This window comes from Coffea arabica, chromosome 6e (assembly GCF_036785885.1).
Source record: "Coffea arabica cultivar ET-39 chromosome 6e, Coffea Arabica ET-39 HiFi, whole genome shotgun sequence".
NCBI lineage: Eukaryota > Viridiplantae > Streptophyta > Magnoliopsida > Gentianales > Rubiaceae > Coffea > Coffea arabica.
The window spans coordinates 33,362,135-33,434,223 of NC_092321.1; the positions used below are offsets into that span (position 1 = coordinate 33,362,135).

The window sequence follows — 72,089 nt, forward strand, 5'->3', positions numbered from 1 at the left end:
ATCCCTTTAGTATATGATAGTATATATGTTTCAATTAATTTGAGGAAAAAAAATCATATTTTACATCCTTTAAGTTTTTATTCAAATAATGTCATAAAAAATCCCGATATTCCGGTGACAGATTTAATTCAGAACCTAGCTGAGGCTATTAACTTTAACCAAAATAACCAATCTACCCATATTGCATCATGCATACATGCATTCTTCACGTGCAAGAGACATAGAATAACTAAATTTATCATTTCAGTTCTCCTTTTGTTAATTCTTTAGCAATATAGAATATACACTGTTTATGTGTGAACGACGACTTTAACAATTGTGATAAGCACATTCATACTTTCACATCCTACTAGTTTTGTGAGATTACGTATGGTTGCCCAGATTTTGATCTAAAACTACTGCTATATAATGGGCAATGTGTTACTGCGGCAAGTAGGCCACCAAAGCCAAACGCTCCACCACCAGCCAAGGGTGATCCTGCACACTAGTCTGTTGCTTAAGCAGCTTAACGAGGAATGGCCCTGGCCCTATCTATCCTTGTCAACTTGTAGGTATTTGTAGACAATGGAATTTTAATTCATTTTTAAAAAATTACCATTGGTCTATAAATTATTTCAATGATTTATTTATATTCAATTGGATTTTCCACATGTCATGCACACTTGGAAGTTTTGCTATTCGACAGCCAATCATGTTTCTTCACATGTCAAATTGAGGTATCCCGATCAATTAAAATTGTTGAGATGTCTCTACCAATCAAATTACGCTATGTCACACGTCTCTATAACTTGGCAAAATTATGGATAAATATCTAAATAATTATTTTTTTATTAAAGAGATAATATTTAGACTTATTTAATCCATGTATATGTCTTATATACTGTAATGGTTCGTCCAATTAAATTATGCCACGTCATATGTCCCTACAAGGCTGGCCAATCAAAGAAATATTTATTAATATTATCTCATTATTAATAAATATAAAATGAAGAGATAATATTTAAAGTGGTACAGTTTTGACATGATTGCATGTCTTGCAAGAAAAGCAAAATGGCATACATGGTTTCAGATTTCACCCTATTCTACAACTATAAATAGGAGGTCTCCCCACCAAAGTTCACACATCACATATTTCATACTCTCATATTTTATTGAAATTCCAAGGCTGTGAAAGCTCTACATTTTCAAGTTCATCAAGTCTTCCTCATATCAAGACTTGAATCTTCAAGTGTTCAAATTCATCAAGTTCTTCAAGTCTTCTATATCAAGATTTGAAGGAATCGACGATCGATCCAAGAACAATTTACAAAGCCCTTGAATTAACATTTAAGGAGAAAATTTTGGAAATTATAACTCAAATATTTTCTTAAAATTCTTAAAATTCATATTTCTCGCATATTTTTTTTGTCTTGTAATTTTCTTGCAGAATTAATTTTATTGCATATAAATTTTTTGCTCCCCCAGTGAGACCATCTCTGCTTTCCATCTTTTCTCTTTGTATATTCAATCGTTCATATCAATCAATGGCTCTATAGAGCAACAAATTCATGACTACTCGTTCTAAGGTTGCTGTTACCAAATCTGCTAAGGAGCCTACATATGATGTTACAAATACTCGTATTGTTAGACCTGCAACAAGAAGCATGACAAAAGTTTCCACCCAAAATAGTATGGAGGTTCCATCTGTATCAACCCCCATCTTTGGATCAATATCACCAATGATCTCTTCTCCCACATTGGGACCCATGGATGTTCCTGTCTCAATCGAGAAGACCCTTGTTATGCTTGAATTTGGATTTGGATCCAAACTTTCTAAACATTAAGATGACCTATTGAGTACTAGATTGGCATCTTCTCATGAAATTGCTCAATCAAAATTCCTTGTTAAAGATTCTGCAACATCTTCTGCTTTCTCCACAACGCCTGCAATGATGACAAATACTACAAGTTTGGAAAAGCAAGTTATGATCATGTCGAAGATGATGGAAACGATGACGAAGCACATTGAAGACCAAGATGCACTTATCGCTCAACTTCTCAACCAAAAAGATTGCACTCCTAAAGGAAGTCACATGAATTCCAAGAAACAACAAGAATGTGAGACTTCCTCATCCAAAGACAAAGATAAAATGAAGGAAGTATACGTCACCACTGAAGGAACAATTCTAAAGGAGTTTGATGAAGATGTAATCAAAGTCAAAAAAGAGAATGGCTCGAGGTCAAGTTTCACTTACTCCAAACCTTATACTGTAAGGATTGACAACCTTGTGATGCCTACTGGATATCAACCTTTCACTTACTCCAAATTTTTTTTATTTTATTTTATTGAATATTAGTAGTTTGTTTAAATATTTATTTACTCATTTTTCTCCAAATTATTTATTTCGATCATTTAAAATCCATTTATATGGAACGACGCCTCTTTTATATTTTTAAAAGCGTTTTGTTGGAAAAATTCACTTTTCGAAAACTCGTTTAGTTCGGAACAACGAGTGCACGTTTTTCGAGACTATATTTGAATCGAGAGTGTATTAATATTGGAGAATTAAGAACGATCAATAATAGATTAAGAAAGGTTAATTGAGGAATTAATACTCAATTCACGTGAGGACTCGTAAAATGATTATTTTTAAACCCCGAATTTTGGCTCAATTAATTATCTATTTGGATTTTTGCCCCGAATATTATTTTCTATCCTTATTAGACCTAAATATATGGTTTTATAGCTTCGTTATATTTTTAAAGTGTCTCGTTTTAAAAATTATTTTCTTAGAAGCTTGTTTAGTGAAAAAGTGAAAACGTGTCTGAAAACTTTAGCCAATTAGGAGTACAATAAGCTCGGAAATTTGGAGACATGTACAATGGTTCTAAAATAGGTAAATTTAGATTTAAGTACTCAAGTGATAGTTGGTGGTACGATCGTTATAAGAATTTCTCGAAAGTTTCATTTTATTGCTCCTAAATTGGGAATACGTGTTTTCACGTTTGGACCATTATTTTGGGACAATTAAGAATGAATAATATTTATATGAATGTAAGTGCCCTAGAGGTTTAGTGCACTAGTGTAACAAACGTAAGAGAAATCGAACACAAAACGTGCGCGTAGGGCACTAGTTGTAATTGATTTGACGTATTTAAAATATTAGACGTCAAGCGTCTTTTGTACGCAAAGGAAACCAGAACCGCATCTCATTTCTTCTAGCTGCAATGGACGGATAGCTTCAGCCGTAACAGCTTCACCATTCCTTCTACAAATTCACCAAATCACTACCAAAGCCTCCATAGATTCAATCAAAACTTCACATACACTTAACTCTACACTTGGACAACACCTTAAGCTGAAAAAGGGAGGAGCTTCACGGTTTTCTTCAGGCTTCAAAGGGACCGAAATTTTCTGATTTGAACAACCATCAAAGTAGGTACTGATCAACTACCTTAAACTTGTCTTATGGAGGTTGATTTATGCATTTGAGCTGAAATCTTCACTTTAGTAGCTTGTATTGTCGGAAAAAAAGTGGGCTCTATGAATTCCCACTCTTGGGTTGTTGCTGATTCTGTGCTTGCTGAAGTTTATGATGTCGGATTAGTGTTTAAGTTAGTGATTTGCTGAAGAAAAACTGCTGGAAACTCACGTTGAGTGCAAAGGCCAAGTTGGACCATTTTACCCCTGCTCTGTTCGGTCACTTTAATGCAGAAATTTGAGGATTTAATGGCTTGATTATGTTGTTTACATGTTGTAGCAGTTGTGTACAAATTTTCGTTGAAAAATACTGAGTTTTGGTGGGTCAAACGAATTTATTTCCAAAGCTAGTAATCTGGGAAAACGGTTGCCGTCGTAACCAGACCAGTGTTCGTGTTTCGTCCATAACTCCGTACTCCGACGTCGAAATCAAGTGCCGTTAGCGGCATTTGAAACTAGACGTTCCCATGTTTCCAACGGTGTATAATGTACATTCTGGTTCCATGTGTGTGAACCGTACCATTCATCTGAATTCAGCTGTCCTGTTTCTCCGTTCTGCCGAAATGATTTGATGATGCTGCGACTTTAGGCTTAATTTCGAACCAGTTGCATGCTGAAACTTGGAACGATTTCTTCTGTGAAATTTTATCCCTGTGAATGTATTTTCTAACACTATCAACCATTCCCAATTCCGAGTTAAATTGAGGGAGTTATGATGAAAATACTGCGACTGCCTCGTTTTTGAAAATCTTAGATTTGGACAGATTGCCTTAAGGATTTTTCCAAACTTTGGTCGATTGATTAACCACCTTCGCGAAGGTTTTTTTCCACGAAATTTGATAGGGAGATACCCTTCATATAGGAGTATTATACTGAAAAATTTGGTATCAATCCAAGTCCGTTTCGACACTTAACTAAAGGTCCAAAGTCGGAACCAAATCTGGAAATTTGTTAACAGTCTTGAAATTTACCCAACTTTGAGCTACCATATCTTGGTGCTAGAAACTCCGATTCTCAATCCGCTTATTCTGTCGCAAACCTTACTTGCACCTCTAATTGAGCTACAAATTTCAAGGGCTGGTTTGCAACGAGTGAATTCTGCTGAATTTTCAAAGTTAGCAAAAAACCAACCCCGGCTCAATCCTGGGTGATTTGGAACAGCAACTTTAAGCTCATTTTTGAACACCTTCCACTTAGATTCATGGAAAAGTGTCTTCTAAGAACTTTTAGTACTTTGGAAGAGGTTTCCAACGGTACAAAGTTTTCCAATTTTCGACATGTGGAATCTGAGATACGATTTTTTCAAAATATCGTATCAAAACTGAAATTTTCTAAATTTCAAGGAAATGGAGTTTTTCAAGTATTCCTTATTCCTTCGATAATACTTGAACGTTTATGCTTGATTTCCAAGATAACAAAACTCGATTGCTCTTGTACATTAAGAAACTCCACTTGAACCTCGATTTACTAGTAATTGAGGTTCATTTTCATGAAATTTCCTCAGATTGTACTAGTGCACAATCTTCCTTGATAATTGGGATGTGTCAATGATAATTCACTATTAAATGCTCAGGCGCTCAAGAGGACCTTCCAGAGGATCTCACGGGAGACGCCTAAACCATCATTTGAACTCGCTACTTGAATCACTGTGAGTGTCAAGTGCATGAACTTGTTGTTAAGTGGTTATCTGTTTCTTATCCGTTATGCAAATTTGAAATTTTGAGACGAGGGTGTACTTTATCGCAATCGTTCTCTTTCAAATGAAATTATATTCGAATTTTGCTATGTGAATTCGTATCCGACTTGTACATGGTAATGTGGATGTGATTTGTACTTGTGATTCGTATATGTGATCCGTATTTGTGATTCCTATTTGGAATTGTCGATTTGAGCGTTGCTCATCGACTTATATTCGTATTCGTATTCATATTCGGGGGACGCCCAAAACTCGTTGGCTAACTTTGCGAATCGAGCCAGCATGGGCTTGGTCGATAAGCTTAGCAAACCATGAGATATTCGTAGAGCATGATCTATTGGAGAGATCTTGCTCGGCATTACTCGTGCAGTATTGCCATGATATACTCGAATATTATCAAAAACTTTGATGAGCGGGCCCGGTAAGGGGGTGTAACGGTGACGGGATTCGAAGAAAAGTGGTGTATCTACGGATTTGATACTTATGTGGTTGACGGAGTGTCAACGTGAGATGTGATCAAGACTTCGACTCGACTACGTGGAATTCAGCTCCTGAGAGCTACAGTATCCTTGAATTATTTCTGTTTATTTTTCCTATTCGAAATGTGAATTATTCGAATTTGATAGCCTTACCTACAATGTAATTGTTGTTGCTACTTGGATTATGTGTTTGCTTCTGTGTTTTCTTGGCCTCACTGAGTATTGGCTCATCCTATTAGTTTGTTTTCCTTAACAGGTTGGATTGGAAGATTTTGGTAAAGCCGACTAGATTATACTTTTGATTGGAATCGGGGCTGTAAATGTGTAGTCGACTTTTAATGGTTGCATTTTGGAACTTGATGTATCTTTTGTGGACATGATGTAAGATTTAAATATTTAGTTAAGGAAGCGACTTTTCTTTATTTTGACTCGTAGTATTTGGTATGTATCGTTAAGTTCGATTTGATTTGTCTTGAGTCCTGGCGAGCGCTGGGCAGGCGTCCCGCGGATACCCTTGGGTTCGCCCTTGGGAGAAGTGGGGGGCGTCACAGTTGGTATCAGAGCCATATACCGACAGTTGGGACCTTAAGTCCTTCGTCTGGAAAAGCCCCGAGCCTCTCGTTCGTGTAGAGTCACGAAGCGAAACTCTCCGTAGGGGATGCCCGCGTGCGGGTGGCAAGCTGATAGGTACCCCGTGATGTGACCCTGAGAACTGTCACAGTTGGTATCAGAGCTTAGGCTTCAGATCTTTGTAGTGTATTCTAAGTTTGAAGTTTAGGATGCCGGACTGTGGGACTGGTTTGAAATTTAAGTGACCATTTGTAGGAAAAAAAAAAAAAAAAAATCAGAGCCGCTTCGCGTGGTATTTGCGCGGGGTGAGATTGGGCCAAATGGTATTATGGTCCTTATCATATGAATGAGTAAAGGCTTAAGTACTCTTTTAGAGTGTAAGCTGTGAATCATGAATGTGATAGGTATAAATATTTTATCGTAATACTTGGGGAAAGACTAGATATGTATGTTGGGTAGGAATCTTAAATATGGTGATTTACTCTTGGGACTGGCCAGCTCGAGATGTGAATTATCTTATTTCGAATTCTTGTACCCGAGTAATTAAGAGTTGAGGGCAATGCTAAAAACTTAAGATCTCCATTTGCGAAGAACAAGAACGGACTAATGTTTTGTGAGAACAAGTACAGGAGGTCAACGGATGTCCAGTTCATATAGTAAGAGAAATGAGACATCTGGCGCAGAATATTTTAACTGAGTGTGGGACAATATTCACTAGAGAGAAGTAGAATGTAGTTGAGCCTAAGAGAGAGAGAGATAGAGAAAGATTGATGGATGGTCCTATGTAACTCAATAGGATCCAATTGTTTGATATGAGTTGGAAATGAACGAGAAAAAAAAAAATTAGCCCCTTTTGACTGATGTAGTTAGATTTAGCTGGGGTGATGCTAGTGTTGAGGCCATTGCATTTTTTTTGTATGACTGTGTGACCTACTTTTGAGGCACTTGACTTTACTTTAGTCGTACGTGATTAAAAGTACTCTTGTGGCATCTGTGTGCTATATTTTTGTGACTACCCCATGACTTGCTAATTGTATGAACTTGATATGTTAATAAATTTAAATTATTGTTATTTCCGATGTTTTCTTGATTGGTTCCTGCTTTCTACTTTGCATTGCATAATTTATTTATTTATTTCTTGCACTAGGCACGCCTAGGTTATGGAAGGGCTAAGAAGGGGTCGAGGCCGTGGGCGAGGGACTAGACCGGCCCAACCTCAGGGAAACGATCAGGGATCGGCAACTGGACCGACCCAAGGACAAGAGAATATAGAGGTTAACCAAATGGCTACTGCCATTAATAGGATGACTGATATCCTAGAGCGTTTGGCTGATAGACAGGACCCTGGACCGTTCAACCAACCTGGGGGTCAGGAAAGAGGTGAGGATAGAGCCTTAGAGAGGTTCTTAAAATTTAACCCGCCTAAGTTTCTTGGCGAACCTGATCCTGAGGTAGCGGAGAATTGGTTAGAAAGGATGACCAACATATTCGCTGCTTTAGACTGCACTGAAGATAGGCGAGTGAATTTCGCTGCTTTCCAATTTGAGGGAGTAGCCCGTGCTTGGTGGGATCTGATAAGAGGAAAATGGGAGAGAACTCAAACCCCTTGGACTTGGGAGAATTTCACAAGGGAATTTAATGAGAAATTTCTTCCGCCCTTAATCCAAGAGAAAAGGGAGGATGAATTCATCAAGTTGAAACAAGGAACCCTTAGTGTAGCGGAGTACGAGGGAAAGTTCACTAAGCTTTCTAAGTACGCTCCTGAATTGGTGATTAATGAACGGAGGAGGATTAGACGGTTCGTGCAGGGACTTAATGAAGAAATCCAGGAGGGTTTGGCTGCAGCCCAAATCTCTACGTTCACTGAAGTCTTAGAAAAAGCACAGAGAGTCGAGAGTGCAAGGCTGCAAGTTAGAGACTTTCATGCTAAGAAGAGGGGCACTTCTAGTAACCCTTCGGGACAGGCAGATAAGAGTGCCCCACCTTTTAAAAAGGGAAAAGGAACGGGTGGAGTGGAGATATCTAACATGCCAAAAGGGACTCAATCAAGAGGAGATCGCAATGGACGAGGTCAATCGAGAGGGACACCTCCAAGTGGTCAATCTGTGGCTCCCCAAGTCGTTTGTGGTTATTGTGGCAAGCTCAATCATACGGAGAATGATTGTTTTAGGAAACAAGAGAAGTGCTTGTATTGTGGTAGTACCGTGCACCAGATATCGAAATGCCCGACCGTACCAAAAGAAGGCGGTAGTACCCAAAGGCCTGAAAAGTCAGCCGCTAAGCAGCCTAGTGTTGGAGGAAGTCGATCTAATGCACCAGCTAGGGTTTATGCATTAGGCTATCAACATGTTTCCGATTCTACTAAAGTCATGGGAGGTATGATTCTTTCTTTTATTTGTCTACCTAAGGTTCTCAGTGACCTAGTACCGTACACACTTTTTGCAAAACCCTAGATTCATAAGATAGAATCAAAGTTTGACTACTAATTGGGTAAATAGAAATTGTGATATATGGATCGGAGGGTGTAAGTTAGTGATTAATTTGAAAGGCATGACTCTTAAGGGGTATGACTATTATCCGAAGTGTGAATTTCGAGGACGAAATTCTTTTAAGGAGGGGAGGATGTGAGGACCCGATATTTTTTTTATTTTATTTTATCCAATATTAGTAGTTTGTTTAAATATTTATTTACTCATTTTTCTCCAAATTATTTATTTCGATCATTTAAAATCCATTTATATGGAACGACGCCTCTTTTATATTTTTAAAAGCGTTTTGTTGGAAAAATTCACTTTTCGAAAACTCGTTTAGTTCGGAACAACGAGTGCACGTTTTTCGAGACTATATTTGAATCGAGAGTGTATTAATATTGGAGAATTAAGAACGATCAATAATAGATTAAGAAAGGTTAATTGAGGAATTAATACTCAATTCACGTGAGGACTCGTAAAATTATTATTTTTAAACCCCGAATTTTGGCTCAATTAATTATCTATTTGGATTTTTGCCCCGAATATTATTTTCTATCCTTATTAGACCTAAATATATGGTTTTATAGCTTCGTTATATTTTTAAAGTGTTTCGTTTCAAAAATTATTTTCTTAGAAGCTTGTTTAGTGAAAAAGTGAAAACGTGTCTGAAAACTTTAGCCAATTAGGAGTACAATAAGCTCGGAAATTTGGAGACATGTACAATGGTTCTAAAATAGGTAAATTTAGATTTAAGTACTCAAGTGATAGTTGGTGGTACGATCGTTATGAGAATTTCTCGAAAGTTTCATTTTATTGCGTCTAAATTGGGAATACGTGTTTTCACGTTTGGACCATTATTTTGGGACAATTAAGAATGAATAATATTTATATGAATGTAAGTGCCCTAGAGGTTTAGTGCACTAGTGTAACAAACGTAAGAGAAATCGAACACAAAACGTGCGCGTAGGGCACTAGTTGTAATTGATTTGACGTATTTAAAATATTAGACGTCAAGCGTCTTTTGTACGCAAAGGAAACCAGAACCGCATCTCATTTCTTCTAGCTGCAATGGACGGATAGCTTCAGCCGTAACAGCTTCACCATTCCTTCTACAAATTCACCAAATCACTACCAAAGCCTCCATAGATTCAATCAAAACTTCACATACACTTAACTCTACACTTGGACAACACCTTAAGCTGAAAAAGGGAGGAGCTTCACGGTTTTCTTCAGGCTTCAAAGGGACCGAAATTTTCTGATTTGAACAACCATCAAAGTAGGTAATGATCAACTACCTTAAACTTGTCTTATGGAGGTTGATTTATGCATTTGAGCTGAAATCTTCACTTTAGTAGCTTGTATTGTCGGAAAAAAAGTGGGCTCTATGAATTCCCACTCTTGGGTTGTTGCTGATTCTGTGCTTACTGAAGTTTATGATGTCGGATTAGTGTTTAAGTTAGTGATTTGCTGAAGAAAAACTGCTGGAAACTCACGTTGAGTGCAAAGGCCAAGTTGGACCATTTTACCCCTGCTCTGTTCGGTCACTTTAATGCAGAAATTTGAGGATTTAATGGCTTGATTATGTTGTTTACATGTTGTAGCAGTTGTGTACAAATTTTCGTTGAAAAATACTGAGTTTTGGTGGGTCAAACGAATTTATTTCCAAAGCTAGTAATCTGGGAAAACGGTTGCCGTCGTAACCAGACCAGTGTTCGTGTTTCGTCCATAACTCCGTACTCCGACGTCGAAATCAAGTGCCGTTAGCGGCATTTGAAACTAGACGTTCCCATGTTTCCAACGGTGTATAATGTACATTCTGGTTCCATGTGTGTGAACCGCACCATTCATCTGAATTCAGCTGTCCTGTTTCTCCGTTCTGCCGAAATGATTTGATGATGCTGCGACTTTAGGCTTAATTTCGAACCAGTTGCATGCTGAAACTTGGAACGATTTCTTCTGTGAAATTTTATCCCTGTGAATGTATTTTCTAACATTATCAACCATTCCCAATTCCGAGTTAAATTGAGGGAGTTATGATCAAAATACGGCGACTGCCTCGTTTTTGAAAATCTTAGATTTGGACAGATTGCCTTAAGGATTTTTCCAAATTTTGGTCGATTGATTAACCACCTTCCCGAAGGTATTTTTCCACGAAATTTGATAGGGAGATACCCTTCATATAGGAGTATTATACTGAAAAATTTGGTATCAATCCAAGTCCGTTTCGACACTTAACTAAAGGTCCAAAGTCGGAACCAAATCTGGAAATTTGTTAACAGTCTTGAAATTTACCCAACTTTGAGCTACCATATCTTGGTGCTAGAAACTCCGATTCTCAATCCGCTTGTTCTGCCCTAAACCTTACTTGCACCTCTAATTGAGCTACAAATTTCAAGGGTTGGTTTGCAACGAGTGAATTCTGCTGAATTTTCAAAATTAGCAAAAAACCAACCCCGGCTCAATCCTGGGTGATTTGGAACAGCAACTTTAAGCTCATTTTTGAACACCTTCCACTTAGATTCATGGAAAAGTGTCTTCTAAGAACTTTTAGTACTTTGGAAGAGGTTTCCAACGGTACAAAGTTTTCCAATTTTCGACATGTGGAATCTGAGATACGATTTTTTCAAAATATCGTATCAAAACTGAAATTTTCTAAATTTCAAGGAAATGGAGTTTTTCAAGTATTCCTTATTCCTTCGATAATACTTGAACGTTTATGCTTGATTTCCAAGATAACAAAACTCGATTGCTCTTGTACATTAAGAAACTCCACTTGAACCTCGATTTACTAGTAATTGAGGTTCATTTTCATGAAATTTCCCCAGATTGTACTAGTGCACAATCTTCCTTGATAATTGGGATGTGTGAATGATAATTCACTATTAAATGCTCAGGCGCTCAAGAGGACCTTCCAGAGGATCTCACGGGAGACGCCTAAACCATCATTTGAACTCGCTACTTGAATCACTGTGAGTGTCAAGTGCATGAACTTGTTGTTAAGTGGTTATCTGTTTCTTATCCGTTATGTAAATTTGAAATTTTGAGACGAGGGTGTACTTTATCGCACTCGTTCTCTTTCAAATGAAATTATATTCGAATTTTGCTATGTGAATTCGTATTCGACTTGTACATGGTAATGTGGATGTGATTTGTACTTGTGATTCGTATATGTGATCCGTATTTGTGATTCCTATTTGGAATTGTCGATTTGAGCGTTGCTCATCGACTTATATTCGTATTCGTATTCATATTCGGGGGACGCCCAAAACTCGTTGGCTAACTTTGCGAATCGAGCTAGCATGGGCTTGGTCGATAAGCTTAGCAAACCATGAGATATTCGTAGAGCATGATCTATTGGAGAGATCTTGCTCGGCATTACTCGTGCAGTATTGCCATGATATACTCGAATATTATCAAAAACTTTGATGAGCGGGCCCGGTAAGGGGGTGTAACGGTGACGGGATTCGAAGAAAAGTGGTGTATCTACGGATTTGATACTTATGTGGTTGACGGAGTGTCAACGTGAGATGTGATCAAGACTTCGACTCGACTACGTGGAATTCAGCTCCTGAGAGCTACAGTATCCTTGAATTATTTCTGTTTATTTTTCCTATTCGAAATGTGAATTATTCGAATTTGATAGCCTTACCTACAATGTAATTGTTGTTGCTACTTGGATTATGTGTTTGCTTCTGTGTTTTCTTGGCCTCACTGAGTATTGGCTCATCCTATTAGTTTGTTTTCCTTAACAGGTTGGATTGGAAGATTTTGGTAAAGCCGACTAGATTATACTTTTGATTGGAATCGGGGCTGTAAATGTGTAGTCGACTTTTAATGGTTGCATTTTGGAACTTGATGTATCTTTTGTGGACATGATGTAAGATTTAAATATTTAGTTAAGGAAGCGACTTTTCTTTATTTTGACTCGTAGTATTTGGTATGTATCGTTAAGTTCGATTTGATTTGTCTTGAGTCCTGGCGAGCGCTGGGCAGGCGTCCCGCGGATACCCTTGGGTTCGCCCTTGGGAGAAGTGGGGGGCGTCACAGTTGGTATCAGAGCCATATACCGACAGTTGGGACCTTAAGTCCTTCGTCTGGAAAAGCCCCGAGCCTCTCGTTCGTGTAGAGTCACGAAGCGAAACTCTCCGTAGGGGATGCCCGCGTGCGGGTGGCAAGCTGATAGGTACCCCGTGATGTGACCCTGAGAACTGTCACAGTTGGTATCAGAGCTTAGGATTCAGATCTTTGTAGTGTATTCTAAGTTTGAAGTTTAGGATGCCGGACTGTGGGACTGGTTTGAAATTTAAGTGACCATTTGTAGGAAAAAAAAAAAAAAAAAATCAGAGCCGCTTCGCGTGGTATTTGCGCGGGGTGAGATTGGGCCAAATGGTATTATGGTCCTTATCATATGAATGAGTAAAGGCTTAAGTACTCTTTTAGAGTGTAAGCTGTGAATCATGAATGTGATAGGTATAAATATTTTATCGTAATACTTGGGGAAAGACTAGATATGTATGTTGGGTAGGAATCTTAAATATGGTGATTTACTCTTGGGACTGGCCAGCTCGAGATGTGAATTATCTTATTTCGAATTCTTGTACCCGAGTAATTAAGAGTTGAGGGCAATGCTAAAAACTTAAGATCTCCATTTGCGAAGAACAAGAACGGACTAATGTTTTGTGAGAACAAGTACAGGAGGTCAACGGATGTCCAGTTCATATAGTAAGAGAAATGAGACATCTGGCGCAGAATATTTTAACTGAGTGTGGGACAATATTCACTAGAGAGAAGTAGAATGTAGTTGAGCCTAAGAGAGAGAGAGATAGAGAAAGATTGATGGATGGTCCTATGTAACTCAATAGGATCCAATTGTTTGATATGAGTTGGAAATGAACGAGAAAAAAAAAAATTAGCCCCTTTTGACTGATGTAGTTAGATTTAGCTGGGGTGATGCTAGTGTTGAGGCCATTGCATTTTTTTTGTATGACTGTGTGACCTACTTTTGAGGCACTTGACTTTACTTTAGTCGTACGTGATTAAAAGTACTCTTGTGGCATCTGTGTGCTATATTTTTGTGACTACCCCATGACTTGCTAATTGTATGAACTTGATATGTTAATAAATTTAAATTATTGTTATTTCCGATGTTTTCTTGATTGGTTCCTGCTTTCTACTTTGCATTGCATAATTTATTTATTTATTTCTTGCACTAGGCACGCCTAGGTTATGGAAGGGCTAAGAAGGGGTCGAGGCCGTGGGCGAGGGACTAGACCGGCCCAACCTCAGGGAAACGATCAGGGATCGGCAACTGGACCTACCCAAGGACAAGAGAATATAGAGGTTAACCAAATGGCTACTGCCATTAATAGGATGACTGATATCCTAGAGCGTTTGGCTGATAGACAGGACCCTGGACCGTTCAACCAACCTGGGGGTCAGGAAAGAGGTGAGGATAGAGCCTTAGAGAGGTTCTTAAAATTTAACCCGCCTAAGTTTCTTGGCGAACCTGATCCTGAGGTAGCGGAGAATTGGTTAGAAAGGATGACCAACATATTCGCTGCTTTAGACTGCACTGAAGATAGGCGAGTGAATTTCGCTGCTTTCCAATTTGAGGGAGTAGCCCGTGCTTGGTGGGATCTGATAAGAGGAAAATGGGAGAGAACTCAAACCCCTTGGACTTGGGAGAATTTCACAAGGGAATTTAATGAGAAATTTCTTCCGCCCTTAATCCAAGAGAAAAGGGAGGATGAATTCATCAAGTTGAAACAAGGAACCCTTAGTGTAGCGGAGTACGAGGGAAAGTTCACTAAGCTTTCTAAGTACGCTCCTGAATTGGTGATTAATGAACGGAGGAGGATTAGACGGTTCGTGCAGGGACTTAATGAAGAAATCCAGGAGGGTTTGGCTGCAGCCCAAATCTCTACGTTCACTGAAGTCTTAGAAAAAGCACAGAGAGTCGAGAGTGCAAGGCTGCAAGTTAGAGACTTTCATGCTAAGAAGAGGGGCACTTCTAGTAACCCTTCGGGACAGGCAGATAAGAGTGCCCCACCTTTTAAAAAGGGAAAAGGAACGGGTGGAGTGGAGATATCTAACATGCCAAAAGGGACTCAATCAAGAGGAGATCGCAATGGACGAGGTCAATCGAGAGGGACACCTCCAAGTGGTCAATCTGTGGCTCCCCAAGTCGTTTGTGGTTATTGTGGCAAGCTCAATCATACGGAGAATGATTGTTTTAGGAAACAAGAGAAGTGCTTGTATTGTGGTAGTACCGTGCACCAGATATCGAAATGCCCGACCGTACCAAAAGAAGGCGGTAGTACCCAAAGGCCTGAAAAGTCAGCCGCTAAGCAGCCTAGTGTTGGAGGAAGTCGATCTAATGCACCAGCTAGGGTTTATGCATTAGGCTATCAACATGTTTCCGATTCTACTAAAGTCATGGGAGGTATGATTCTTTCTTTTATTTGTCTACCTAAGGTTCTCAGTGACCTAGTACCGTACACACTTTTTGCAAAACCCTAGATTCATAAGATAGAATCAAAGTTTGACTACTAATTGGGTAAATAGAAATTGTGATATATGGATCGGAGGGTGTAAGTTAGTGATTAATTTGAAAGGCATGACTCTTAAGGGGTATGACTATTATCCGAAGTGTGAATTTCGAGGACGAAATTCTTTTAAGGAGGGGAGGATGTGAGGACCCGATATTTTTTTTATTTTATTTTATCCAATATTAGTAGTTTGTTTAAATATTTATTTACTCATTTTTCTCCAAATTATTTATTTCGATCATTTAAAATCCATTTATATGGAACGACGCCTCTTTTATATTTTTAAAAGCGTTTTGTTGGAAAAATTCACTTTTCGAAAACTCGTTTAGTTCGGAACAACGAGTGCACGTTTTTCGAGACTATATTTGAATCGAGAGTGTATTAATATTGGAGAATTAAGAACGATCAATAATAGATTAAGAAAGGTTAATTGAGGAATTAATACTCAATTCACGTGAGGACTCGTAAAATTATTATTTTTAAACCCCGAATTTTGGCTCAATTAATTATCTATTTGGATTTTTGCCCCGAATATTATTTTCTATCCTTATTAGACCTAAATATATGGTTTTATAGCTTCGTTATATTTTTAAAGTGTTTCGTTTCAAAAATTATTTTCTTAGAAGCTTGTTTAGTGAAAAAGTGAAAACGTGTCTGAAAACTTTAGCCAATTAGGAGTACAATAAGCTCGGAAATTTGGAGACATGTACAATGGTTCTAAAATAGGTAAATTTAGATTTAAGTACTCAAGTGATAGTTGGTGGTACGATCGTTATGAGAATTTCTCGAAAGTTTCATTTTATTGCGTCTAAATTGGGAATACGTGTTTTCACGTTTGGACCATTATTTTGGGACAATTAAGAATGAATAATATTTATATGAATGTAAGTGCCCTAGAGGTTTAGTGCACTAGTGTAACAAACGTAAGAGAAATCGAACACAAAACGTGCGCGTAGGGCACTAGTTGTAATTGATTTGACGTATTTAAAATATTAGACGTCAAGCGTCTTTTGTACGCAAAGGAAACCAGAACCGCATCTCATTTCTTCTAGCTGCAATGGACGGATAGCTTCAGCCGTAACAGCTTCACCATTCCTTCTACAAATTCACCAAATCACTACCAAAGCCTCCATAGATTCAATCAAAACTTCACATACACTTAACTCTACACTTGGACAACACCTTAAGCTGAAAAAGGGAGGAGCTTCACGGTTTTCTTCAGGCTTCAAAGGGACCGAAATTTTCTGATTTGAACAACCATCAAAGTAGGTAATGATCAACTACCTTAAACTTGTCTTATGGAGGTTGATTTATGCATTTGAGCTGAAATCTTCACTTTAGTAGCTTGTATTGTCGGAAAAAAAGTGGGCTCTATGAATTCCCACTCTTGGGTTGTTGCTGATTCTGTGCTTACTGAAGTTTATGATGTCGGATTAGTGTTTAAGTTAGTGATTTGCTGAAGAAAAACTGCTGGAAACTCACGTTGAGTGCAAAGGCCAAGTTGGACCATTTTACCCCTGCTCTGTTCGGTCACTTTAATGCAGAAATTTGAGGATTTAATGGCTTGATTATGTTGTTTACATGTTGTAGCAGTTGTGTACAAATTTTCGTTGAAAAATACTGAGTTTTGGTGGGTCAAACGAATTTATTTCCAAAGCTAGTAATCTGGGAAAACGGTTGCCGTCGTAACCAGACCAGTGTTCGTGTTTCGTCCATAACTCCGTACTCCGACGTCGAAATCAAGTGCCGTTAGCGGCATTTGAAACTAGACGTTCCCATGTTTCCAACGGTGTATAATGTACATTCTGGTTCCATGTGTGTGAACCGCACCATTCATCTGAATTCAGCTGTCCTGTTTCTCCGTTCTGCCGAAATGATTTGATGATGCTGCGACTTTAGGCTTAATTTCGAACCAGTTGCATGCTGAAACTTGGAACGATTTCTTCTGTGAAATTTTATCCCTGTGAATGTATTTTCTAACATTATCAACCATTCCCAATTCCGAGTTAAATTGAGGGAGTTATGATCAAAATACGGCGACTGCCTCGTTTTTGAAAATCTTAGATTTGGACAGATTGCCTTAAGGATTTTTCCAAATTTTGGTCGATTGATTAACCACCTTCCCGAAGGTATTTTTCCACGAAATTTGATAGGGAGATACCCTTCATATAGGAGTATTATACTGAAAAATTTGGTATCAATCCAAGTCCGTTTCGACACTTAACTAAAGGTCCAAAGTCGGAACCAAATCTGGAAATTTGTTAACAGTCTTGAAATTTACCCAACTTTGAGCTACCATATCTTGGTGCTAGAAACTCCGATTCTCAATCCGCTTGTTCTGCCCTAAACCTTACTTGCACCTCTAATTGAGCTACAAATTTCAAGGGTTGGTTTGCAACGAGTGAATTCTGCTGAATTTTCAAAATTAGCAAAAAACCAACCCCGGCTCAATCCTGGGTGATTTGGAACAGCAACTTTAAGCTCATTTTTGAACACCTTCCACTTAGATTCATGGAAAAGTGTCTTCTAAGAACTTTTAGTACTTTGGAAGAGGTTTCCAACGGTACAAAGTTTTCCAATTTTCGACATGTGGAATCTGAGATACGATTTTTTCAAAATATCGTATCAAAACTGAAATTTTCTAAATTTCAAGGAAATGGAGTTTTTCAAGTATTCCTTATTCCTTCGATAATACTTGAACGTTTATGCTTGATTTCCAAGATAACAAAACTCGATTGCTCTTGTACATTAAGAAACTCCACTTGAACCTCGATTTACTAGTAATTGAGGTTCATTTTCATGAAATTTCCCCAGATTGTACTAGTGCACAATCTTCCTTGATAATTGGGATGTGTGAATGATAATTCACTATTAAATGCTCAGGCGCTCAAGAGGACCTTCCAGAGGATCTCACGGGAGACGCCTAAACCATCATTTGAACTCGCTACTTGAATCACTGTGAGTGTCAAGTGCATGAACTTGTTGTTAAGTGGTTATCTGTTTCTTATCCGTTATGTAAATTTGAAATTTTGAGACGAGGGTGTACTTTATCGCACTCGTTCTCTTTCAAATGAAATTATATTCGAATTTTGCTATGTGAATTCGTATTCGACTTGTACATGGTAATGTGGATGTGATTTGTACTTGTGATTCGTATATGTGATCCGTATTTGTGATTCCTATTTGGAATTGTCGATTTGAGCGTTGCTCATCGACTTATATTCGTATTCGTATTCATATTCGGGGGACGCCCAAAACTCGTTGGCTAACTTTGCGAATCGAGCTAGCATGGGCTTGGTCGATAAGCTTAGCAAACCATGAGATATTCGTAGAGCATGATCTATTGGAGAGATCTTGCTCGGCATTACTCGTGCAGTATTGCCATGATATACTCGAATATTATCAAAAACTTTGATGAGCGGGCCCGGTAAGGGGGTGTAACGGTGACGGGATTCGAAGAAAAGTGGTGTATCTACGGATTTGATACTTATGTGGTTGACGGAGTGTCAACGTGAGATGTGATCAAGACTTCGACTCGACTACGTGGAATTCAGCTCCTGAGAGCTACAGTATCCTTGAATTATTTCTGTTTATTTTTCCTATTCGAAATGTGAATTATTCGAATTTGATAGCCTTACCTACAATGTAATTGTTGTTGCTACTTGGATTATGTGTTTGCTTCTGTGTTTTCTTGGCCTCACTGAGTATTGGCTCATCCTATTAGTTTGTTTTCCTTAACAGGTTGGATTGGAAGATTTTGGTAAAGCCGACTAGATTATACTTTTGATTGGAATCGGGGCTGTAAATGTGTAGTCGACTTTTAATGGTTGCATTTTGGAACTTGATGTATCTTTTGTGGACATGATGTAAGATTTAAATATTTAGTTAAGGAAGCGACTTTTCTTTATTTTGACTCGTAGTATTTGGTATGTATCGTTAAGTTCGATTTGATTTGTCTTGAGTCCTGGCGAGCGCTGGGCAGGCGTCCCGCGGATACCCTTGGGTTCGCCCTTGGGAGAAGTGGGGGGCGTCACAGTTGGTATCAGAGCCATATACCGACAGTTGGGACCTTAAGTCCTTCGTCTGGAAAAGCCCCGAGCCTCTCGTTCGTGTAGAGTCACGAAGCGAAACTCTCCGTAGGGGATGCCCGCGTGCGGGTGGCAAGCTGATAGGTACCCCGTGATGTGACCCTGAGAACTGTCACAGTTGGTATCAGAGCTTAGGATTCAGATCTTTGTAGTGTATTCTAAGTTTGAAGTTTAGGATGCCGGACTGTGGGACTGGTTTGAAATTTAAGTGACCATTTGTAGGAAAAAAAAAAAAAAAAAATCAGAGCCGCTTCGCGTGGTATTTGCGCGGGGTGAGATTGGGCCAAATGGTATTATGGTCCTTATCATATGAATGAGTAAAGGCTTAAGTACTCTTTTAGAGTGTAAGCTGTGAATCATGAATGTGATAGGTATAAATATTTTATCGTAATACTTGGGGAAAGACTAGATATGTATGTTGGGTAGGAATCTTAAATATGGTGATTTACTCTTGGGACTGGCCAGCTCGAGATGTGAATTATCTTATTTCGAATTCTTGTACCCGAGTAATTAAGAGTTGAGGGCAATGCTAAAAACTTAAGATCTCCATTTGCGAAGAACAAGAACGGACTAATGTTTTGTGAGAACAAGTACAGGAGGTCAACGGATGTCCAGTTCATATAGTAAGAGAAATGAGACATCTGGCGCAGAATATTTTAACTGAGTGTGGGACAATATTCACTAGAGAGAAGTAGAATGTAGTTGAGCCTAAGAGAGAGAGAGATAGAGAAAGATTGATGGATGGTCCTATGTAACTCAATAGGATCCAATTGTTTGATATGAGTTGGAAATGAACGAGAAAAAAAAAAATTAGCCCCTTTTGACTGATGTAGTTAGATTTAGCTGGGGTGATGCTAGTGTTGAGGCCATTGCATTTTTTTTGTATGACTGTGTGACCTACTTTTGAGGCACTTGACTTTACTTTAGTCGTACGTGATTAAAAGTACTCTTGTGGCATCTGTGTGCTATATTTTTGTGACTACCCCATGACTTGCTAATTGTATGAACTTGATATGTTAATAAATTTAAATTATTGTTATTTCCGATGTTTTCTTGATTGGTTCCTGCTTTCTACTTTGCATTGCATAATTTATTTATTTATTTCTTGCACTAGGCACGCCTAGGTTATGGAAGGGCTAAGAAGGGGTCGAGGCCGTGGGCGAGGGACTAGACCGGCCCAACCTCAGGGAAACGATCAGGGATCGGCAACTGGACCTACCCAAGGACAAGAGAATATAGAGGTTAACCAAATGGCTACTGCCATTAATAGGATGACTGATATCCTAGAGCGTTTGGCTGATAGACAGGACCCTGGACCGTTCAACCAACCTGGGGGTCAGGAAAGAGGTGAGGATAGAGCCTTAGAGAGGTTCTTAAAATTTAACCCGCCTAAGTTTCTTGGCGAACCTGATCCTGAGGTAGCGGAGAATTGGTTAGAAAGGATGACCAACATATTCGCTGCTTTAGACTGCACTGAAGATAGGCGAGTGAATTTCGCTGCTTTCCAATTTGAGGGAGTAGCCCGTGCTTGGTGGGATCTGATAAGAGGAAAATGGGAGAGAACTCAAACCCCTTGGACTTGGGAGAATTTCACAAGGGAATTTAATGAGAAATTTCTTCCGCCCTTAATCCAAGAGAAAAGGGAGGATGAATTCATCAAGTTGAAACAAGGAACCCTTAGTGTAGCGGAGTACGAGGGAAAGTTCACTAAGCTTTCTAAGTACGCTCCTGAATTGGTGATTAATGAACGGAGGAGGATTAGACGGTTCGTGCAGGGACTTAATGAAGAAATCCAGGAGGGTTTGGCTGCAGCCCAAATCTCTACGTTCACTGAAGTCTTAGAAAAAGCACAGAGAGTCGAGAGTGCAAGGCTGCAAGTTAGAGACTTTCATGCTAAGAAGAGGGGCACTTCTAGTAACCCTTCGGGACAGGCAGATAAGAGTGCCCCACCTTTTAAAAAGGGAAAAGGAACGGGTGGAGTGGAGATATCTAACATGCCAAAAGGGACTCAATCAAGAGGAGATCGCAATGGACGAGGTCAATCGAGAGGGACACCTCCAAGTGGTCAATCTGTGGCTCCCCAAGTCGTTTGTGGTTATTGTGGCAAGCTCAATCATACGGAGAATGATTGTTTTAGGAAACAAGAGAAGTGCTTGTATTGTGGTAGTACCGTGCACCAGATATCGAAATGCCCGACCGTACCAAAAGAAGGCGGTAGTACCCAAAGGCCTGAAAAGTCAGCCGCTAAGCAGCCTAGTGTTGGAGGAAGTCGATCTAATGCACCAGCTAGGGTTTATGCATTAGGCTATCAACATGTTTCCGATTCTACTAAAGTCATGGGAGGTATGATTCTTTCTTTTATTTGTCTACCTAAGGTTCTCAGTGACCTAGTACCGTACACACTTTTTGCAAAACCCTAGATTCATAAGATAGAATCAAAGTTTGACTACTAATTGGGTAAATAGAAATTGTGATATATGGATCGGAGGGTGTAAGTTAGTGATTAATTTGAAAGGCATGACTCTTAAGGGGTATGACTATTATCCGAAGTGTGAATTTCGAGGACGAAATTCTTTTAAGGAGGGGAGGATGTGAGGACCCGATATTTTTTTTATTTTATTTTATCCAATATTAGTAGTTTGTTTAAATATTTATTTACTCATTTTTCTCCAAATTATTTATTTCGATCATTTAAAATCCATTTATATGGAACGACGCCTCTTTTATATTTTTAAAAGCGTTTTGTTGGAAAAATTCACTTTTCGAAAACTCGTTTAGTTCGGAACAACGAGTGCACGTTTTTCGAGACTATATTTGAATCGAGAGTGTATTAATATTGGAGAATTAAGAACGATCAATAATAGATTAAGAAAGGTTAATTGAGGAATTAATACTCAATTCACGTGAGGACTCGTAAAATTATTATTTTTAAACCCCGAATTTTGGCTCAATTAATTATCTATTTGGATTTTTGCCCCGAATATTATTTTCTATCCTTATTAGACCTAAATATATGGTTTTATAGCTTCGTTATATTTTTAAAGTGTTTCGTTTCAAAAATTATTTTCTTAGAAGCTTGTTTAGTGAAAAAGTGAAAACGTGTCTGAAAACTTTAGCCAATTAGGAGTACAATAAGCTCGGAAATTTGGAGACATGTACAATGGTTCTAAAATAGGTAAATTTAGATTTAAGTACTCAAGTGATAGTTGGTGGTACGATCGTTATGAGAATTTCTCGAAAGTTTCATTTTATTGCGTCTAAATTGGGAATACGTGTTTTCACGTTTGGACCATTATTTTGGGACAATTAAGAATGAATAATATTTATATGAATGTAAGTGCCCTAGAGGTTTAGTGCACTAGTGTAACAAACGTAAGAGAAATCGAACACAAAACGTGCGCGTAGGGCACTAGTTGTAATTGATTTGACGTATTTAAAATATTAGACGTCAAGCGTCTTTTGTACGCAAAGGAAACCAGAACCGCATCTCATTTCTTCTAGCTGCAATGGACGGATAGCTTCAGCCGTAACAGCTTCACCATTCCTTCTACAAATTCACCAAATCACTACCAAAGCCTCCATAGATTCAATCAAAACTTCACATACACTTAACTCTACACTTGGACAACACCTTAAGCTGAAAAAGGGAGGAGCTTCACGGTTTTCTTCAGGCTTCAAAGGGACCGAAATTTTCTGATTTGAACAACCATCAAAGTAGGTAATGATCAACTACCTTAAACTTGTCTTATGGAGGTTGATTTATGCATTTGAGCTGAAATCTTCACTTTAGTAGCTTGTATTGTCGGAAAAAAAGTGGGCTCTATGAATTCCCACTCTTGGGTTGTTGCTGATTCTGTGCTTACTGAAGTTTATGATGTCGGATTAGTGTTTAAGTTAGTGATTTGCTGAAGAAAAACTGCTGGAAACTCACGTTGAGTGCAAAGGCCAAGTTGGACCATTTTACCCCTGCTCTGTTCGGTCACTTTAATGCAGAAATTTGAGGATTTAATGGCTTGATTATGTTGTTTACATGTTGTAGCAGTTGTGTACAAATTTTCGTTGAAAAATACTGAGTTTTGGTGGGTCAAACGAATTTATTTCCAAAGCTAGTAATCTGGGAAAACGGTTGCCGTCGTAACCAGACCAGTGTTCGTGTTTCGTCCATAACTCCGTACTCCGACGTCGAAATCAAGTGCCGTTAGCGGCATTTGAAACTAGACGTTCCCATGTTTCCAACGGTGTATAATGTACATTCTGGTTCCATGTGTGTGAACCGCACCATTCATCTGAATTCAGCTGTCCTGTTTCTCCGTTCTGCCGAAATGATTTGATGATGCTGCGACTTTAGGCTTAATTTCGAACCAGTTGCATGCTGAAACTTGGAACGATTTCTTCTGTGAAATTTTATCCCTGTGAATGTATTTTCTAACATTATCAACCATTCCCAATTCCGAGTTAAATTGAGGGAGTTATGATCAAAATACGGCGACTGCCTCGTTTTTGAAAATCTTAGATTTGGACAGATTGCCTTAAGGATTTTTCCAAATTTTGGTCGATTGATTAACCACCTTCCCGAAGGTATTTTTCCACGAAATTTGATAGGGAGATACCCTTCATATAGGAGTATTATACTGAAAAATTTGGTATCAATCCAAGTCCGTTTCGACACTTAACTAAAGGTCCAAAGTCGGAACCAAATCTGGAAATTTGTTAACAGTCTTGAAATTTACCCAACTTTGAGCTACCATATCTTGGTGCTAGAAACTCCGATTCTCAATCCGCTTGTTCTGCCCTAAACCTTACTTGCACCTCTAATTGAGCTACAAATTTCAAGGGTTGGTTTGCAACGAGTGAATTCTGCTGAATTTTCAAAATTAGCAAAAAACCAACCCCGGCTCAATCCTGGGTGATTTGGAACAGCAACTTTAAGCTCATTTTTGAACACCTTCCACTTAGATTCATGGAAAAGTGTCTTCTAAGAACTTTTAGTACTTTGGAAGAGGTTTCCAACGGTACAAAGTTTTCCAATTTTCGACATGTGGAATCTGAGATACGATTTTTTCAAAATATCGTATCAAAACTGAAATTTTCTAAATTTCAAGGAAATGGAGTTTTTCAAGTATTCCTTATTCCTTCGATAATACTTGAACGTTTATGCTTGATTTCCAAGATAACAAAACTCGATTGCTCTTGTACATTAAGAAACTCCACTTGAACCTCGATTTACTAGTAATTGAGGTTCATTTTCATGAAATTTCCCCAGATTGTACTAGTGCACAATCTTCCTTGATAATTGGGATGTGTGAATGATAATTCACTATTAAATGCTCAGGCGCTCAAGAGGACCTTCCAGAGGATCTCACGGGAGACGCCTAAACCATCATTTGAACTCGCTACTTGAATCACTGTGAGTGTCAAGTGCATGAACTTGTTGTTAAGTGGTTATCTGTTTCTTATCCGTTATGTAAATTTGAAATTTTGAGACGAGGGTGTACTTTATCGCACTCGTTCTCTTTCAAATGAAATTATATTCGAATTTTGCTATGTGAATTCGTATTCGACTTGTACATGGTAATGTGGATGTGATTTGTACTTGTGATTCGTATATGTGATCCGTATTTGTGATTCCTATTTGGAATTGTCGATTTGAGCGTTGCTCATCGACTTATATTCGTATTCGTATTCATATTCGGGGGACGCCCAAAACTCGTTGGCTAACTTTGCGAATCGAGCTAGCATGGGCTTGGTCGATAAGCTTAGCAAACCATGAGATATTCGTAGAGCATGATCTATTGGAGAGATCTTGCTCGGCATTACTCGTGCAGTATTGCCATGATATACTCGAATATTATCAAAAACTTTGATGAGCGGGCCCGGTAAGGGGGTGTAACGGTGACGGGATTCGAAGAAAAGTGGTGTATCTACGGATTTGATACTTATGTGGTTGACGGAGTGTCAACGTGAGATGTGATCAAGACTTCGACTCGACTACGTGGAATTCAGCTCCTGAGAGCTACAGTATCCTTGAATTATTTCTGTTTATTTTTCCTATTCGAAATGTGAATTATTCGAATTTGATAGCCTTACCTACAATGTAATTGTTGTTGCTACTTGGATTATGTGTTTGCTTCTGTGTTTTCTTGGCCTCACTGAGTATTGGCTCATCCTATTAGTTTGTTTTCCTTAACAGGTTGGATTGGAAGATTTTGGTAAAGCCGACTAGATTATACTTTTGATTGGAATCGGGGCTGTAAATGTGTAGTCGACTTTTAATGGTTGCATTTTGGAACTTGATGTATCTTTTGTGGACATGATGTAAGATTTAAATATTTAGTTAAGGAAGCGACTTTTCTTTATTTTGACTCGTAGTATTTGGTATGTATCGTTAAGTTCGATTTGATTTGTCTTGAGTCCTGGCGAGCGCTGGGCAGGCGTCCCGCGGATACCCTTGGGTTCGCCCTTGGGAGAAGTGGGGGGCGTCACAGTTGGTATCAGAGCCATATACCGACAGTTGGGACCTTAAGTCCTTCGTCTGGAAAAGCCCCGAGCCTCTCGTTCGTGTAGAGTCACGAAGCGAAACTCTCCGTAGGGGATGCCCGCGTGCGGGTGGCAAGCTGATAGGTACCCCGTGATGTGACCCTGAGAACTGTCACAGTTGGTATCAGAGCTTAGGATTCAGATCTTTGTAGTGTATTCTAAGTTTGAAGTTTAGGATGCCGGACTGTGGGACTGGTTTGAAATTTAAGTGACCATTTGTAGGAAAAAAAAAAAAAAAAAATCAGAGCCGCTTCGCGTGGTATTTGCGCGGGGTGAGATTGGGCCAAATGGTATTATGGTCCTTATCATATGAATGAGTAAAGGCTTAAGTACTCTTTTAGAGTGTAAGCTGTGAATCATGAATGTGATAGGTATAAATATTTTATCGTAATACTTGGGGAAAGACTAGATATGTATGTTGGGTAGGAATCTTAAATATGGTGATTTACTCTTGGGACTGGCCAGCTCGAGATGTGAATTATCTTATTTCGAATTCTTGTACCCGAGTAATTAAGAGTTGAGGGCAATGCTAAAAACTTAAGATCTCCATTTGCGAAGAACAAGAACGGACTAATGTTTTGTGAGAACAAGTACAGGAGGTCAACGGATGTCCAGTTCATATAGTAAGAGAAATGAGACATCTGGCGCAGAATATTTTAACTGAGTGTGGGACAATATTCACTAGAGAGAAGTAGAATGTAGTTGAGCCTAAGAGAGAGAGAGATAGAGAAAGATTGATGGATGGTCCTATGTAACTCAATAGGATCCAATTGTTTGATATGAGTTGGAAATGAACGAGAAAAAAAAAAATTAGCCCCTTTTGACTGATGTAGTTAGATTTAGCTGGGGTGATGCTAGTGTTGAGGCCATTGCATTTTTTTTGTATGACTGTGTGACCTACTTTTGAGGCACTTGACTTTACTTTAGTCGTACGTGATTAAAAGTACTCTTGTGGCATCTGTGTGCTATATTTTTGTGACTACCCCATGACTTGCTAATTGTATGAACTTGATATGTTAATAAATTTAAATTATTGTTATTTCCGATGTTTTCTTGATTGGTTCCTGCTTTCTACTTTGCATTGCATAATTTATTTATTTATTTCTTGCACTAGGCACGCCTAGGTTATGGAAGGGCTAAGAAGGGGTCGAGGCCGTGGGCGAGGGACTAGACCGGCCCAACCTCAGGGAAACGATCAGGGATCGGCAACTGGACCTACCCAAGGACAAGAGAATATAGAGGTTAACCAAATGGCTACTGCCATTAATAGGATGACTGATATCCTAGAGCGTTTGGCTGATAGACAGGACCCTGGACCGTTCAACCAACCTGGGGGTCAGGAAAGAGGTGAGGATAGAGCCTTAGAGAGGTTCTTAAAATTTAACCCGCCTAAGTTTCTTGGCGAACCTGATCCTGAGGTAGCGGAGAATTGGTTAGAAAGGATGACCAACATATTCGCTGCTTTAGACTGCACTGAAGATAGGCGAGTGAATTTCGCTGCTTTCCAATTTGAGGGAGTAGCCCGTGCTTGGTGGGATCTGATAAGAGGAAAATGGGAGAGAACTCAAACCCCTTGGACTTGGGAGAATTTCACAAGGGAATTTAATGAGAAATTTCTTCCGCCCTTAATCCAAGAGAAAAGGGAGGATGAATTCATCAAGTTGAAACAAGGAACCCTTAGTGTAGCGGAGTACGAGGGAAAGTTCACTAAGCTTTCTAAGTACGCTCCTGAATTGGTGATTAATGAACGGAGGAGGATTAGACGGTTCGTGCAGGGACTTAATGAAGAAATCCAGGAGGGTTTGGCTGCAGCCCAAATCTCTACGTTCACTGAAGTCTTAGAAAAAGCACAGAGAGTCGAGAGTGCAAGGCTGCAAGTTAGAGACTTTCATGCTAAGAAGAGGGGCACTTCTAGTAACCCTTCGGGACAGGCAGATAAGAGTGCCCCACCTTTTAAAAAGGGAAAAGGAACGGGTGGAGTGGAGATATCTAACATGCCAAAAGGGACTCAATCAAGAGGAGATCGCAATGGACGAGGTCAATCGAGAGGGACACCTCCAAGTGGTCAATCTGTGGCTCCCCAAGTCGTTTGTGGTTATTGTGGCAAGCTCAATCATACGGAGAATGATTGTTTTAGGAAACAAGAGAAGTGCTTGTATTGTGGTAGTACCGTGCACCAGATATCGAAATGCCCGACCGTACCAAAAGAAGGCGGTAGTACCCAAAGGCCTGAAAAGTCAGCCGCTAAGCAGCCTAGTGTTGGAGGAAGTCGATCTAATGCACCAGCTAGGGTTTATGCATTAGGCTATCAACATGTTTCCGATTCTACTAAAGTCATGGGAGGTATGATTCTTTCTTTTATTTGTCTACCTAAGGTTCTCAGTGACCTAGTACCGTACACACTTTTTGCAAAACCCTAGATTCATAAGATAGAATCAAAGTTTGACTACTAATTGGGTAAATAGAAATTGTGATATATGGATCGGAGGGTGTAAGTTAGTGATTAATTTGAAAGGCATGACTCTTAAGGGGTATGACTATTATCCGAAGTGTGAATTTCGAGGACGAAATTCTTTTAAGGAGGGGAGGATGTGAGGACCCGATATTTTTTTTATTTTATTTTATCCAATATTAGTAGTTTGTTTAAATATTTATTTACTCATTTTTCTCCAAATTATTTATTTCGATCATTTAAAATCCATTTATATGGAACGACGCCTCTTTTATATTTTTAAAAGCGTTTTGTTGGAAAAATTCACTTTTCGAAAACTCGTTTAGTTCGGAACAACGAGTGCACGTTTTTCGAGACTATATTTGAATCGAGAGTGTATTAATATTGGAGAATTAAGAACGATCAATAATAGATTAAGAAAGGTTAATTGAGGAATTAATACTCAATTCACGTGAGGACTCGTAAAATTATTATTTTTAAACCCCGAATTTTGGCTCAATTAATTATCTATTTGGATTTTTGCCCCGAATATTATTTTCTATCCTTATTAGACCTAAATATATGGTTTTATAGCTTCGTTATATTTTTAAAGTGTTTCGTTTCAAAAATTATTTTCTTAGAAGCTTGTTTAGTGAAAAAGTGAAAACGTGTCTGAAAACTTTAGCCAATTAGGAGTACAATAAGCTCGGAAATTTGGAGACATGTACAATGGTTCTAAAATAGGTAAATTTAGATTTAAGTACTCAAGTGATAGTTGGTGGTACGATCGTTATGAGAATTTCTCGAAAGTTTCATTTTATTGCGTCTAAATTGGGAATACGTGTTTTCACGTTTGGACCATTATTTTGGGACAATTAAGAATGAATAATATTTATATGAATGTAAGTGCCCTAGAGGTTTAGTGCACTAGTGTAACAAACGTAAGAGAAATCGAACACAAAACGTGCGCGTAGGGCACTAGTTGTAATTGATTTGACGTATTTAAAATATTAGACGTCAAGCGTCTTTTGTACGCAAAGGAAACCAGAACCGCATCTCATTTCTTCTAGCTGCAATGGACGGATAGCTTCAGCCGTAACAGCTTCACCATTCCTTCTACAAATTCACCAAATCACTACCAAAGCCTCCATAGATTCAATCAAAACTTCACATACACTTAACTCTACACTTGGACAACACCTTAAGCTGAAAAAGGGAGGAGCTTCACGGTTTTCTTCAGGCTTCAAAGGGACCGAAATTTTCTGATTTGAACAACCATCAAAGTAGGTAATGATCAACTACCTTAAACTTGTCTTATGGAGGTTGATTTATGCATTTGAGCTGAAATCTTCACTTTAGTAGCTTGTATTGTCGGAAAAAAAGTGGGCTCTATGAATTCCCACTCTTGGGTTGTTGCTGATTCTGTGCTTACTGAAGTTTATGATGTCGGATTAGTGTTTAAGTTAGTGATTTGCTGAAGAAAAACTGCTGGAAACTCACGTTGAGTGCAAAGGCCAAGTTGGACCATTTTACCCCTGCTCTGTTCGGTCACTTTAATGCAGAAATTTGAGGATTTAATGGCTTGATTATGTTGTTTACATGTTGTAGCAGTTGTGTACAAATTTTCGTTGAAAAATACTGAGTTTTGGTGGGTCAAACGAATTTATTTCCAAAGCTAGTAATCTGGGAAAACGGTTGCCGTCGTAACCAGACCAGTGTTCGTGTTTCGTCCATAACTCCGTACTCCGACGTCGAAATCAAGTGCCGTTAGCGGCATTTGAAACTAGACGTTCCCATGTTTCCAACGGTGTATAATGTACATTCTGGTTCCATGTGTGTGAACCGCACCATTCATCTGAATTCAGCTGTCCTGTTTCTCCGTTCTGCCGAAATGATTTGATGATGCTGCGACTTTAGGCTTAATTTCGAACCAGTTGCATGCTGAAACTTGGAACGATTTCTTCTGTGAAATTTTATCCCTGTGAATGTATTTTCTAACATTATCAACCATTCCCAATTCCGAGTTAAATTGAGGGAGTTATGATCAAAATACGGCGACTGCCTCGTTTTTGAAAATCTTAGATTTGGACAGATTGCCTTAAGGATTTTTCCAAATTTTGGTCGATTGATTAACCACCTTCCCGAAGGTATTTTTCCACGAAATTTGATAGGGAGATACCCTTCATATAGGAGTATTATACTGAAAAATTTGGTATCAATCCAAGTCCGTTTCGACACTTAACTAAAGGTCCAAAGTCGGAACCAAATCTGGAAATTTGTTAACAGTCTTGAAATTTACCCAACTTTGAGCTACCATATCTTGGTGCTAGAAACTCCGATTCTCAATCCGCTTGTTCTGCCCTAAACCTTACTTGCACCTCTAATTGAGCTACAAATTTCAAGGGTTGGTTTGCAACGAGTGAATTCTGCTGAATTTTCAAAAGTTAGCAAAAAACCAACCCCGGCTCAATCCTGGGTGATTTGGAACAGCAACTTTAAGCTCATTTTTGAACACCTTCCACTTAGATTCATGGAAAAGTGTCTTCTAAGAACTTTTAGTACTTTGGAAGAGGTTTCCAACGGTACAAAGTTTTCCAATTTTCGACATGTGGAATCTGAGATACGATTTTTTCAAAATATCGTATCAAAACTGAAATTTTCTGAATTTCAAGGAAATGGAGTTTTTCAAGTATTCCTTATTCTTTCGATAATACTTGAACGTTTATGCTTGATTTCCAAGATAACAAAACTCGATTGCTCTTGTACATTAAGAAACTCCACTTGAACCTCGATTTACTAGTAATTGAGGTTCATTTTCATGAAATTTCCCCAGATTGTACTAGTGCACAATCTTCCTTGATAATTGGGATGTGTGAATGATAATTCACTATTAAATGCTCAGGCGCTCAAGAGGACCTTCCAGAGGATCTCACGGGAGACGCCTAAACCATCATTTGAACTCGCTACTTGAATCACTGTGAGTGTCAAGTGCAAGAACTTGTTGTTAAGTGGTTATCTATTTCTTATCCGTTATGTAAATTTGAAATTTTGAGACGAGGGTGTACTTTATCGCACTCGTTCTCTTTCAAATGAAATTATATTCGAATTTTGCTATGTGAATTCGTATCCGACTTGTACATGGTAATGTGGATGTGATTTGTACTTGTGATTCGTATATGTGATCCGTATTTGTGATTCCTATTTGGAATTGTCGATTTGAGCGTTGCTCATCGACTTATATTCGTATTCGTATTCATATTCGGGGGACGCCCAAAACTCGTTGGCTAACTTTGCGAATCGAGCCAGCATGGGCTTGGTCGATAAGCTTAGCAAACCATGAGATATTCGTAGAGCATGATCTATTGGAGAGATCTTGCTCGGCATTACTCGTGCAGTATTGCCATGATATACTCGAGTATTATCAAAAACTTTGATGAGCGGGCCCGGTAAGGGGGTGTAACGGTGACGGGATTCGAAGAAAAGTGGTGTATCTACGGATTTGATACTTATGTGGTTGACGGAGTGTCAACGTGAGATGTGATCAAGACTTCGACTCGACTACGTGGAATTTAGCTCCTGAGAGCTACAGTATCCTTGAATTATTTCTGTTTATTTTTCCTATTCGAAATGTGAATTATTCGAATTTGATAGCCTTACCTACAATGTAATTGTTGTTGCTACTTGGATTATGTGTTTGCATGTGTGTTTTCTTGGCCTCACTGAGTATTGGCTCATCCTATTAGTTTGTTTTCCTTAACAGGTTGGATTGGAAGATTTTGGTAAAGCCGACTAGATTATACTTTTGATTGGAATCGGGGCTGTAAATGTGTAGTCGACTTTTAATGGTTGCATTTTGGAACTTGATGTATCTTTTGTGGACATGATGTAAGATTTAAATATTTAGTTAAGGAAGCGACTTTTCTTTATTTTGACTCGTAGTATTTGGTATGTATCGTTAAGTTCGATTTGATTTGTCTTGAGTCCTGGCGAGAGCTGGGCAGGCGTCCCGCGGATACCCTTGGGTTCGCCCTTGGGAGAAGTGGGGGGCGTCACAGCTGGTATCAGAGCCATATACCGACAGTTGGGACCTTAAGTCCTTCGTCTGGAAAAGCCCCGAGCCTCTCGTTCGTGTAGAGTCACGAAGCGAAACTCTCCGTAGGGGATGCCCGCGTGCGGGTGGCAAGCTGATAGGTACCCCGTGATGTGACCCTGAGAACTGTCACAGTTGGTATCAGAGCTTAGGCTTAGACACCTCTAAAATGTCATTCCCTACAACTTTCATGTTTTAATCCAAGGCCAATCCGGCCTCTAACTAGGAGCTAAAAATTCGGGCAGAATGTTCCTTCACAAAACCTAATTTTCTGTAATTTCTTCCAAAACAGAAATTGATTGCAATTGTCCACTTTTTCCACCTTCTAGAATCATTATATACCGTTTCCAATCATCATAGATAGCCACACAACCATGCTTATATTAAAACAGAAAAATCCCCAAAAATAATAAAACTTCATCACTTCAACCACAAATCAAGAAATAATCCATAATATTGCATCTCATACTACCACTAATCATGATTTAAGCATCAATTAAAGGAGGAGGGTGGTTCTTCACAACTCACCTTAGAAACAAGAGAGAGAGAGAGCAATAGGTCCTCTTAGCTTTCCAAATAACTTCACAAATCAACTCACTAACACTAATTGAAGAGGTTTTATGGAAGGAATTCAAGATGAAACGGTTAGTTTGTGAGATTGGGCAAGATTGGAGCAAGAAACTTGGAAGCTTTTCTTTCTTTTCTTGTAGGAAGAGGTTCGGCCAAGAGGAAGACAAAAATGAGGAATTTTTGGTGAATTTTTGATTTATTTGGTCAATGGTAAGAAAATGAATAGTGGTCTTACAAGTTCCTTCAATCAAATGGTGACACTTGTCACTTATTTAATGCAAGTCTATCACTTTGTTCCCTCTCACATCAATCCAAATAGCTTCCTCTAATTATCTCTTAACACCCGGTAAATTAAACCCAGTATCCGAAACTTAACCTAGTTGGCCGAATTTTTCTGAACTTTTCGCACTAGTGGGTCCCACGTCTGGTATACGCTCTTAATTTCTCAAAAACTATTCGATACTAGAAAAATCATCTAAAAACTATATTTACTCATAAAAATTATCTAGAAAAATTTCCGGATACAGAAAGTGCAGAAAACAAGCCATTGAAGATAAGAAAACCTAGAAAGATAATAAAACCTAGAAAATGGAAAAGTTACGGGTTCTCACACTCTCTCCCCCTTAAAGAAATTTCGCCCTCGAAATTTTCTTATCAACAGAATCTATCAAAATCTATGGTACCCAACGGACCATACCTTCTACGTCCTCGGACGAGTCAGGATCCTGATGGTGTTCTAAAGAATACACCTGAGCCGATGCCTTGGATCCAGTCCCTTCCTTTTCCGACTGTCCAGGGTTAGTCTTAGTTGGTTGCGGGGTCCCTTTTCCTTTTCGCAATCGAATTGGGCAGTCAGCAATCCGATGATCGGCACTTCCGCAGCGCAGACATGTTCCCTCTTTCTTCCAACAATTTGCCTCCGTATGATTTGGCCCTCCGCAATATCCACAGGGACCACGAGTAACAGAGACCGGTCCTCCCTGAGGGACATCACGCGACACCCCTAGTTGTCGTACTCCTCCGTTTCCCTTTCCCATCTTAGGGGGCGTACTTGTACCTTCTTGCTCAGAGCTACTCCCAGGAAAGCCCCTTTTCTTGGCTTTAAAGTTTTTCCCCTGTAGCCTAGCATTTTCTACTCGTTGTGCCTTCTCTACGGCCTCGCTAAAAGCATTAATCTGGGCCTCCGCGAGGTCCTTCTGAATTTCTACGTTCAAACCCTGGATAAAACGCGTTATTCGCCGCTGGTCGGTCATGATTAGTTCAGGGGCAAATTTGGATAGGCGGGTGAACTGGCTCTCGTATTCCGTGACAGACTGGGCCCCTTGGCGAAGTCGGATAAACTCATCTTCCTTCCGCTCCTGGACTAGAGGAGGGAAGAATTTCGCGTTGAACTCCCGCATAAAATTCACCCAAGTCCTGGGCGTCTGTTCCCGTTCCCATTTTTGCCGTATGACATTCCACCAGGAACGGGCCGCCCCTTCCAACTGGAAAACGGCGAAAGTCACTTGCCGTTCTTCAGTGTAGTGCAGGGCAGCGAAAATGTCTACCATTTTCTCGAGCCACCTTTCGGCGACATCCGGATCGGGTTCCCCAATAAATTTCGGTGGTGCGAACTTCTGGAACCTCTCAAGCGCCCTATCGTCGCTTTCGACATGATTGCCCGGGTTTCCAGGATTAGGGTTTGGGGTTTGGCCTTGTTGCTGCACCACTTGTGCCAGCAGGTTGGTCATTTGCTGCATAGCGGCAGCTATCTGCACGTTGGGGTCAACTCTCGGTTCAGGGTTAGGTCCAGATGATGTTTCCCCAGCACCCCGGTCCGGCGTGGGTTGCCTACGCCCGCGCCCACGTCCTCGGCCACTACGTGTGCCCTCCATTAATCTAAGTCAATCTAGGGTCGGGTGCAAAGATAATTATAAGCATAAGCAAATAACAAGAGGTACACACAGAGCAAAAGCATATATACACACAACTGGACCAAACCAGTCACACAGTAGCAGTCAATTAAAGACAAATGTGAGAGATCCATGAAAGTAGCGGGATCATCCGAAAGTACTATAGACAGACTAGGTCACGAGTACAAAAATAACTCATGAAGAGCTTTTCCCCCTCTAGGGCACCGTCCATAATCTACGACAACAACACCATCTATATCTTAATCAAAGTTGATCACGCTTAACCACACCCAAACAGACCATACGAAGTTCCATAGAATTGCCTTTCGAGTTCGCCTAAGTCCTTTCTAACCTAGGCTCTCATTGATTTGGTAGCCGGGCACGAGAATCCCAAATAAGATAATTCACAACTCGAGCCGGCCGGTCCCAAGAGTAAATCATCCATATTGAAGATTCCTACCCGACATACATACCTAGCTTCCTCAAGTCCCATGATAATGATCCTTACTCTTATAACATGCACAGTTCATAGCTTATGCTCAAAAGAGCACTTATACCTTTCACGAAAGCAGGACCATAACACCACTTGGCCCCAAGCTCACTCCGCGCAGAGACCACGCGAAGTGGCTCTGATACCACCTGTGACAGCCCCACCTTCCCCTAAGGCGAACCAAAGGGGTTAGCGAACTGTCTGACCAGCTCTCGCCAGGACTAACGGTTCGGTATAGAACGAGCTAATACATTCCGGAGCTTACCAAAGCGGGTAAACAAATCAAAATGTTAAAATAAAAAAAAAAACGAAACCGAAATCGGCTATAAATAGTAACCGACCCGTCAGAACCCAACCAAATATCAAGCAAACATTCACATCTTGAAACTTAGCATTTACAAGCCAAAGTGGCATACAAAAGTATTCAAAAGTGGATACATGTCTGGTTTGCCAAATCAAAAGGAAAACGGTCCCAAAAGTACATTTAGGGTTTCAATACATGAGCTATACAAAAGATATGTTCAACTAGCTCAATTTGGCAGCCAATTGTCAAATCCAGTCCAAAAGTATTTATTTTTCTGTAAGGAAAACAAAAAGGAACAGAAAGGGGTGAGCTTGCGCTCAGTGAGGTACCAGACATATAGCAGTAAAATCATGGCATTTCACATTTAACAAATCAGGTACACATGCCAGATGTAAAGTAAATGAACCAATGATTCAAATCAGAAGGATACAGGTGGCTCTCAGGAGCCAAATTCCCATTAGCATCATCGAAGCTTGATCGAAATAATAGTTGACACTCCGTCAACGCTAAAGGAGTAACCAATACCGTAGACTCCACTTTCTTCGATTCCTTCCACCTCACATACCCCACCGGGCCCGAAATCCAATCAGATCAGAAATGGTAATACTCGAGTATACCCGGAATCAAGGGTCTCAATACCCAAAGATCCCAAAACAGACTACCGTGGTTCGTTATCCAATCGACCAGGCCCTTGCCGGCCCGACTCGAGTAACTGGCCACAGGTGTTGAGCTCAGAGGTCACAGAAAGGTCGTTGGACACAAGCTTCCAAACGACGTCAGAACAGATACAGATCCAGATACAGATAACAGATACAGATACAGATACAGATAACAGATTCAGATACGCGTTCAAAATTGGCATATGAACAGACCAGAGAACGAGTGTGATAAAGTACACCCTCGCCTCCCTTTTATCAAATCGGTTTAACCATAGTTCATTTCAATGATGTTCAATTCAAATCAAATGATAAGTCCAGAAACAATTTCAACATTTACAAAACATTAAATATGGAGTATCAATAATTCAAGAAACATGTACAATGGAAAGCGGTAGTAACATTCATGAAAAGGATACATTCGTTCTCCTGTCATTTCATTTCATTTGGTTTCATTCGTGCATTCATTCACCCCGTCCCTGGCTTTTGGCCAGGCTCTACCAACCTACAAGGTAATACTCGAGTATACCGAAACGTTCACCCAAGTTCCTAGTCGCCCGACCGAGTCCGCTTCTGGCTCGAGACGACCGGTAACAAGGGGCAATGGCTAGTTCAGCCCAAAAGGCTTACATTCATGCACAATTAACATTTCAATCGCTCAATCATTAAAATTTCACAATCACTTAGGCTAAGTGCGATAAAGTACACACTCGCCTCGAAAACTCGTTTAGCAATCATTGAAAGCAAAAGCAATAACAACAAGATACTGATATGCAAGCACGCATGATATGTAAGAAAACAGTTCCAAAATTAACTTTGAAAACAGCTCCAAAGTAAATAATGCGGGAAAGCGGTTCATAAATAATTTTAGAAAGAGTTTGAGGTCACTCACCTCCACGGCTCACAATTCTCGTCCAATATAGCCAATTTCATCATTCAAGTCCAAGCCTTTCACTTGAAACTTAAGGTAACCAACGCTATTAAAAATCGGACAGCATTTCCCCTTAATTCCTTTATTTTCCAACCTACAATCAAACCCAATCACACAGCAATTAACCACAATTGCTCAAAACCAGAAAACAGTTTTTGACGTCCTTTTGCGGTAATGGCACCAAAGGTACTACGAGTATCGGATGGAGGTCCAAGACCCACCGTTTCGAAGCTAAGAACCAGGGATACAACAATGTAGAAGGTCACTCAGTCCAAATCCCAGCACAACTAGGTCAAATATGCAAAATACCAATCCAGAACCGTAATTGCAGGTTTACAAATCACACTATGCTGTAATTAGTCCAACTCAGTCTATACAGGTCCAAATGCATTGATTCCAAAGGCATACGGTAGCTAAGGTATCAAGCTACATTTCATCAGAAGACTTCAACACCCAAATCCAAAGCAATTCCAGTCAAAACAACCCATTACAGGCGCAGTTCTTACATCCTGATGAACCCAGAATAGCAACAGTAAATTCGGCTTATCTCATTCTACAATACTCCAATTGCCCTGAAATTTTAGAGGAACCCTTAAAACATCAATACCTACAACTTTCATGTTTTGAGCCAAGGCCAATTCGGCCTCTATCTAGGACCAAAAATTTCGGACAGAATGAAGAACCAAGAACCCTAATTTTCTAGATTTCTTCCAAAACAGAATTTACTTGCAATCTTCCACTTTTTCCACCTTCTAGAATCATCAACTATCATTTCCAATCATCACACAAAGCCACAACATATGAATCATATTAAATCAGAAAATTCATGATTAAATAGAAAATGTCATCAATCTTCACCATAAGTCATGAAATCATCAAAAAAATCACTTGTTCAACTACCACACCTACTAATTTCATCTCATAACCAACAAGGAAACAATTTCTTAACCACTTACCTTACAAACACTAGATACAAGGTAGATGAGAGTCTCTCCCTCCAAACAAAAACCACCAAGCACTTCAATCACTCCTAGCAAGTAAGTTTTATGAAGGAATTTGAGAAATAAATGGTTGGATTACAAGATTTGGGCAAGAAAAGGGAGCAAAAATTGAAGAGCTCTCTTTCTTTTCTCTCTAGAGTTGGCCGACCAAGAAGGTGAAAATGAAAGACAAATTTTGGTCAAAATTGGTTTAGTAAAGGTAAAGAAAGACTAGTCAAATGCCAAGCTCCAATCACAAGGCAACATGTGTCCATTCCAAACTTATCTCATTTCTTTTGTCTTGCAAGAATTAATGAACTAACCAAACCCCTAATTATCTCATAACACCATGTAATATAAACCATATATACAAAGCTACTCCAAATGAACCACATTTACCACACTAGTGGGTCCCACGTCCGGTATACGCTCTTAAATTCTCAAAAACTACCCGATACTAGAAAAATCATTTTAAAACTATATTTACCCAATAAAATTATCTGGGAAATTTTTTTTTAATAAAGAAAATGTCGAAAAATGCGGGCGATTAAATAAAATAAACCCTAGAAAATTAGAAAATTTCCGGGTTCTCAAACTCATTTTTTTTTTCGGGGCGTCACAATCTCCCCTCCTTAAAAGAATGTTGTCCTCGACATTCCCTCTTGTACCAATCAAGTCAAGACATCCCGCAAAAATCTCTCAAGAGTCAAATCAAACCCACAGTCCGGCATCCTAAACTTCAAGCCTAGGATACACTACAGAGATCTGAAGCCTAAGCTCTGATACCACTTGTCACGGCCCCACCTCCCCCTAAGGCGAACCAGAGGGTTCGGCGGGCCGCCTGTGTAACGACCCCACCTCCCCCTAAGACGTACCAGAGGGTTCGGCGGGCCGCCTGCCCAGCTCTCGCCGGGACTCAGTCGTTCGCTACAGTCCTCAATTAAAATTGAAATAAATCACAAGAATAAATAGAGCATTGATCCAAACTTAAAGCGGAACTTATATACATTGCCAACCCAAAAGAGAATATGAACATCAAATATACAAGGGTTCTCAATCCTTCATACGTCCAGCCCGTGCCAAGCACTAGGCGAGAACCACTACAAAAGAAACAAAAGAAACAAAACTAGATTGGCTAGTCTATCTCAAGCTCACGTCCTCGCTCGCCTTCCCCTGTAAGGAAAACAAAACTAAAGGGATGAGCTAAAAGCCCAGTGAGGTTCCGAACACATAATCAGATAATCAATCCAATACATTAAACATGGAGTATCAATAAGTCAAGAAACATTTACAATGGAAAGTGATAGTAACACAATCATTAAAAGGATACGGCTCACAAGGAGCAATTCGTTATTTCGTTCATTCGTTCTCCTGACATTTCCCCTTATTCCTCCAATCATTTGAAACTGCATTTTTCGTTTATCAATAACCCTCGTTCGATCGTTCGTTCATTCATTCATTCATTCATCCCCGTCCTGGCCGTTGGCCAGTCTCCACCAACCTACAGGGTAATACTCGAGTATACCGAACGTTCATCCAAGTCCCTAATCGCCCGACCGAGTCCGCTTTTGGCTCGAGACGACCGGTAACAAGGGGCAATGGCCAGTTCAGCCCAAAAGGCTTACATTCATGCGCAAGTAACATTTCAATCATTAAATCCTTGAAAATTGCACAGTTATTTAGGTCGAGTGCGATAAAGTACACACTCGCCTAGGAAGCTCGTTTTGGAAATCATTAAAAGCACTTAACACATTAGCAAATGATAACAACAAGCCATAGAATCAAATAAGGAACACTCACCTAGAAATGCAAAATATCATGCAAAATATCCTTCCGGATATTACCCTTAATCACCAATGAAACCTAAGGTTGAACAAGAGAACATATTACAGTTAATCGAGCAAAACATTTAAGGAAAACAAAGAAACCCGACTAATTAGGAGTAAAACGTGTAAAGATGACTTTCAAGTAAGAAGAGGGTTGTTTGAACCCAAGGATGAAAAATCATGTTTTAAAATGGAAAACCGGTCATGGTATTGGCCAAACAAAAGTATACAAGTTCAAATAGAAACCTAGCCATCGGGCGAAAATTTGGGCAGCACGCCCTTTGTGTTTACCTAATTTTCCAGCCATTTTGGCTTCATTATTTTTCCTCAACCACAACCCAACATCACACATAAGCAATTCAAGTCAAGAGCAGTTCCATAGGCTCACAATATCATAAGAATAAGAAATACAGTAATAACAAGTGCAGAAATTCAATTTAGCAAAAGACAGATTTGACGTGCGAATGCGGAAATAACATATCCGAGGCTACGCTTATCGGATTGAGGCGAAACCTATTCCGTTTCGAAGCTAAGACACAGGGATATAACGTTCATGAAGGTCACTTAGTCCAGTTTCTAATGTAACTTGGTCAAATTCTCAAATTACTAAACCAGAAACCAATTCGTCGGCTGCTTAAATGCAGAACACTGTAATGGTCATAACTCAGTGTACAAAACTCCAATTCAGGTTTTCTTAGATGCATTTTAAAGCTACTTCAGAACACTACAACTTTCATGTTTTGACCCAGAGCTAAATCAGAATGGATCCTGGTCAAAAAACGTGATAAGCTGGACTTAACTGATGAAACGGACTGCTGGGAAATACTTAGAACAGTAAGGGTATTTTGGACTTTTCACGTCCTACGTTGCTCCGATTGAGTTGAAATTTTGTAGGAACCTATAAAATGCCATTCTCTACAACTTTTATTCTTTGACCTAAGGCCAAATCGACCTCTAACATACAGTTACAAATTCGGACAGAATGTTGGGGAAAATTTCCAGATTCTGGAATTTTGAGTTTCTAGTGCAACTTTCCTTAATTTCTTGGTCTAATCCCTACCACAACACCTTATAACACCTCAATTGCAACATATAAGCATCATACAACAAATTGGGCAGAATTTCCCCAAACCCTAGTTCATGAAATAAAAAGGGGAAAACTACTAAAACATGATAATCATCCATGATTCCACCACAAAATCAAGTTGCTAAGCTTAATTTCACAAGATTGAAAGTAAAACTTGGAGAGATAAGCTCTCTTACCTTGACTAGAGGTCACTAAGAATAGCCCAAGCTTTCTCCTTCAAAAACTCACCACAACTCACTAACTAGTCACTCAAGAACAAGTTTAATCGGTTTATTTTGTTTGATTTCTTCCTAAGTTGTTGGATTGAAGATGAAATGAAATGTTTTCCTTTGGTGTTTTCCCTCTTCTCTCTCTCGGCCAGCAGCAGCAGAAATAAGGGGTAAAATGCTGAATTTTGGTGCTCAAATGGATGATAATTGTCTTGGGTTAAGAAGCCATGAGGTGGTGACAAGTGTCGCCACCACCACCTTTCTTTTTTTCTCTTTCTCTCTTGTTATTTTGTAGCCTCACATTCGGTCAAGCTTGTTGCCAAGAGAGAAGATATTTTGCTCAAGTTCAATAAATTTGTCTGGTAAGAAAATGGTGGTCAAACGGTACGTTCAATCGGTAGTGCGCGGAACCCGCCGGATCGCGCCGTTTTTCTTAAAAACTCACGTACTAGGGTTTTTACTTCCCATTCACTAACCTTATATCATTGCCACTAGTCACATATTATTTATCACTTAAAAGTCACTTTTAATCCCCAAATTAATTCTTACTCTGTACCGAAAATTCATCCGGCGAAAAATCGCGAAAACCCTAATTTCGCTCCAAACTTGAAACCGAAGCGTAAAACCCTATTTTCTAGGTTTATCTACACGTAATGTGAAATATTTGGGTAGTGGCCTTTGATAAATACTAATTTTCAAATAAAAGGGTATTTTTGAGAAAAATACAAGGAATTTGCGAGTCCTCACATTCTCTCCCCCTTAAAAGAATTTCGTCCTCGAAATTTTACCTTCAGTTGCCTCAGACGAGTCCGGAACTTGTCGGTTGTCTAAAGCATAAACCTTTGCCGGTCCGCTAGTTCGTTTCCCTCCTTCATTCACTTGTGATTTAGCTCCATCCAGTTGCAGAGTATTGCTTTCACGTGACTGTCTCCTCGGACAGTTGCTAACTTGATGATCGCCACTTCCGCAGATTAAACATTTCCGCCCCTTTCTCCAACAATCGCTTTCGACATGATTTGCCTTTCCACAGTACCCACAGACCAGGTGAGAAGCCATCTTTTGGCTTTCTTGAAAACTTTTCCCAAATCTGATTTGGCTTTCTTTTGTAGATCCTTCACCTATCGCCCCTAATGTCCATGGTGGGTGGGACAAAAAGTTCACTTTTTGCACTTTGGAAGGGACTCTCGCTTCACTTAATTCCTCCACTACACTACTCGATGCACTCCTTTTCTGGGTCTGGGAAGCTTTTATCTGTGCCTTTGCAGTCTCGATTCTTTGAGCTTTCTCAAGGGCCTCCGTAAACGTATTCACTTGTACTGCCGCTAATGCTTCTTGGAGTTCCAAATTTAATCCTTGTATAAACCGTCTTACTCTTCGCCGTTCTGTGGCCACCAATTCAGAAGCAAACTTGGATAGTTTCGTAAATTTCGTTTCATATTCGGCCACACTTAACGTTCCCTGGCGTAGTCCAATAAACTCTTCCTCTCTCCTCTCTTGAACTAAAGAAGGGAGGTATTTCTCGTTAAATTCCCTTATGAAATTCGTCCATGTCCATACGGTCTGTTCTCTTTCCCATTTTGCTTTAATAACGTTCCACCACGCTCGGGCCGATCCTTCAAATTGGAACACCGCAAAGTTTACTTGTCTTTGCTCGGTGTAGTTCAAGACGGTGAAAATATTAATCATGGCCTCTAACCATTGTTTTGCTATATCCGGATCAGATCCTCCAAGGAATTTCGGAGGAGTAAATTTCTGGAACCTCTCAAGAGCCTTATCTTCTCCGATTTCAGGGTTCCGGGGTTGATTCACGGCCATTTGGCCTTGTTGATCCACCAGTCTTGCCAAGATATCTGTCATTTGTTGCATTACCGTTGCCATTTGGTCTTCGGCTTCAACCCTCGTTCCTTGCTCTTGTGCAGCTGTTGTTTCTCTTTCCTCTCTTGGCTCTTGAGCTCGTTCATTCCCACGGCCACGTCCACGTCCACGACTACGTCTCCCGTCCATATATATGTTTTCCCTCTCTTTTCTTTTTCCCCAAAAAGGTAATTCAGTAAATAAACACGATAAGGTTACTAAAGTAACTATTGAGGGCACCAAATATTCAAATAAACATATACCCACATAACACGCCATACCAAGAAGATGGATAAGCAAATACACAAATACATATCAAGTTGGACAGATAACCATGTACATACAGGTATACGAACGTCATGTAGTAACAATATACAGGTAAATCAAAAGGAAAAGGTGAAGTCGCCCCAGTATCAGCCCGTCTGATCTCTCACGTCACTTACTATCCAAACTAGATGTCCCTGACCTCTTGTGCTCATTCTAGTCAGACAAAGCCTGTTCATGTTCCCAAAATACAAGTCTCAAGTATTTAGCAGCACCTCAACTATAGAGTACTCAGGCACGAGAATCCGAAATAAGATAATTCACATCTCGAGCTGCAGTCTCAAGAGTAAACTATCTACAATCGGAATTCCTACCTGACATACCTATCTATGGTCTTCAGATACCATGAGAAAGATTTAAGGCCTATAACATACGCAATTCATAGCTTCACTTAGTCCCTCATACTTTTTCACCACTTAGTCCAGGGTCACTCCACGTAGAAACCACGCGAAGCAGCTATAAGTTTTATCCCTCAATCGCTTAACTTTCAAGTCCAATCAAATCCCACAGTCCGGTATCCTAATCTTTAATCTAGGATACACTACAGAGATCTGAAGCCTAAGCTCTGATACCACTTGTAACGACCCCACCTCCCCCTAAGGCGTACCAGAGGGTTCGGCGGGCCGCCTGCCCAGCTCTCGCCGGGACTCAGTCGTTCGCTACAGTCCCCAATTAAAATTGAAATAAATCACAAGAATAAATAAAGCATTGATCCAAACTTAAAGCGGAACTTATTTACATTGCCAACCCAAAAGAGAATATGAACATCAAATATACAAGGGTTCTCAATCCTTCATACGTCCAGCCCGTGCCAAGCACTAGGCGAGAACCACTACAAAAGAAACAAAAGAAACAAAACTAGATTGGCTAGTCTATCTCAAGCTCACGTCCTCGCTCGCCTTCCCCTGTAAGGAAAACAAAACTAAAAGGATGAGCTAAAAGCCCAGTGAGGTTCCGAACACATAATCAGATAATCAATCCAATACATTAAACATGGAGTATCAATAAGTCAAGAAACATTTACAATGGAAAGCGATAGTAACACATTCATTAAAAGGATACGGCTCACAAGGAGCAATTCGTTATTTCGTTCATTCGTTCTCCTGACATTTCCCCTTATTCCTCCAATCATTTGAAACTGCATTTTTCGTTTATCAATAACCCTCGTTCGATCGTTCGTTCATTCATTCATTCATTCATCCCCGTCCTGGCCGTTGGCTAGTCTCCACCAACCTACAGGGTAATACTCGAGTATACCGAACGTTCACCCAAGTCCCCAATCGCCCGATCGAGTCCGCTTCTGGCTCGAGACGACCGGTAACAAGGGGCAATGGCCAGTTCAGCCCAAAAGGCTTACATTCATGCGCAAGTAACATTTCAATCATTAAATCCTTGAAAATTGCACAGTTATTTAGGTCGAGTGCGATAAAGTACACACTCGCCTAGGAAGCTCGTTTTGGAAATCATTAAAAGCACTTAACACATTAGCAAATGATAACAACAAGCCATAGAATCAAATAAGGAACACTCACCTAGAAATGCAAAATATCGTGCAAAATATCCTTCCGGATATTACCCTTAATCACCAATGAAACCTAAGGTTGAACAAGAGAACATATTACAGTTAATCGAGCAAAACATTTAAGGAAAACAAAGAAACCCGACTAATTAGGAGTAAAACGTGTAAAGATGACTTTCAAGTAAGAAGAGGGTTGTTTGAACCCAAGGATGAAAAATCATGTTTTAAAATGGAAAACCGGTCATGGTATTGGCCAAACAAAAGTATACAAGTTCAAATAGAAACCTAGCCATCGGGCGAAAATTTGGGCAGCACGCCCTTTGTGTTTACCTAATTTTCCAGCCATTTTGGCTTCATTATTTTTCCTCAACCACAACCCAACATCACACATAAGCAATTCAAGTCAAGAGCCGTTCCATAGGCTCACAATATCATAAGAATAAGAAATACAGTAATAACAAGTGCAGAAATTCAATTTAGCAAAAGACAGATTTGACGTGCGAATGCGGAAATAACATATCCGAGGCTACGCTTATCGGATTGAGGCGAAACCAATGCCGTTTCGAAGCTAAGACACAGGGATATAATGTTCATGAAGGTCACTTAGTCCAGTTTCTAATGTAACTTGGTCAAATTCTCAAATTACTAAACCAGAAACCAATTCGTCGGCTGCTTAAACGCAGAACACTGTAATGGTCATAACTCAGTGTACAAAACTCCAATTCAGGTTTTCTTAGAGGCATTTTAAAGCTACTTCAGAACACTACAACTTTCATGTTTTGACCCAGAGCTAAATCAGAATGGATCCTGGTCAAAAAACGTGATAAGCTGGACTTAACTGATGAAACGGACTGCTGGGAAATACTTAGAACAGTAAGGGTATTTTGGACTTTTCACGTCCTACGTTGCTCCGATTGAGCTGCAATTTTGTAGGAACCTATAAAATGCCATTCTCTACAACTTTTATTCTTTGACCTAAGGCCAAATCGACCTCTAACATACAGTTACAAATTCGGACAGAATGTTGGGGAAAATTTCCAGATTCTGGAATTTTGAGTTTCTAGTGCAACTTTCCTTAATTTCTTGGTCTAATCCCTACCACAACACCTTATAACACCTCAATTGCAACATATAAGCATCATACAACAAATTGGGCAGAATTTTCCCAAACCCTAGTTCATGAAATAAAAAGGGAAAAACTACTAAAACATGATAATCATCCATGATTCCACCACAAAATCAAGTTGCTAAGCTTAATTTCACAAGATTGAAAGTAAAACTTGGAGAGATAAGCTCTCTTACCTTGACTAGAGGTCACTAAGAATAGCCCAAGCTTTCTCCTTCAAAAACTCACCACAACTCACTAACTAGTCACTCAAGAACAAGTTTAATCGGTTTATTTTGTTTGATTTCTTCCTAAGTTGTTGGATTGAAGATGAAATGAAATGTTTTCCTTTGGTGTTTTCCCTCTTCTCTCTCTCGGCCAGCAGCAGCAGAAATAAGGGGTAAAATGCTGAATTTTGGTGCTTAAATGGATGATAATTGTCTTGGGTTAAGAAGCCATGAGGTGGTGACAAGTGTCGCCACCACCACCTTTCTTTTTTTCTCTTTCTCTCTTGTTATTTTGTAGCCTCACATTCGGTCAAGCTTGCTGCCAAGAGAGAAGATATTTTGCTCAAGTTCAATAAATTTGTCTGGTAAGAAAATGGTGGTCAAACGGTACGTTCAATCGGTAGTGCGCGGAACCCGCCGGATCGCGCCGTTTTTCTTAAAAACTCACGTACTAGGGTTTTTACTTCCCATTCACTAACCTTATATCATTGCCACTAGTCACATATTATTTCTCACTTAAAAGTCACTTTTAATCCCCAAATTAATTCTTACTCTGTACCGAAAATTCATCCGGCGAAAAATCGTGAAAACCCTAATTTCGCTCCAAACTTGAAACCGAAGCGTAAAACCCTATTTTCTAAGTTTATCTACACGTAATGTGAAATATTTGGGTAGTGGCCTTTGATAAATACTAATTTTCAAATAAAAGGGTATTTTTGAGAAAAATACAAGGAATTTGCGAGTCCTCACAGCCTGCCCGGCTCTCGCCGGGACTCAGTCGTTCACTACAGTCCTCAATTAAAAACAAGATACAATCTCAAATATAAATCAAAGGTCCCCAAACTTTACATATCAAAAGCGAAGCGTCCACGCTTCCGCAGCGCCACTCTGATCCTTGATCACAATTAGTATACAGGAGGAAGTCCAAAACTAGAATATTACACATCCAATCAATTCTAAACGTTAAATACAATCCCGATATGAATGATTACACAAAAGGAATCCAAATTCAATCCATACAAGAGAGATAATCCATGAATAAACACTACAAGCCACTCCTTCGCCTTGAACCCTGTGGAGGGGAATAAAACATTTTTGGGGTGAGCTAGAAGCTCAGCGAGTAACCAGTAAAATCAGTTATCAAATCGGTTTAACCATAGTTCATTTCAATGATGTTCAATTCAAATCAAATGATAAGTCCAGAAACAATTTCAACATTTACAAAACATTAAATATGGAGTATCAATAATTCAAGAAACATGTACAATGGAAAGCGATAGTAACATTCATGAAAAGGATACATTCGTTCTCCTGTCATTTCATTTCATTTGGTTTCATTCGCGCATTCATTCACCCCGTCCCTGGCTTTTGGCCAGGCTCCACCAACCTACAAGGTAATACTCGAGTATACCGAAACGTTCACCCAAGTTCCTAGTCGCCCGACCGAGTCCGCTTCTGGCTCGAGACGACCGGTAACAAGGGGCAATGGCCAGTTCAGCCCAAAAGGCTTACATTCATGCACAATTAACATTTCAATCGCTCAATCATTAAAATTTCACAATCACTTAGGCTAAGTGCGATAAAGTACACACTCGCCTCGAAAACTCGTTTAGCAATCATTGAAAGCAAAAGCAATAACAACAAGACACTGATATGCAAGCACGCATGATATGTAAGAAAACAGTTCCAAAATTAACTTTGAAAACAGCTCCAAAGTAAATAATGCGGGAAAGCGGTTCATAAATAATTTTAGAAAGAGTTTGAGGTCACTCACCTCCACGGCTCACAATCCTCGTCCAATATAGCCAATTTCATCATTCAAGTCCAAGCCTTTCACTTGAAACTTAAGGTAACCAACGCTATTAAAAATCGGACAGCATTTCCCCTTAATTCCTTTATTTTCCAACCTACAATCAAACCCAATCACACAGCAATTAACCACAATTGCTCAAAACCAGAAAACAGTTTTTGACGTCCTTTTGCGGTAATGGCACCAAAGGTACTACGAGTATCGGATGGAGGTCCAAGACCCACCGTTTCGAAGCTAAGAACCAGGGATACAACAATGTAGAAGGTCACTCAGTCCAAATCCCAGCACAACTAGGTCAAATATGCAAAATACCAATCCAGAACCGTAATTGCAGGTTTACAAATCACACTATGCTGTAATTAGTCCAACTCAGTCTATACAGGTCCAAATGCATTGATTCCAAAGGCATACGGTAGCTAAGGCATCAAGCTACATTTCATCAGAAGACTTCAACACCCAAATCCAAAGCAATTCCAGTCAAAACAACCCATTACAGGCGCAGTTCTTACATCCTGATGAACCCAGAACAGCAACAGTAAATTCGGTTTATCTCATTCTACACTACTCCAATTGCCATGAAATTTTACAGACACCCTTAAAACATCAATACCTACAACTTTCATGTTTTGAGCCAAGGCCAATTCGGCCTCTATCTAGGACCAAAAATTTCGGACAGAATGAAGAACCAAGAACCCTAATTTTCTAGATTTCTTCCAAAACAGAATTTACTTGCAATCTTCCACTTTTTCCACCTTCTAGAATCATCAACTATCATTTCAAATCATCACACAAAGCCACAACATATGAATCATATTAAATCAGAAAATTCATGATTAAATAGAAAATGTCATCAATCTTCACCATAAGTCATGAAATCATCAAAAAAATCACTTGTTCAACTACCACACCTACTAATTTCATCTCATAACCAACAAGGAAACAATTTCTTAACCACTTACCTTACAAACACTAGATACAAGGTAGATGAGAGTCTCTCCCTCCAAACAAAAACCACCAAGCACTTCAATCACTCCTAGCAAGTAAGTTTTATGAAGGAATTTGAGAAATAAATGGTTGGATTACAAGATTTGGGCAAGAAAAGGGAGCAAAAATTGAAGAGCTCTCTTTCTTTTCTCTCTAGAGTTGGCCGACCAAGAAGGTGAAAATGAAAGACAAATTTTGGTCAAAATTGGTTTAGTAAAGGTAAAGAAAGACTAGTCAAATGCCAAGCTCCAATCACAAGGCAACATGTGTCCATTCCAAGCTTATCTCATTTCTTTCGTCTTGCAAGAATTAATGAACTAACCAAACCCCTAATTATCTCATAACACCATGTAATATAAACCATATATACAAAGCTACTCCAAATGAACCATATTTACCACACTAGTGGGTCCCACATCCGGTATACGCTCTTAAATTCTCAAAAATTACCCGATACTAGAAAAATCATTTTAAAACTATATTTACCCAATAAAATTATCTGGGGAATTTTTTTTTTAATAAAGAAAATGTCGAAAAATGCGGGCGATTAAATAAAATAAACCCTAAAAAATTAGAAAATTTCCGGGTTCTCAAACTCATTTTTTTTTTCGGGGCGTCACAATAAGACTCGATTACAAGTCATAAACCAATTCTACATACTACCAAAACAGGGTTCCCTAAGCATACACAAACAATAGAGGAAACCAGAAAAATCCGAAAATGATTTAGCTTTAGCCTTGAAAAAAACAGTTTTTGTCCTCATTTTGCGGTAATGGTGCCAAAGGCACTACGATTATCGGATGAAGGTGCAAGACCCACCGTTTCGAAGCTAAGAGATAGGGCTACAACATTACAGAAGGTCACTCAACCCATTTTCGAGTGTAACCAGGTAAAAAATGCAAGATACTATACCAGAATCACAAAAACAGATTCACAGAACGCATTCTAGCGGAAACATCATAACTCAGGCTCTCCAAGTCCAAATCCAGAAATTCCAAAACCAGCTGAAAGCTAAGATACAGGGATAAATTTCATCAGAAGTCCTCAACAACCAATTCGGAATAAATTCCAGCCAAAACAACCAATTACAGGCGCAATTCTTACATTCGGGTAAAACCAGAACAGCAATAGTAATTTCAACTTTTCTCACTCTACGCTACTCCGATTGATCTGAAATTTTGTAGACACCTCTAAAATGTCATTACCTACAACTTTCATGTTTTAAGCCAAGGCTAATTCGGCCTCTGACTAGGAGCTAAAAATTCGGGCAGAATGTTCCTTCACAAAACCTAATTTTCTGAAATTTCTTCCAAAACAGAAATTGATTGCAATTGTCCACTTTTTCCACCTTCTAGAATCATTATATACCGTTTCCAATCATCATAGATAGCCACACAACCATGCTTATATTAAAACAGAAAAATCCCCAAAAATAATAAAACTTCATCACTTCAACCACAAATCAAGAAATAATCCATAATACTGCATCTCATACTACCACTAATCATGATTTAAGCATCAATTAAGGGAGGAGGGTGGTTCTTCACAACTCACCTTAGAAACAAGAGAGAGAGAGCAATAGGTCCTCTTAGCTTTCCAAATAACTCCACAAATCAACTCACTAACACTAATTGAAGAGGTTTTATGGAAGGAATTCAAGATGAAACGGTTAGTTTGTGAGATTGGGCAAGATTGGAGCAAGAAACTTGGAAGCTTTTCTTTCTTTTCTTGTAGGAAGAGGTTCGGCCAAGAGGAAGACAAAAATGAGGAATTTTTGGTGAATTTTTGATTTATTTGGTCAATGGTAAGAAAATGAATAGTGGTCTTACAAGTTCCTCCAATCAAATGGTGACACTTGTCACTTATTTAATGCAAGTCTATCACTTTGTTCCCTCTCACATCAATCCAAATAGCTTCCTCTAATTATCTCTTAACACCCGGTAAATTAAACCCAGTATCCGAAACTTAACCTAGTTGGCCGAATTTTTCCGAACTTTTCGCACTAGTGGGTCCCACGTCCGGTATACGCTCTTAATTTCTCAAAAACTATTCGATACTAGAAAAATCATCTAAAAACTATATTTACTCATAAAAATTATCTAGAAAAATTTCCGGATACAGAAATTGCAGAAAACAAGCCATTGAAGATAAGAAAACCTAGAAAGATAATAAAACCTAAAAAATGGAAAAGTTACGGGTTCTCACAAATTTTCTATTGATGTCTTCATGAGACTTGTAGTTCTCTATCTTAGCTTTGAAACGGTATAAGTTGTACCCCTATCCGATAAGCGTAGCTTCGCATGTGACCGATACGCTAAGAGACATGAAATCTGTCATTTGGCTATTCGTCTTTAAACTTGATTTTTGGTTGCCGTGTTAAGACCTGTGTTGTAATTGGATTATTTTGAGCCTAGTTGAAGGGCTATTGTGTTACCATTACAGATGTGTGACTTTGGGACTGATTTGAGGAAAATATTGAAGCCATAAATGGTTGAAAAATAGGTAAACACAAGGGGCATGCCGCCCAAATTTTCACTAGAGGAATAAACTAGCCTTTGGAGTTCTCATTCTGTATTTTGCAAATTTGACCCAGATCCACTGAAAACTGAGTCGAGTTGTCTTCATAAAAATTGTAATCTTTTGTCTTAGCTTCGAGACGCTACCTAGTACACCTTGATCCGATAACCACAGCTCTAGTTATGATCAAAATCGTGTAACCCATTTTCATACCATTGTCATTTCCGCGCACGCGGGCATGCATTTCCTTGTCCTTTTTGCCGCTTTAATCGTTTTAGTTCTTATTTCCATTTGTAATGGTCGATTCACTGATAGTTGAGTATAATCTTCTGTCACAGGCAGTGACGAACCGGACGGAGTCGATTGACCCGTATAAAGTGCCTTGATTTGCGTGCTCACTATTTTGAGTAAGTAATTGGGTTGTTTACTGATGCGAAATTGTCAAAGTGCTTTGTATATGTTAAATGGGTACTTAGGCGAGGGTGTACTTTATCTCACTCGACCTAAGCCCATCCTTTATTTTGATTTCATATGCGAGAATACATGTCTTATGTTGAGTATCACCCTTTTGCTGTGTGCTAATGGGGATGATTACATGACTTGAGTTGAACCCCTTTTTGCTGTATGTTGTTGGGGTAAGTACTTTGTTGTGTGCTTTGTTGAGATATAGTATCTATTGAGAGACTGGATATCTCAGGGCTTGGTTCCAACCCGGTTCCAAGGGTAGACGAACTATTCGAGCCAGCCGGAACTTGGTCGAAGTTAGTTCCATGCTAATCTTGGGATTTCGTTCTTTGTTAAAACTTTGATTAAAACTAAGTGATTTTGTTTCGCTCAAGCTGTTGTGTGCTGTTGACTGGCCAGCGGGGGTTGGTAAGGTGAACGGAAAAAATAAGTGGAGTCTACGGACCATGAGTAATTTGGTTGACGGAGTGTCAACAGGCGATCAAGCTCGGGGAATTGAACTGGTTTTGGAGCCACCCGTATCCTACCTTTGTGATGTTACCCTTCTGTTATTGATGTGAAATATCCTGATTTACTTGTTTATTTGGATGTGAGTTTACATTTTTGCCCCTGATTATTCACTAAGCATATAGCTTACCCCGTTCCATTTGTTTTCCTTAGCAGGAGCCGATGCGGGGAAAGCTCGGGAAGGTGTATAGACTTTGGTTATAGAATAGTTGAATTTGTACTTGTTATAAGTTGACTAGTGAAATGTATATATTTGTCGTGGTGGTTATGGTTAGTAACTTCTCTAGGGTTTACTTCTTGGTACTAGTGGTATGTATGATTTAATGTAATAGTCTATACAACTTTTGAAGATGTAATAGTTTAAATAGAACTTTCTTTTGGCGTGAACTCTATTTTATCATTTTTGGAATCGAGTCCTGGCACGAGTTAGGCAGGCGATCCGCTAAACCCTTTGGTACGCCTCTGGGTACGGTGGGGTCGTCACACCTGAGGTGCAAGTAGACCTTGTTTCTAACATTCTGGGATTTCAACGGCAGCTCTTTCCGCTAGTCTATCTTGGGGTTCGCATTTCTCGGGGTAGGTGTTCTTCAATTGCCTTCGACGGGATTATTACAAATGTGAGGGTACGTGTCTGCCACTGGAGCATGAGGCTGCTGTCCACTGGGGAAAAATTAATTCTACTAAAGCACGTCTTGAATTCAATGCCGTTGTATCTGCTGCAGGTACTTAAACCCCCTAAGGCTGTCTTCGTTGCGTTGGGGAGAATATTTAACTCCTTCTTATAGGACAAAGCACAGGACTCTAAACGAATATACTGGGCGTCTTGGGAGAAGTTGTGCTTCCCCACGGAGGAGGGCGGATTGGGGGTATGGTCGTTGGACGACATGGTCAAAGCCTTCTATTATAAGTTATGGTAGAGGTTACATCAGAGAGGATCTATCTGGTCAGATTTTATGTTCTCTAAATATATCGGAGACCAGCACCCGCGTCAGGCAGCGGTAGCCAGACCAAAGGGTACATGGAAGTGGCTAATTGGTATACGGGAGATGGCTGAGGCTCACATCTCGTGGAGTCTGGGACCGGGTATGGTGGACTTCTGGCTTGACACTTGGTGTGAGTTTGGACCTCTCCGTACATTGGTGCCGGCAGATAGGGACAGCCGTCCTTTTTTGGTGGCAGAGTTCTTGGGACGGGAATGGTGGAACAGGGACCGTCTCCTGTAATGGCTTCCGGATCACCTTGTTGATTCGATTATGGATATCCCTTTCGACCTGGAGGGGCAGGATCAGATCATGTGGGCACGGTTAGTGAAGGGGTGCTTTCGCTAAGCTCGGTTTGGGAGATGTGTCGGCAACGTAGAGGCGGCTTCTCGATGCATGGTATGGTTTGGAATAGGGGTGTCTCGCTGAAGATGTCTATTTTTACTTGGAGACTATTAAGGAACTATGTCCCCTTGGATTCGGTGCTCTGTCGGAGAGGGCTGCCCTTGGTGTCCAGATGCTCCTGCTGTCTCGAGGACGAGGAATCGGTGCTCCACCTGTTTGTCAATGGCTTGGTGGCACGAGAGGTTTGGGGGCATTTTGGTAATAGGTTTGGCATACTTCGCTTGCCGCTTGAGGATCTTCAGCTACTGTGGATGAAATGGGCCACGTCGCTGCTTCGCCTCCCCGCCCTTCATATCCGACATATCCTTCCGATATTGGTATCTTGGTTTATCTGGCAGGGGCAAAATAAGTTGAGGTTCGAAGGGCAAGCCTTTTTAGCTCGGAGGGTGATCCGGGAAGTGGTTAACTTCGTACATGACTTGGGAAGAGCAAGGAAACTTGAGAAGGCACAGTTCTATGGAGACCTGGATAGTGAATGGGCAAGCTCGGCTCGTTCGGTAGCCTGTAAACGGTAGGCAGTGGTAGTTACTTGGTGTAAACCTCCACCCCAGCGATACAAATTAAACACAGATACTAGCGTGGTCAACGGAAGGGCTAGTGGCGGAGGGGTATTGCGTGACTTCAATGGTAGACTTATATTTGCATTTTATAAGGAGTTTGGGGAGAAGGGTGTCCTGCAGGTTGAGGCACTAGCAGTACTGGAAGGGTTGCGAGTGTGCGCGGCAAAGGGGGTACGGGAGGTATTGGTAGAGGTTGACTCTACAGTTCTTGTGTCACTAGTCAAATCATCGGCTCTAGGAGGTTGGTCGCATTACAATTTGCTGAGACAGATTCGTCGACTTCGGGATCAGGTGTCGGTTTCATTTATCGACACCTTCCGTGAGGCAAATATGGTTGCCGACAGGTTAGCGGCTCTGCAAGGGTATCCTAGCATGGTGTTTGACTCTGTTCAGCAGCTACCGAGGGAGATTCGCGGTTGTCTGGCTATGGATGGTAGGGAATTCCCGTCCCTTAGACTAGTGACTTGTTAGGGGGTAGGGCCCTGTCAGTTTATTCTCTATATCTTTTATATCTGTCTCTCGTTGCCTTGGAATAAATAAAAGGGTCTACATTTCTTTAAAAAAAAATTAAATATTTGGGTAATATTCTTGTTTTGGGGTTTGATGAGAGGATTTTGATTTATTTTGTGAATTTACCATTTAGTTTTGGTAGGCTTCATCTTAAATCCTTAGCTTTATTTTATTTTAATTTCGCCTCTTAATATTTGTAATAATAATAAATTGACCCGTCAAGCTTCTTTAATTCTTTCAATTGGGTCCTACTTGTTTTAAATTTCTTGAATATAGGTTGTTTACTTTCATTTAAATGCTTTGATGATTCAATGTCATGTGTATTTCCATTTCTTGTGATTATTTGTTAATTAAAGTGATGCCTTGACCATTTTCTTTGTTTTGGAGGGTAAATCAGTAACTTCATTTCCTTAGGTCACCAATTCAAGGGAGGTATACTCTACTCTTTATTTTGATTTTACTTGATCCTATGTGCTCATTGCTCCTATGTGATTTTATGTGTGTAATTGCATGCTTTTTTGAATGTTTTCTTTATTTTATTTTATTTCATTCATTTATTCATTTTTTTTAAATGGCTACTCGTTTTATTGATAAGAATAATGAGAAAACTACAGAGGGGGTAAGAAAAAGTCCCGAGCGGTTATGTTTGCATTTAGTACGTAAGACGAAAATATGGATACTGATTTGCATCCAAAGCTATGATTCCCTTCACTCGCTGGGGGAGGCTGGCAGCTGCATATCTTTCCGACTGTCGTGTAGTTGCCGCCTGCTTTGCTAGGACATCTGCAGCCGAATTTGTCTCCCTGTAGCTATGCTCCAGTATAACTTCTGCCTGGGCTAACAGATATCGTATTCGACAGATGTGGGCGTGAAGTTTCCAAGGTGTGGAGGCTGTTTGCTGCACCGCTTTGAGTAACTGTGCTTAGTCCATATGGACGACCACCTTTACCAGGCCGTGGGAGAGACAAAACTGAAGGCCCTCAAGGAGAGCTCTGGCTTCTGCATCCATGTTCGTTCAATAGCCATAGTAGGTGGAGAAAGCACCTGTAATCTGGCCATGGTGATCCCTTACAATGCCCCCTTCTCCCGAGTGCCCAGGATTCCCCAGGGATGATCTATCAACATTCAGTTTGCTATAGGGATATGGTGGTGGAGACCAAACTAGAGTGATAACCTTCCGTGGTTTTGGCTTTTTACAGTGAGTGAGTAATCCCAACTGCAGCCAAATTCCTTCATCTGACACTGGTAGGGCAGTGGGCTATGTTGCCCCAATCACATTGAAGAGCCAAATGACCTGTCGGCATACGTGGCTCGGTTGCTCCAAGACATGTTCATAGACCGGCCGATTTCGAGCTTTCCATAGTTCCCAGCATATCAGGATTGGTAGGAGATGGATCAAGACCGCCCCTGGCGAGCTTCCGGATGCATGGGTCCACCAATCTTGCAGCTTTTCGGTGAGCGTGTCTGTCGCACTGCTAAGCCCTAGTATATGTTCAAAATAGCCCCAAACCTGGTGTGCCATGCTGCATTGGACAAAAGAATGTTGTAACGTCTCTGTATTCAGGCAAAAGGAGCACTTGGAAGGCAAGTGAAAGCCAAAATGCTGTAGCTTATCCGGAAAAGGAAGCCATTCGTTTAAGAGCCTCTACATGAAGATCGATATCTTTAGGGGAATGCCCCGATCCCAGATTAGGTTGCGCGAGATCAAATTGTGGCCTGGCTTCCGAATCTGCATCAGTGCCGATTGTACCTTGAAACGGCCGTCCGTAGAAGGCGTCCAGACAAGAACGTCCCGTCCCTCTGAGAGATGAACCCGAGAGCTTAGGATTTGCAAAAGCTCCTCGTGTGTTAAAGCATGTTGAACCTGGCCAAGCTGCCACCCCGTTCCATCAACAAGCTCCCGGATTTTAACCTCTGGCAATGGCAATTCCTCCTTCCCCTCGGCTAAAGGGCCTATCCCTAGCCAATTCTCAAACCAAAAGGACGCGTTGCCCTCGCGAATGAGCAGCAGCATATTCTCCTCCATAGATTCCTGGCAGCCAACCAGTCGTCTCCATACTCGCGAGCTTGCGGGTCTCAGCGGAGATCTCGTGACGTGCTGGCCATTTCTCGCATATTTGGTTTTAATTTTGTATATTCATTTTTATTTAATTTTTGGTTATACGAGAGGCATTAAATGCCAAATTGCAATAGTTAGGTTACTATTTTATTTTATTGCATTCTTTCCCCTTTTAGATTGTAGTTAGGGCCCCCCAAGTGTAATAGTTAGGTCTTTATTCATTTTTATTTGCTTTGTGTGTTTTGCATGCTTGTGTGTTACGTGTTACTCGCTTTCTTAGGGTCTTGCATCTAAATATCATGCTTATGTGCTATGTGCTTTATGTGCTTTATGTGTTTATTTGCTTTATATGATTTATTTGATTATAATAAATGAATGACGTTACCACACTAGTCCAACGTTAGTTGTGACCCTTTTTTCGATTTCTCGCTAGTCCAATGCTAGTGGAAACTTATAGACATGGGTTAGTCCAACGCTAGACCCTTAGGGACCATCCACGCGCTAGATCATGTTTGTGTGATAATCACTACATTTTCATGCATACTTTCTACTTTTTAGGGTTTTTATCATTTTACATGACGTTTCCCCTATATGTATATCCCTTATCCCTATGTGTGAAACATGACATGTAGACTTGCATTCCATTTAATAAAATTAAAACTAGATTAGATCATTTGCTTGATTAGATAGGGAAACATCCCTTGAATATGGGATATGGACGAGTATGGCTCTCTAACCTTAGCACGCTCGTATTCCCTTTATTAAAGGGAAAATTAAAGTCACGAATTTTAGCCCCCCGCACCCGTTATGATGCATTCCTTTAGGTCATGTGTATTTGTATAATTATTATTTTCTTTTCTTTTCTTCAAATCTCATATTTTTGCATATTCATGACCTCTTCAAAGAGTCACTCTTAGGCATCACAATTAATGTGATTTGCACCAATTAAGTTTTGAAGAGATATTCCGACCCCCCGATATCTTTCTAGGGTTAGGTTTTGCATCCATATAGTGACATCCAAATGTGATAAATTTTTAGATTAAAATAAGACAATTTTTGACTAAATCACGTAACTAGCTTTAGCCAGGTTAAAAGGGTGCTTTGGATTTTATCCTTGCCTTCCCTTCCTTCAAATGTGACTTCCGATCCCTTTTCTCTTGATTTTCGCAGACTTGGAGTCGTTTAAAAAGGGTTTTCTCTACTTTTTCTTTAAAAATTCATTTTAGGTGACTTGGTACACCTTAATTCTATATCAAGTGGCGAATCCTATTTTTTTTTATTAAAAACCCTTTTTAAACTTTTATTTTTGGGTCAAAATCGTCGCACTTTTTAAGTCCCATTTAGGCCCATTTTCTTTATTTTCTAAAAATCAGAAAACTCATTTTTTACTCAAAATATATCAAAAATCCATTTTTATAAAATACTTTAAATTTTATTTTAAAAAAGGGTGCGACAGCTTGGCGACTCCACTGGGGACTTAAAGAGTCCGGGCATTTGATTTAGTCAAACATTTTCTTCTTTTAACCTTCTTATATATCACATTTGGAGGTTTAGGTTGCATTTTTTTCCTTTTAGGGTTTCTTGCATCTAACATGCACGATTGTCTCAATATCCGTTTACGTGAATAATTTATGTGATTTTCTTTCATTTACTTATGTTTAATCTCGCTTGCATCTTAGGGAGGGAGATAGCCACCCTAGAATCTTCACCCACATATGATGGTATTTAATTCTTTTCTTCAAAATGGGCACTTCATACGTGCATACGTTTTACTTTATAACCCCTTATTTCTTTTTTACTTTTTGTGGCTGTCACACCATTCCACCCGATTAGGATTAGGATCGATCCACTTGGACATGTGGCCATGGCACGTCGTGCGCGTAGCAATGTCCGAGAGATCACTCGAACCATCAATTCCTAGGCATTGGGATTGATGACCCCTCGCTTTTGGTCTGAAGGTTTGGGAACCTGAAACTTTATCGAGTCTAGATGTATTAGTGAGCCCAACCTCATGCATCCATATTAGAAATTACCTAAGATAGAGGTAACCTTACCCGAATAGGAACACTAGGCACAAGGGGAGGGATTACACCCTTCTTTCTTTAATTGCCTTCTATTTTTTCATATTATTCCAATGTGTTATGTGTCATATATCAATTGAACTATTTTTTCTTTGTTCTATTGCATTTACAAATGCTAGAAATAAGAGTTCTGGCATGATACTCTTCTAGAACCTACCCTCTTAGATAAGCTATTGCACGTTTAAATTCTGATATATTGCATTCGTAGGTTAATAATTGCACATCATTTTAGACCCACCCTGGCATACAAAGGGTCTCTTTAGGTCATGTTTTCATTTCAAAGTTGCATATTTAATTGCTTTGATAAATTGGTATCATGCATAAACCTTAGGAGGGAATGCCGCATAGGGGATCCCACGATAGGAATAAACCACCTTATATGTAAGGACCTGAATTTTCTCACTTTTATTTTATTTTACTGGCTTATTTATTATTTATTTACCTGTTTTCTCCAAATAATTTATTTCAACCATTTTCATGGAACAATGTCTCACTTATATTTTTAAAACGTCCCATTAGCAAAATTAATTTTCTACGACTCATTTAGTAAGGAATAGTGAATACACATTTTTTTCGGGGCAATGTTCGATCCGAGAGCGCAATAATCTTGGAGAATTAAGAATGATCAATAGTAGACTAAGAAAAGTTAATTGAGGGATTAGATATGAGTGAGTTAAAATTTAAGCTTTTACCATGTGCGTGTCGATAGTTTCCCGAAAGTTGCGCCAGTACGACTAATTGGAGATTCGAGAATTTAATACTAGACTCGTAAGTATGAGTAATTGTAGTGTTGGAGGGAGTATCATGGAGGATTAGTACATAAGTGTACCAAACAAGAGACAAAGTGGTAGTACGAAACCCTATTTGAGGCATTATTGAGAGTTGACTTTGGCACCAAAATTAAGGGCTACTTTTCTTCAATCTTTCTAAACAAGATTCATCACTCAAACTCCCTCTCTCTCTCTCTCTCTCTCCATTTTCAGCTGAACCTCAAGGAAGAACAAGGGGAAGAGAACTCCATTCTTTAGCTCCAAGTTTGCTTGCAAATCAACATCCAACCATCAAACCTCTTGGAAATTCACTCTAGCTAGGAGAAAGAAGCAATCTTGTGGGGTTTCTTGGAGAAATTATGGTGGAAAAATTTGGCCTTCATCTAGGTTTAAAGGGTAATCATTTCATCTCTTTAATCTTTCCATTTATATAAAGATTGATGGTTAGATTTCATGGGTTTGCAACCCTAATCGTGTTTACAGGCTAATGGACTTGAGGAAACATTTATCTTGCTTTAAATCCTAAGTTAGATGTCTTGAGAAGACCTTTAGGTAGCTCACTTGAGGCTATATTGCTTGATTGTGGTTGTTTATGTGATTTATAGCTTGATTATGGTTTGAAAGGGGAGAGGAAGTGGAAGAAATCGTGAGGAAGAGAGCTAGCCAAAATTCTGTTTTGATATCCTGCTTTAAATTCAAAATTTTGATGATTCTATAGCTGCTAAATTGATTGATATATGTTGTATTATATGTGTAGAATGTGCCTTTCGAAAATCATTTCAAATGGTTACCTAAAACTTGAGTTTTGGAAAAGTTCGAAATTTGGAAATTCGCTAGCAAGGTAGCCAACCAGTGCTTCTTTGTCTGAACATAACTCTTTGTACAAAAGTCAAAATTGAGTTTCGTTTATGGTATTCGAAACTAGACATTCAGATCTTTCAAACGGTATAAGAATCCCTTGCTAGTTCATTTTGAGTAAACCGTAGCGAATCGGCAAAGTAGACTGTCCTGTTATGCCTGTCTGTCCGAGAGAAACTGGGAAGCTGCATCTTGTGGCTCGATTTTGTCCCACTTGTGAAAAGATTTTGAAAACGATGCCTTCTAATGAAATGTAGCATTCTGAACCTAGTCTCTAACGCCATAAACTATTCTCAATTTGGACTTGTGTAGAGTTAGAAATAGTCTAATTTCGAAACTATGTTTAAGCTAGAAACTGGAAAAACTTCTGAACAAGTTGCTAAAACCAGTCAAATTTCAACTGTTATATCTTGTTGCTCAAAAGTCCAAATTTAGTTTCGCTTGTTGTGTTTGAAACTTGGTTTGGAACACTTATTGTGTTATAAATTTCAGAGGCTGATTCACTTTCTGTGAATTTTACCGGATTTCCAAACAGTGATGAAAAACCAAGACTGGTTCTGTCCTGTCTTCTTGAAAATGCAACTTTGAACTGAAATTTGAATACTTTCTAGTTAGAATATGGGAAAAATGTCTTCTGTAAAGTTTTAGTACTTTTAATCTAGTTTCCAACGGTATAAAGTTTTTCATTTTTTGACCTACCAAACTCAAGATCTAATTTTCCAAATTTTGTCGTGTAAAGTTGAAAATTTCTGGTTTTGTAGGAAATGAACTTTTAAGAACATTCAACTTCCTTTTGAGATTGATGGTTCATTTTAAACTCGATTTCATAGAGGATACAAGTTTCCCTTGTACTTGATGTTTCCTTGAATTTAAATGAGAAACCTTAATGTTCTTTATTATGCTTAATTCTTCACTTAGAACTTGATTTCTCATGGTTCCATTCTTACTTTTGAACTTTGAATTTGAAAAGACTTGATTCAAGGCTATAACAACTCACTTTATTCTATAGTATACATTTGAGAATTATATACCAACCTCTTGTTTCTACACTTCTTAAGTGCGAAAACCCTAAGGTTTTGTTTTTAACTTTCATATAAACTTGTTGGTTCTTACCTCAGGACTCGAGGGTAATCACGGGTGTTATCCAGGAACCGAGACATATTGCACGTAACAGTGAGCGTTCCTTACATGTGTGTGTGACTTGAATAGTTTTGCTACATGTTTACTTCATATTTATTATGTGTTTAAGTGTTAAGTGTTCTCTATAATTGTTTCTATGTAATTTTCCACCGTTTTAAGGCGAGTGTGTACTTTATCACACTTGACCTACTAAAATAACAAATTTCTACCGTTTAACCGTGAATTTCTACCGTTTACCGGTTTATTTGATTATTTGCGCATGTTGTAAGCTCTTAGCTGAATTGGGCCCTGCCCTTAGTTGCTAACCTGCTCGAGCTAGGACTGGGCTCGGTCGGGTAGGTTAGAACCCTGAGCCACCATTTCGGTATACTCGAGTATTACCACTGGAGGAATAAGGCGATGGCCAAACAAACCAGGGGAATTATTGGAGTTATAAGGTGAAGCTGACCGAGGTAGTTTCACGTGAACACCGTATCCTTTTAATATATGTTTATTTCTATAAAATGATAAATGTCTCATTTTAATGTGCCAATGTGAAACCTTGAACCATATGTACGTTGTGAGGACTCGCTAAAATTTACTTATTTTAAACTCTTGTTACTAGCTTATTTAAATATTTAATTGCCCGTTTGCTCTGAATATTTTATTTCAATCTTTTTAGACCCAATTACATGGAACTATGACTTTCTTATATTTTTAAAATGACTCGTTTCAAAATTTAATTTTTGAAAGCTTGGTAAGTGAGAATAGTGAATAAGCGTTTGGAGACTATAGCCGATTTGAGAGTACAATGAGCCTGAGAAATTGGAGACTTGTACATTAGTCTTAAAATAGGTATTTTTATACTTAAGTATTCAAGTATTAGTTAGTAAAGCTATCGTTATAAGAATTTCTTGGAAATTTCACTTTATCACGTACAATTCGGAAATACGCGTTTTTGTGTGCGTGATTAATTGAGGGACTTAAGACTATTATTTTTAGACCATTGAGAGTGAATAATAATAGTATGAAAATAAGTACATTAGAGGTATAGTGCAATTTTAGATGACAAACTTAATTCCCTCGAGACATAGTTTTTACTCTCGGCTTGCTATTTTTAGTAAGTTAGGGTTTGCGTTTTTGGTTTGGGCCACCATGGCTGCTGGTCCCTCCTCTTCGGGGGAGGGAGCACCGCCTCCGGTTCCTGGTGAACGTCGGACTTTTGCTGATGTTGTTTTGTCTAAGTCTGTGATGGGCTTCCATTCCAAATCATTTGCTTCTATAGCATCCATGGGCTCACGAGTGCAGGCTGCGGTTTCGACTCAAAGGGGGGAGCCGGCCGTGACCTTCGCTATGGAGGATATTGTGCGCATGGAATCACCTTTCCAATATGCATTAGTGGGGAAGTTTTCTCGCGGTCGTCCGTTGATGGAGGAGATTAGGAAATTTTTCCAGACCTTGGACTTAAAGGATGATTTTTTGCTGGGGTTGTTGGATCGCCGGCACATCTTGATTCGGTTGACCAGCGAAGCGGACTATAATCGGGTATGGGCTATGAGTATTTGGTACATACATGAGGTTTCGATGAGGGTGTTTAAATGGTCAATAGATTTCCATGTTGATAGAGAGACTTCGGTTGTTCCGATTTGGTTTGCGCTTCCGAAGTTACCAGTGCACCTGTTTCGCAAAGAGTGTTTATTCCCTATAGTCTCTTGCTTGGGTAGACCTTTGTACGTGGATGCTGCGACGGCGAAGAGGACACGACCGAATATAGCTTGGGCATGTATAGAGGTGGATTTGATGAAAGATCTTTCGAACAGGGTCTGGATTGCATTTGGTGATAGGATGGGTTTCTGGCAGGAGTTGATTCCAGAAAATCTGTCTAGGTACTGTGGCCATTGTCTGCATCAGGGTCACTCCGTGGATGAGTGTAGGGTAAAGAATCCAGAGTTGAAGGTGGTGCGGCCACGGCGGCACTGAAGCGAAGTGGAGCAGACGGCACAGTTGAAGGTGGGTGTTGCGGCGACAAGGTCAGGAGGGAAGGTAAATGAGCCAAGCTATGGCAAAGAGGGGGATACTAATGGGCCAGCAGATGGGGACAGATGTGGGTTACAAAGGGACGAGAGGAGACGAGTTCAGCAGGTGGTTAGGCCGAAAGAGGGTCTGGCGGTGGAGAGGGCAGGAGGGAAGTGTGCTGCGGAGCGTCCGCAGGCATCCCTTGCTCTTGATGAGGAAAGGCATGGGGTGGCGGTAGGTTCAGGTGTGGCTATGGGGATATCTGGGGTGCGATCGAACGCAGTACAGCAGAGGAAAGGTGGTGCGGAGGAGTCCAACGCATCTGGTGGGGTACCGCTGTGTCTTCCGCGACTTCTGGTGGCTAAGGATGACGAGCAGGACGCGCTCTGCGCTCGCGAGGTCGGGTAGGATGTGGAAGAAGGTGAGATGGCAGTCGGTTGTCTTGTGGTTGAGGAGGTTATCCAGAATGTTGCCGAACAGGAGATCGAGCGGATTGCTGATTTGGTATGTGACGAAATGGTGGAGGCGCGGTTGGATGAGGCTTTGGAGGAAGAGGAGGAGGGAATGGAGGATCAAGCACAGCAGCGGATGCGCGGGGGCCAAGGAAACTTGTCCTCCTCAGGGGAGTATGTACTAACAGCGGGTAATTTATCTCCACGGGATACGGCGCTGGCGGAGGAAATTGGTGCGGTTGAGGTGGGAAGGCCTTTGGAGCAGCCCCGGCAGGTTCATGATGATTCATTTCGGGTGGTCACGGGCAAGTCAAAAGGCGTGCGCGCGAGGTTCCCCTCTGATAGGGCCTTGCGATCTACGGTAAGGGCTTCTCAAAATTCTTTCCAACCTTTACCTGATGATTAATGCATTGTTATGAAATATAAGGGGTATGGTTAAAGCATCCCATTTTCATAGGCTCAGAAAATTAGTTGTATCTCACAACATTCAACTGCTAGTTGTATGTGAAATGCATGTCCGGATGTCGTTAGCAGAGGATTTTCGGGTTAGACTGAAGTTTGATTATGTGATTTCCCACTCTGCGGGCCTGTTGTGGGTGTTTTATAAGTCTCCTTTTTGTTGTTCTATCATGGGTGAGGGTGCTCAATTTTTAAATTTATCTGTACAACATCCCGGGTTGGTGAGTTCGGTGTTCTTGTCAGCGGTACATGCGGCCACCACTGGGGAGGAACGGCAGGCTCTTTGGCGGGGTTGCTCCAATGCAAACCCTCACACGGCCCCTGGCTGGTGTGTGGCGATTTTAATGTTGTTATTGGGGAGGAGGAAAAGAAGGGGGGTCGTCCGTTTACAGTAGCTGAGGCCACTGATTTTGTGACTTTCATGAGTTCTGCTAGATTGGTGGATGGCGATTTTTCAGGTTCGCGTTTTACCTGGTGCAATAATCGCCATGGTCGAGCTAGGATCTGGAAATGTTTGGACCACTTATTGATGAATGTGAAGTGTTTTGATGCTAGTCTGTCAATTGGTGTTACTCATTTGGAACGTCATCCCTCCGATCATGCACCATTGTTACTGTCCGCTGGTACAAGGTTGGATGGCAAACCCCGTCCATTTCGATTCATCAATGCTTGGGCGGATCGTGAGGATTTTTTGGAGGCGGTGAGAGAGTCATGGCAACAAGAGTGTGGTGGGCCCCCTATGCATGTGCTCTGCTCTAAGTTACAGAGACTCAGGCGACATCTTCAATTGTGGAACAAGGACCGCGTGGGGAATTTTTCAGACAATGTAGCAAAGGCAGAAAAGGAGGTTGGAAGGTTAGAGAGAAGATTAGAGGATGGGGGATCAAAGGAGGTGCATGTGGAGCTCCAGCAGGCTCAGGCTTCGTTGAGATGTGCGTTAGCCATAGAGGAGTCACTGTGAAAGCAGGGAGCTTGGGTTAAATGGCTGGCCTTAGGTGATCGTAATACTAAGTTCTTTCATTCGGTGGTAAAGCAACGGCGTATGTCCTCCATTTTTCATCGGATTCAGAAGTCTGATGGGGGATGGGTTAATGAGGATGCGCTTATTGGCGAGGAGGCGGTGCGGTATTTCTCATCCTTATTCTCATTGGATGATGCTCCTAGGATGCGGGATGTGCCTGATGTTATTCCCCGTCTGGTATCTATGGAGGACAATGAGCGGTTGGAGGAGGTTCCGACCTTGGAGGAAGTCCGGCAAATAGTTTGTGAAATGGATGGAGATAGTGCTGCAGGTCCTGACAGGTTCTCTGACCGGTTTTTCTCTGCTGCTTGGGAGATAGTTGGGGGTGATGTGTATAACGCTGTCCAGAGTTTCTTTTACGGCGCGGAGCTTCCCAGGCGGATCACTGCTACTTCCATAGTGTTACTGCCGAAGGTACAACAACCGAAGGATTTCTCATAGTTTCGCCTAATTAGTTTATGCAACTTTGTGAACACAATTTTTTCTAAAATTCTAGCCCGCCGGCTGGCTCCGATATTATCTAAGATTATCTCCCCGAACCAAAGCGGGTTTATACGGGGTCGATGCATATCTGACAATTACCTTCTAGCACAGGAGGTCATTGCGGGCATTCAGCGGAAGGCGCGTGGGGGTAATGTCGTTTTTAAGCTTGACATGATGAAAGCTTACGATAGGATGATGTGGCCTTTCTTGATAAAGGTCCTACGCTCCTTTGGCTTTGGAGAACGCTGGATTGATATGGTCTGTCGGATTATCTCCAATGTTTGGTTTTTCGTCATTGTAAATGGTTCACTCTGCGGTTTCTTTAAGTCAGCTCGGGGGCTTCGCTAGGGGGATCCTTTGTCGCCGGCTTTGTTCATCATCGGGGCAGAGGTGCTTTCTCGGTCTTTAAATCAGCTGGTGCACCAACGGGGGTTCCAAGGCTTCAGTTTCCCACGAGGTTGTCTGACTATCACCCATTTGGGGTATGCTGATAATGTGCTAATTTTCTCAAGTGCGACCGCCACTTCTCTCCGGCTGGTAATGAGGGTCTTAGACGGGTATGAGGTATCCTCTGGCCAGCGGGTGAATAAATCGAAGAGTTGCTTCTTAGTTCATGCTAACTTGGGTAGACACAGGAGAATGCTAAGTCTAATTAATTTTCCGGTATGGAATATACAGGGTGCGTGAAAAATGGACTCGCTTCGATACGTAAAAAAGATGAAATACGACTTTAACGCGAGAATTCTGGTCTTGTTGGAACTTATGTCGGAGGATGGGCGGTTGGACTTTGTGAAAAGGTTTTTAGGTTGCAATTCAGCAGCCTTCTTTGCGGAGGGTAAGATATGGGTTTTATGGGACCTTCCTCTCACTATAACATTTAACACATTCGCGGATCAGTTAGTTGATATGAGCTCAGTTCTCCAACTGGTACACTCTTTCTCTCAGCAATCTATGCTCGATGCACGGGGGTAGCTCGACGGCCTCTTTGGAGTGCCATGGAGAGGTTGGCGTGCTCACGCCAAGGACCCTGGATGTTGGCTGGGGATTTTAGCAACATCTCGGAGGCCTCGGAGCGTCTAGGGGAGGCGCCACCAAATGTTCGAAACATGGAGGAGTTCAATCAAATGATTTTTAATTGTGGCCTTGCTTCGGTAGACTTTGAGGGGGAGCAATTCACTTGGACGAATGGGACTATGTGGCAGTGATTGGATCAGGTGTTGGTTAATCGCGAATGGGCCGAACAGTATGCTATTTCGTGAGTGCTGCACCTTGCAAGCGGACGGTCTGATCATGCGCCCCTCTTGATAAAGTGTGGCTCGGGAAGACACGGTGCCTCCGCCTTCAGGTACCTCAACGTCTGGCAACGTCATGGCTCTTTCCTTGGAGTCGTTCAGGAGGTTTGGGGTGTGGATAGCCCAGCACGTATAATGTCGGAGTTCTACCGTAAACTGGCAGGCGTGAGAGGCAAGGTGAGGGTATGGAACAGGGAGGTGTTTGGACATATTGGCACCAGGGTGATGGAACTTGAAAAAGTTATGCGTACAAAGGAGGTGGAGTATGACATGGAGAGGACTGTGACATCCAAGATTGCGTACCATAAGGCCAGGGCGACATACATGCAACATTTGACAATTGAGTGTGACTTTCGGGGCCAAAGATCGAGAGTAAAATGGATCCAGGCAGGGGATGCGAATACTGCTTTCTTCCATGCTGCGGTTCAACAACGGTGGGCCTCAAATTATATTGCCAGGATACGTAGCCCGACGGGGCAATGGCTAACAACGATTGAGGACATCAAGGGCTCAGCCGCTTCGTTCTTTGAGACGCTGTTCAGCTCGGATAGAGATACCGACCGTCACCCAGTATTGCCTTTCACTCTCCCAAGTGTGGCTCGGGGGGATAACGAGAGCTTGCTGGCACTGTCGTCAATGGATGAGGTTCGGGAGGTAGTGTTCTCGATCAGTTCAGATAGTGTCCCTGGTCCAGATGGATTTGGGTCTGGTTTCTACCAGGTGTGTTGGGGAATAATTAAGGAGGAGTTTGTGGTGGCGGTCCAGGATTTTTTTAAGGGCGGATGGTTGCCAAAAAGGGTTACCAGCACATTGATTGTGTTGATACTGAAAACACAAGGGGCATCTCGCCGGCAGGATTTTCGGCCAATCAGTCTATGCAACGTCAGCTCCAAGATTATTTCTAAGCTTGTATCCAATAGGTTGAATAAGCTCCTACCCCAGTTGATTTCTCCTTGGCAGACCGGATTTGTCCTGGGGCGGCAAATAATTGATAACATTCTGTTCGCACAAGAGCATGCACAGGAACTCGATCGTCGATTGAAAATTCCGAACCTCATGTTGAAACTGGATATGGAAAAGGCGTATGATAGAGTAGAGTGGCTGTTTCTCCTCTTCATGCTCAGGGCATTTGGTTTTCAAGAAAATGCGGTAGATCTGATCTTTCGCTTGGTTACAAATAACTGGTTTTCAGTGCTTGTCAATGGGGAACCGGCGGGATTTTTTAGGTCGACACGAGGGATCAGATAGGGGGATCCGATCTCTCCAGCCCTATTCGTACTAGTTGCTGAGTTCTTTGGGAAGGGGTTGAATGCCTTGTTCCAGCAGGGTCATCATAAATTTTTTCAGGCTGGAGGCCTTAAAGTTCCATACCTGGCCTTTGCGGACGATGTCATTGTTTTCACGAGGCTGTCGAGAGAGATCTTAGAGGTAATTGGCGATTTATTCAAGCAATACCAGCAGTACTCCGGTCAAAATATTAATGCAGCCAAAAGTTACTTTGTGTGTCCGCGTGGGGCACCTGAGGTGCAAGTAGACCTTGTTCTAACATTCTAGGGTTTCAACAGCAGCTCTTTCTGCTAGTCTATCTTGGGGTTCCCATTTCTCAGGGTAGGTGTTCTTCAATTACCTTCGACGGGATTATTACAAAGGTAAAGGCGCATGTCTGCCATTGGAGCACAAGGGTGCTGTCCACCGGGGGGAAATTAATTCTACTAAAGCACGTCTTGAATTCGATGCCGTTGTATCTACTGCAGGTACTTAAACTGTCACGGCCCCACCTCCCCCTAAGGCGAACCAGAGGGTTCGGCGGGCCGCCTGCCCAGCTCTCGCCGGGACTCAGTCGTTCACTACAAACCTCAAACGAATTGCAATGTAAAACTCAGATATACATCAAATTAACCAATAATTACATATCAAAAGCGAAGCGTCCACGCTTCCACTGCCACCCTGATCCTTGATCACAATTATTATACAGGAGGAAGTCCAAATCTTGACTATTACACATCCAATCAATTCTAAACGTTCAATACAATCCCGATATGATTGATTACACAAAAGGCAATCCAAATTCAATCCATACATGAGATTATCCATGAATAAACACTACAAGCCACTCCTTCGCCTTGAGCCCTGTGGAGGGGAATAAAACATTTTTGGGGTGAGCTAGAAGCTCAGCGAGTAACCAGTAAAATCAGTAATCAAATCTGTTTAACAATAGTTCATTTCAATGATGTCATTTCAATATGGAGTATCAATAATTCAAGAAACATTTACAATGGAAAGCGATAGTAACATTCATGAAAAGGATACGTTCGTTCTCCTGTCATTTCATTGCATTTGGTTTCATTCATGCATTCATTCACCCCGTCCCTGGCTTTTGGCCAGGCTCCACCAACCTACAAGGTAATACTCGAGTATACCGAAACGTTCACCCAAGTTCCTAGTCGCCCGACCGAGTCCGCTTCTGGCTCGAGACGACCGGTAACAAGGGGCAATGGCCAGTTCAGCCCAAAAGGCTTACATTCATGCACAATTAACATTTCAATCGCTCAATCATTAAAATTTCACAATCACTTATGTGAGAACCTTGAATTTTATAGAAATACCAATGCATATTTCAATTTCACTTTTATTTAGCATTCGTATTCTTTAAATCTTTTCTAGCATTACTTTCACTCGCTTTTATATACTAGTGCATATTTCATTCGAAGTTCTTATTCCAATCTACCACACTATTTCATTTGTTTTAAACAAGTAAATAAAAATAATTTTCGTGTGCAAAATAATACAACGGTGCTAACTATTAAAGCACTTAGCGTTACTACACTAAGTTAATAATTCTTGAGTTATATTAAGTTTACTCCTTGAAAATAATTCCTTAAATTTTGTTATATAGCTAACTCTAATTTCGAATAAGGTTAAGTGTAGCTAGATATCTCAATACTTTTTTTTTTATGCAACCGATAAATTCTAGATAAAAACAATACAAGTACTCTAACCATATTTAGGACATAAAATTTCGTTAACCAAAGCCTTGCAAGATTAGCGAATCATTAGGCGTTGAAATCACATTTGGGGACAATTTTTGGAGCTAAGTTAGAACCAAGGACTTAAGTGGATAATAGGAGGAGAAGTGAAAGGACTAAACTACCCTCACAATGTCACACAATTACCCCACGGCCACAACCATTCCAGGCAGCCAAACAACTCCTCGGACAGCATGATCAGCCACCACCCCAGCCGGCCAACCGCATCCTTCACCACTTCAACACACCACCACCCTAGCTGACCAACCGGCATCTTCACCACTGCAGTACACCATCTCTGCTAACACTCAACCTCTTCTCCTAAACCGGCACCATACACTTTTCTCACCCTTTCATATCTCAAGCCACAATCTCATTCCCTCTCCACAAACACATTCCCTCTCCGCCTTGCTATCATCATCAAAGAAGAACGCGAGCTGCAATTCCCTTTCTGTCTTGTTCTGGCCGTAAGCTGGAGTGAAGGCAGAGAGAAACTGTGAGCAAGCTCCACACATTCTGCACCTCCATTTCACCCAACTTCACGACTGTGTCACCACCAGCTCCACCGACAACCACAACCTCAATCACTGCCGCGTGCGTGAGAGCTGAGAGGAAGAAAAATTTTCCAGATTTTCGTGTGAAAGATTAGCTTGCTGTGAGATAAAATTTCTGGATCATTTTAGGACTAATCAGAGGTAGTTTGAGCTATCTTGAAGCATGCATGTACTGTGGTACCATCGGATGATGAATTTAAGCTATTAGAAAAATTTCTGTTTCGGTTAAATATCCCTGCCGAGTAGCTGAGATGGAAATGCAACTCTAATGTGTTTTCCGGAAGTGATTTGAGCATGCAATGGTGATTAACTAACTGAATCTTGGATGATTATTATGATTAAGACCATGTGTGACAGCCCCACCTTCCCCTAAGGCGAACCGAAGGGGTTAGCGGACTGCCTGCCCAGCTCTCGCCAGGACTACGGGCAGTTACACGCGATCTAGAACGTTTCGGGAAAGTAAAAGCGCGCTCGGACAAGCCACAAGTATCAAAATAACAAAATAAAAAAAAATGAAAATAGTGAATAGTAGCCTGGACAGCAGAATCCGGCCGGATTAGCGGCCGGATTCTTGGCCGGATACTGTCCAGTGAGCAAGGCCGGATTTTCAAAAAAAATCCCAAGGCAATCCGGCCGACAATCCGGCCAGTTTCTGGCCGGATTCCTGGCCGGATTCAGTCCAGTGCCTTTCCGTCAAAAATTTTTCTTTTGCCGTTTGCAAGCCGATTCGCTCCGAATTTCAACCAAACATCCATACACTAAAATTCAACATTTACAACCACATTAGCATGTCAAAAGCTATACATAAGGGATACAC

The 72,089-nt window shown here is 40.4% G+C and overlaps 1 protein-coding gene and 6 long non-coding RNA genes across 11 annotated transcripts in view; all 7 read left to right on the forward strand.

Moving 5' to 3' along the window:
• LOC140009629 (uncharacterized) overlaps positions 1-1,957 on the forward strand; it is a 3,299-nt gene extending 1,342 nt beyond the window's left edge. Inside the window, exon 2 of the long non-coding RNA XR_011817115.1 lies at positions 382-1,957. This is a non-coding gene — a long non-coding RNA (uncharacterized lncRNA). The remainder of the gene's footprint in view (positions 1-381) is intronic.
• Positions 1,958-3,100: 1,143 nt separating this feature from the next.
• LOC140009628 (uncharacterized) lies at positions 3,101-6,057 on the forward strand. The gene is made up of 3 exons (XR_011817114.1): positions 3,101-3,419; positions 5,034-5,108; positions 5,892-6,057. It is a non-coding gene; the product is annotated as an uncharacterized lncRNA (long non-coding RNA).
• A 3,580-nt stretch (positions 6,058-9,637) lies between these two features.
• On the forward strand, positions 9,638-12,652 carry LOC113707472 (uncharacterized). Of its 2 annotated transcripts, none has more exons than XR_011817314.1 (3): positions 9,638-9,956; positions 11,502-11,645; positions 12,429-12,652. It is a non-coding gene; the product is annotated as an uncharacterized lncRNA (long non-coding RNA). The 2 variants fall into 2 exon arrangements; XR_011817313.1 differs by having other exon boundaries at positions 11,571-11,645; positions 12,429-12,594.
• A 3,522-nt stretch (positions 12,653-16,174) lies between these two features.
• Positions 16,175-19,189, forward strand: LOC140010054 (uncharacterized). 2 transcript variants are annotated; one of them, XR_011817316.1, is made up of 3 exons: positions 16,175-16,493; positions 18,039-18,182; positions 18,966-19,189. It is a non-coding gene; the product is annotated as an uncharacterized lncRNA (long non-coding RNA). The 2 variants fall into 2 exon arrangements; XR_011817315.1 differs by having other exon boundaries at positions 18,108-18,182; positions 18,966-19,131.
• Positions 19,190-22,711: 3,522 nt separating this feature from the next.
• On the forward strand, positions 22,712-25,726 carry LOC140010052 (uncharacterized). Of its 2 annotated transcripts, none has more exons than XR_011817312.1 (3): positions 22,712-23,030; positions 24,576-24,719; positions 25,503-25,726. It is a non-coding gene; the product is annotated as an uncharacterized lncRNA (long non-coding RNA). The 2 variants fall into 2 exon arrangements; XR_011817311.1 differs by having other exon boundaries at positions 24,645-24,719; positions 25,503-25,668.
• Positions 25,727-29,248: 3,522 nt separating this feature from the next.
• On the forward strand, positions 29,249-32,264 carry LOC113695310 (uncharacterized). 2 transcript variants are annotated; one of them, XR_011817302.1, is made up of 3 exons: positions 29,249-29,567; positions 31,114-31,257; positions 32,041-32,264. It is a non-coding gene; the product is annotated as an uncharacterized lncRNA (long non-coding RNA). The 2 variants fall into 2 exon arrangements; XR_011817301.1 differs by having other exon boundaries at positions 31,183-31,257.
• A 21,705-nt stretch (positions 32,265-53,969) lies between these two features.
• Positions 53,970-55,043, forward strand: LOC140009863 (uncharacterized). The gene is made up of 2 exons (XM_072056196.1): positions 53,970-54,509; positions 54,666-55,043. Exons 1-2 carry the CDS (start codon positions 53,970-53,972, stop codon positions 55,041-55,043), a joined length of 918 nt encoding a protein of 305 aa, XP_071912297.1.
• Positions 55,044-72,089: the final 17,046 nt, after the last annotated feature.

What these genes read in the sequence shown, in the direction of transcription:
- LOC140009863 (XM_072056196.1), top strand. Translation starts at nt 53,970, where the DNA reads ATGTGTCGGCAACGTAGAGGCGGCTTCTCGATGCATGGTATGGTTTGG. An exon ending in GGGCAAGCTCGGCTCGTTCG is followed by an intron (nt 54,510 to 54,665) that starts GTAGCCTGTAAA and finishes GCATTTTATAAG; the next exon opens with GAGTTTGGGGAGAAGGGTGT.